The following is a 72,089-nucleotide window of genomic DNA, read 5'->3' on the forward strand; positions in this document are numbered from 1 at the left end:
AATTAGACAATTGAAGACTAGAGGAATAAAGCTTGAAGAGTATGATGTAGAGGTGTGGGCCGATCTTAATGAGTTATGCAAATCTACTATTGTTTTATCTTTGTTAAAGTAGGTTCATTTTAATTTCATTGAGATTGAGGGTGGTGCTTGGGTATTATTGGAGAAAATATGTAATCTTTATGATAAGCAAAGCCACCGACCGATTTGCAATTATATTAGCTTAAGAAACTCATGGAACTTTGTATGAAGGAAGGCATTGCTATGTCTTCTCATTTGAATGAGTTTCATTCTATTTCCAACTGACTTACTTCGTAAATGATTTTCTTTGAGGAAAATGTTAGGGCTATGTTCTTGCTTGTCACTCTTCTTGAGCCATGGGATACTTCATGCAGTGCTATGTTTTCTCATTTGAATTAGTTTCCTTCTATTTCCAAACAACCAACTTACTTCCCAAGGGGTTACCTTTGAGGAGAATGTTAAGGTTTTGTTCTTGCTTGTCACTCTCACTAAGTCATGGGATACTTTTTGCATTGCCATAAGCACTAATGGTCCTGCAGATGGTTTTTAATTGAAAGATGTAGAAGGTGCCTTGCTTAACTAATGAAGTAAATAGAAAGAATATCGATGTAGTCCGCGTGTCTCTTGTGCACTCATTATTAGAGGCCATAATGATGGTAGATGTGGTAATAATTGTTATGGTAGAGATGCACAACGAGGCATGTCAAAGTCTAGATCTCGTGGGTAGGGTTGTAGTAAATCTCGTGGCCCCAAGTCACTTCTTATAAGTCATTATTGCAGGAAGCAAGGTTATATTCAACCACAGTGCCATAAAATACACCAAGATAGGTGAGATCAATGTAAGGGAAAAGTTTAAGATAATGCTAGACTTTGGATGATTGTAGGAGCACAAAGTGTACTAGGCATTGAGTGAAGAAGCAATGAGAATATACTGGGCATCAAGTGAAGAAGCAATGAGAATATATTCATCATAATTGTAATCCAATGGATTTATCTCCTCGATCTTGACAATACACTTTGTGATCCTACAATCATTTGAAGTCTAGCATTATCTTACACTTTTTCTTTACATTTATCTCACCTATCTTGGCATATTTTATGGCACGATGGCCAATTATAACCATACTACCTACAATAATGATATATAAGAGTTGACTCTTGGCCACAAGATTTACTGCAACCCTACCCATGAGATCTAGACTTTGACCTGCCTCATCATGCATCTCTACCACAGCAGTTATTACCACATCTACCATCATTATAGCCTTTAAATGCACAAGAGACACATGGACTACATCAATATTCTCTCTATTTACTTCCTTAGTAAAGCAAGGCACCCTCTATATCTTTCAATTAAAAACCATATGCAGGACCATTAGTGTTTATGGTAGTCCAAAAAGTATCCCATGATTGAGTGAGAGTGACAAGCAAGAGCATAGCGTTACCATTCTCCTCAAAGCTGACCCCTTGTGAAGTAAGCTGGTTGTTTGGAAATAAAATGAAACTAACTCAAGTGAGAAGACATAACACTGCAGTAAGTATCCCATGGCTTGGAAAGAATAACAAGCAAGAACATAGCCCTAACATTTTCCTCAAAGGTAATCCTTTGCAAAGCAAGCTAGTTGGAAATAGAATGAAACTCATTCAAATGAGAAGACATAGCATTGCCTTTCTTCGTACAAAGTCCCATGAGTTTCTTAAGCTAATATAATTGCAAATCACTGCTTTGCTTATCATAAAGATTGCATATTTTATCCAATAACACCCAAGCACCACCCCCAGTCTCAATTGAATTAAAATGAACCTACTTTAACAAATGCAAAATGATAGTAGACTTGCATAACTCATTAAGATCAGCCCAAGCCTCTACATCACACTCTTCAAGCTTTATTCCTTTAGTCTTCAATTGTCTAATTTGCTTGTTGCCATCTAACCAGTCTAGGTTGAAAATGACATTATCCCCAAAACCACTTAAAGCAAATGCCATTATGACTGCAAAGTAAAGAGTGAACATGCTATTGTAATAATAGGAAATCAGTCCCAAAATTAGCCCAAAATTGAATGCAAGAGGTGGGATGCAATATAATGTATGGATATCCATAAAATGAATGCACTAAAGTGGTCAAACCAAGTGTATGCTCTCACAAAAGGACTCAAAACTAAATTGAGTATTGCTATCCATAAAACTAGAATAAAAGAGTATGCAATTGTAGGCCAAAGTTCAAAATGACAAGCTCCCACTACTACCAAGAAAATCCAGGTAGCAATCAAGATGTACAAAGCAACTAGTAGTGTCAAGAAAGAGCATAAGCCAATAAGTACCAAACACTGTCAAACATCCGAATGTGTCAAGTACATAGATACACAACAAAGTGCTTAACAAGCATGTATCCCCACCACTGACAATCCACTAGCAAGAATAAGTACCAAGTATCCAAAATAAAAAGTAGATCGGCCCACAATAGGCAATGCCTACAAAGACAGTGTATACATAAACCAACTAAGCGTGTACATAAAACAAGAGACTCCCATATCTAATGAATCAATCTCTACAAGGAAATGCCAAGGTACTCCTACTAAATCAAATATGGAATGTCAAAGTAAGCTCAATATATAATCCTCATAGCATTTGGGAAGCCTAAGTACATCAATAGAGCTCAAAACCAAAGCTCAAAGCTCACCAAGAGCATAATGATGCATGCACATCATTGGCAAGCATCCATGTAACCAATAAACATCCCTAGAGAGCCTATAGACATCAAATACATAAGCATTCACTGTGTACGCTTACTGTCCATAGGTATAACAATAGAAAATTTTCAAAATGTCGATTTAAATAACCTATAATCAATCCAAGAAGCTTTCCTAAGCATCAATACATCATATAAGTATCAAAATCTCTTCACATAAGCATCATTAAGTATTAAACACCCAAACAATGAATAGTAGGTCTACCCTAAACTATGAATCAATGGTTGACTCGATCACTTCAAATGATACTCAAAACCAATCCAAGATACCTAGGAAGATGTAGCAAAGTCTTGCCCAAGTGTTAGGGGCTAAGAAATGGTTAAATGATAAAGTGTGATGTCAGGGACAGGTGTTGCCCAAACAAGCATCAACAACTTGAGTTGTCCTAAAGGATATGTTGCCTAGTATGGAGCTCAATGGCACTTGACAATGCTCGGGAGGTCCTTTTTTGTAAGCCGTTGAACAAGAAAAGCTGAAGGGGAATCTTTCTTTACCTCAAATGGATGAAGGTGGGGCTACTATTGAAGCTATGAGTGAAGCTCTCTTCCTAGGTTGAAGTGAATGCGGACGAAGCTCTTCAAAAACCCACTTTGATACCAGTTGAAAGGTGGAAAGAGTTAGTAAGAATGAGAGCATAAGGGGAAGCAAGAAGTAAGAGCTATGGAGGTTGGAGCAAGAAGAGAGAGTAAGGCCACATGTGGAAACGTTGCTTCTTCACCTGATGCCCATCGGACTGATACACGCAACCCTCTTTCTCCCAATATTGGTTGCTTGATTCGGGGGCTTCCTTTCATGTGACCCAACATCGTGCTTGGTTCTATAGTTATAATCCTATGACAAGCTCTATGAGACTGGGAGATGATCGTATTGGGACCATATTTGTGATACTGTTGGTATCGATGATATTAATTTGTAGTTTGCAATTGGTACTTCAATTGTGTTGTATGATATATGCCATGTTCGGCTTTGACCAAAAACCTTATCTTAGCAAGACAATTGGATGATGTTGGGTATCATGTTTCTTTTGGTGATTCTACATGGAAAATCACTTGTATCAATCTCATTTTGGCTAGAGATTCCAAGACTAACACTCATTATCCCTTGTATTTGGCATTACTAATCATGTTTTGCATGTGACTGACCTTCCACATGTATCTCTTTTGTATCGATGTCTTATTTCTTAGACATATGTCCCTCAAGGAAATGAAAGGGTTGACTCATTTGTAGTATCTCTTGCCCTTGGACTTTTCATATATTGATCCATGTAATCATTATTTATATGGTAGGTAAACTCATAATATGCATAAAAAGCCTGGCTCTATGCACATGAGTGAGCCTTTACTTCTTGCTCGTTCAAATGTTTGTGATCCTATGTCCTGTCAATCCTTGGGTGGTGCTAAGTACTTCGTTACATTCATTGATGATTATTTGCATAAGGTCTAGGTCTATCCCATAAATAGAAGCTAGGAGTTTTACTTACTTTCAAGCACTTTCTTGCTATGGTTGAAAACTACTCGAAGTGCTTGAGATCTAACAATGGGGGTGAATATGTCTCATGTGGCTTTGAGTAGTTTTGTGATGAGAGGGGTAGTAAGTGTCAGTTGACCACCCATTATATGCCACTCCATAATGGTATTGCAAAGTGTATGAATAGGACTGTTCAAGAAAGAGTTCACAGTATGCTTAGTCAGGTAGGCTTGCGACAAACATTTTGGGTTGGGGTAATTATTACTACCAATCACTTGATTAATAGATCCATGTGCACGGCTCTTGGTGTGGTAGAGAAAAAATCTCCCTCATATGCTCATTCGAGAGTCTTTAGATATGAGGCGTTCTACCATACTCCTAAGGGCAAACACAACAAGCTGGATCTGATGTCCATCAAATGCATCTTTCTTGGATATAGTGATGTAGGTGAGATGAGCTATTACCTTTGGGATTCGTAGGCTTGGAAGGTTGTCTATATAGCCATGATGTTGTCTTTCATGAGAGCAAGATGCATAAGCAACCAAAGCTAGTGATTGAGGTGCACACGGTAATCTTTCAAGAGGAGTCTCCTATTACTATGCAATTTGCCCTAGTTGGATAACTTGTAGTTGCTGATGATGTAGTGGCCTAGGATCTACTAGTTGTGCAAGATCATGATATTGAATAGAGAGGATATGATGTGTAGGCCCCCTAGCCAATCTTGCGATGCACCAGAAGAGCCTTGCATCCTACTAATCGTTATAAGCTCTCTATGCAATATGTCATGGTGCGACATATTTCAATGAGCCGCTTACTTATATTGAGGGTATGCGCAAAGATGATAGTCAATGGGAAAATATACATTGCCATGTAAGCAAGTATACAAGCTCCAGAGCACCCCTGCTTGCCCTAAGCCAGCATATAAGGTGCATTGGGTTGCTAAGGATTTTAAATAAGAAAAGGGAGTTGATTTTGATGAGATATTCTTCCCTATGGTCAAGATGACTACCCTTTGCTTGGTTTGGGCCTTGGTTGTGTTGAGGGATCTAGACTTGTATGAGATGGATGTGAAAATGGCTTTTTACATGAGGACATCTAGAGGCAATTGCTTGGGGCGTTGTGGACAAGGGTAGGGAATACGTAGTATGCAAGAAGAGTCTTTATGGACTTAAGCAAACACCAAGGGAATGGTATTACAAGTTTGATGCTTTCATGCATTCAAAGTCATGTTTTTGCAATGATATGGATCCATGTCTTTGTATGAAGAAGACCCATGCTGGTAGCCTTATCATTTTGGTGTTATATGTTGGTGACATGTTTGATTACCAGGAGTGCTTGTGATGAACTGGATGCTTTGAAGACTTGGCTCAAGAAGAGCTTTGAGATGTAGGATATGGGGCATGCTTCTTATATACTTGGTACGTGCATTACACGCAAGCACTCTAAGGGACTCCTCTACTTGTCATAGAAAGAGTATGCTCACAAAGTACTTAAGCAATCCCATATGCAGGGTGGTAAGTCTATTAGCACCCCTTTACCTTCTCATGTGAAGGTGAGTTAGGTAGATTATCCGCATTCTGATGATGAGAGGGTCAAGATGGCCAAGATCCCGTATGCATTGGAAATGGGTAAGCTTAATGTATGCCATTGTAGCCACTAGATCCCGTATGCATCGGCATTTATAGTGGGAATTGTGGCTTATTATATGGCGATACTTGGTGGGTGACATTGGGACGTCATGAAGTTTATCATAAGATACCTTAAGGGGATTGCAGACTTGTGCCTTTGTTATGGTAGCCAAGACACTAGAGTCATGGGTTAGAGGGACCTGGATTATGTAGGACAAATACATAGTAGAAAGTCCACCTCTGGCTATGTCCTTACCTTTGCTGGAGGTGCTAATTCTTGGATGTCTAGGGTATAGAAATGCACTATTTTGTTTGTTTTTTGGGCTCACTACATTGTAGCCAGTAAGGCTTGCAAGAAGGACCTATGGTAGGCTGCTTGGATGTCCAGGTGTAGAAATACACTATTTTGTTTATTTTTGAGGCTCAGTACATTGCAACCACTAAGGCTTACAAGGATGTCCTATGGTTAGGCTACTTGGTTGTATACCTTCGTATCACAGATATGACTCCTTACATTGCATTGTACTTTGTCACTTTTTTCTTGTTTTCTCCTCACTCAAGCACATTCACCTTTAAGCGGAAGGTTGTTGGGAGTCAAAGGCCATTTATGCCTAGCCATGTGTATTTATATTGTACTTATTGCCTGTACACTTGTATAATGCATGCGGGAGCACCCATGTCTATCACTTTATTCTTTATTCTTTACTATGGCAATAGAATAAGGAAAGGTAGGTTGCACATTGTAATTATGGGAGTTTCCGCATATCGCCTTGCTCTCTCTTCTTGCTTTAACCTCTATAACTTTTGCTATTTGCTTCCACTTATACTCTCATTCTTGCTTACCCTTTTCACCTTTCAAATGTCCTAAGCTTAGAGGGAATTATTGAATGAAAAATAAAGGGGGATTTGGAGATTTTGCCCCTTTAAGAAGAAGATAAAGGTCATTGGTGTGATGAAGGGATTCTCCCACTCTCACACTGTAAGGTTGAATGCACATAGGATGAGCCAAGAAGAATAATTAAGACGTGAGATAGAGAGCATACCTCTTCATGAGAGACACATTAGCATGCGTATGCAGAATCTCAAGGCCTTCAAAATGCTAGGCCCGCATTTTAATGTCATTCTACCTTTATAAAGATAGCAACAACAATAGCTAAGTGCTATTCATTTCAGGAGGAGGACATCTTGTTTCTTGCTTATCTTTACAAATGAAGTGAATGATCACATTATGAACACTAGTTTTAAGGTATGATTAAGTATTGTACTTAGAAAATTTTGCATGTTTCTCACTATAAGAATATGGTTTGACACTTGGTATTTATTTGCTTTTGCAACTTGAGTTTTGTAAGTCTTCCATTTGATGAGCAAGAGAAGGTGCTCGTAGTGAACTCTCTCTTGTCCATTGTCCTAATACAAGAAAATGTATCACCTCTACATGTGTGCCCTTGGTGTACAGGCTGTAACTTGGATATTGTGCAATATCTTGCAGTGACAGTAAGGGACTTTTTCATATATCTTTAAAGTTATCTCAAGTTTATTTTCTAATTATGTAAATTTCTTAAATTTCTTGCCATATAGATCCATTGGAGTTTTGATATTATATGTTAAGGCAATGGTACTATCTTGTAAATTCAATAAAAGGGTACCACAACAACACGAAGCAATAAGTTACTTGAGAGAGAGAGAGAGAGAGAGAGAGAGAGAGAGAGAGAGAGAGAGAGAGAGAGAGAGAGAGAGAGAGAGAGAGAGAGAGAGAGAGAGAGAGAGAGAGAGAGAGAGAGAGAGAGAGAGAGAGAGAGAGAGAGAGATTGTTTTTCTTTTTAAAATAGTTTGGTTTAAAATTTTATCGATATAACTACGAGGTCGTTACCCAAGAGCACGCATACTAAAGTTACTAATTGCGATATACCAAAGCAAGGTAAGGTAGCATCTACAAGTGTAGCTGGAGAGTTTGTTATAATATGAGGTTGCTTCTAAGTAATCTATTAGGGCTACAAACAAGTGATGTAAGTTTGTTTTTCTTAAATTAACCTAGCATTAGTGCAAAACACTTGATGATTAGCCTCATTTTGTATGATTTTAAATAGGGCGACCATTGGTGAACTATATGAATGATGGCTTCTTAATGGTTAACGGTGAGACTATGGAGAGTCTCATCAATGGTGTGTCACACAAAAATAGCTCAAATACCATTTGCTTACATGCCTCCACCACCATGCCCATTGCCTAGAGATGCTAGAAGGCAACCTGCACCATTTGCATCCAAATCTCATCCAAATACGATAGATTTAAATGGTGTGAAGTCGATTGATTTAACAAAGGATGCAGAGAGTTCTAATGAAGACATAATAGAAAGACTCTAGACAAGCTCAGCCACATGCGTGGTAGACAAAATCACAAATTGCCCCTTGTTTATGAAAGACAACTTTCGTAATTAAACTATAATCATCATATTTGTATTATTTTTTGTCATGTTAACAACCTGTGCGTTTGTGCCATTGAATATATAGAATATAGTACAGATTTTAGCATTTGCATATGTTGAGCAAATGAGGCATATATGTATGTGCTGCGTGTTCCATCTATGCGAGCTGTTTGTTGCCGTGATCGAACGCGCGAAACACCGAATCGAAAACCTAACGTAATAACAGCACGCAGGAGCGCGCGGGGTTTTTTGAACGTGGCTCCATGGCCACAGAATACAAGCTCCTCTGAGCGGGAGGCAAGGCCTAAAGCCCCCCGCTGCATTTTGCTGCTGTTGATTTGCACGGAGCCATCATGAATAACACCCTGGACATGGCCCTCGATGAGATCATCAAGATGAACAAGCAGCAGCAGCGGCGCCGAGGCCGAGGAGCAGGACCGCGCGGTGGCAGAGGAGACAGGGCAGCAGCGGCTGCGATTGCAGCAGGGGCATCGTCGTCGCTTGCATTAGCAGGAGGGGGAGGAGGAGGAGGAAGAGGAAGGGTGAGGTGGAGACCTGGCCCCGGCCGAGGTCGAGGAGGATACTCAGGGGTAAGCAGCGGCAGACTATCAGCAGGAGGATCAGGGGCCCCCCTGCGTGTGCGCAGGCCTTTCAATCGTGCTAATCGTCCTCCATTTGCCAAGGTGAGTTGCATCTTACCTCCGGAACATCCACATACTTCTTTGTGCACGAGGCATAATCAGACTCACAGGCCTGTTGGAATTCGGTCCGAATCAGGCCTTTTTCAGTCGGAATTCAGAGGCAACTTGGCGCCACGAGGCATTCGAGGATGTTATGGGTGATGCTGTACGATCTTTAGGAATTGAAACTGGCACCAAACTCTATCTCTCCAATCTGGACTACGGAGTCTCTAACGAAGACATTAAGGTAATTCTTCTGCTTGTATGCAAGTCAGCTACTATTCTCGTTATGATCTCGTTGCAAATTCTTTTATCCTTTGCCATTCTGTATCTTGTATTGTGTGCCTGTTAACAGAAGCTCAGACCAAAGGTGACATGGCATTGACTGCACTTTTCTTCCCATACCTCTATACAGTAGACTTGATAGGTTGTGGTGGCTGAAATTAAAATCCATTACAAGAAATTTTGTCATTGTTGCTGTTTACTTTGTCCAAGGTATTTTGTGAAACGTCTTAGAAAATTGAGATTTGTGCTAGTTCTCTTTCACTCAACAAATATCAAAGAATCTTAAATATAGACACTTTTATCATAGTCTCTTTCTCATTTCCTCTTGTTTAGAGGACATTTATAGGGAAGTCGGAAAGTCAATGAAATGTCTTTCCTTTGTCTTTTGTATTGACCTATATTTTCTTCTCTCAATGTTGTTGATGAAGAAGGTGGATAAGTACAAAATAATTGAATACACTAGATATACAATGTAGGCCATCTTTTGCAAGAAATGGGAAATGTATGAAACATTTCAAGCATCATGCAACTAGTATTGTATTTAATTGCTTTACTTTTTGTTTTTAAAGGAATTTAAAATATTTAATCATTGCTTCTTAAGAGCTTTTGTTCCACTCGGATATAGAGTAGTTTTAATCTCAAAGTGTAGATCACCATGCATACCAATGTGAAGAACAAAGCATCTACTTGTATATAAAGCTAGTTTTGTGTCCATTTGAAGCTAGATGGAATTCAAGGGAGATAGGGGTTGTATAGTTGGTATGGTAGGGATGGACAACCATGTTCTTAGAAAGGTGATGCACTTTTAAATAAAAATAAATAAATAAATAAATAAATGAGATATTGACTTGTATTTTTTTTCACATTTTTTCTTTGTCGGGACGCTCCTCCCCTTAAGGGGAATTGTGTTTCTTGATAACTAGATTGCTTATGACTAAGGATTTTGACATTGGTCATTCTCTTCAGAGAGCTTTAGAGAGGGTGGTAATAACTTGATTTAAATTACGATAAGTAAATATATCGTATAAACTTAAATATAGACTTTACCAACTTTAAATGGATAGAGTATAATTGAGATTCTATAATCTTTTCCACAAATCTAAGTCTCTCTTACTGTTATAAATGACTAGCAAGCATTTAAACCAATTTATCCCTTGGTTTGCTTAGGGATTAGCTTTCAATTTGCTTATTGTGAGACAAATTAATCTATAAACTTGAGATTGGTTGGTTGGCTTTTTCAAATTAAGCATGTATCTTGAGGCAGCTATCAAATTCTAAATTTTCTTATAAATTAGGGTTAATAGCAAAGATAAACCAAAACCTCTATCTTTGACGTGTCAAATGGTTGGATTTTATTGAGAAAACTTGAAAGATGTTTGGAGAATGAGAGAGAACGCTAAATAGAAAAAATTTAGGCTTTCATCTGAGAAAATGAAAAAAATAAGTGTTGTCTTGTCTAGATAGTCTTAGAAAGTTGTGCCTACTAATAAAATACTTGAATATGATGTTGCTTGGTTGAAAAAACTCTCAAATTGTTATCACCTATTGTTGTAGTTTCTTTTGGATATATGACTAGCTCTTAGAAAGTCTTATATTGAATGGAAATGGCTTATCAATTGTTACAACAATATTGATAATCCTCTCTCTCTCTCTCTCTCTCACAGCTTGCATAAGATTAGAACGATTCTCTCTCTCTCTCTCTCTCTCTCAGAGTCTCAAAAGCGTGTTTTTCACTTGCATGGGCTTTTGAGAAACCCTTCACTCTTTACCCTTTACTTGTAGTTTGCATTTTTGCGTTTTGTGTTTAGGGTTTAAAGCAAGCTACACATGCTTGGTATGCTTGCATATATTCTCATCTATTGTATCTTGGATTTCAAAATTAGGCCTTATGAAGGCTACTCTTTTCATTTGACTTCAAGGATCTGATTTTATTATTCTTGTGTTTTATGTTGATAATATGCTTGTCTCTAGGACCAATGTTGATAAAATTGCAGTATTTAAGGTTGATTCACAGTAAATTTGAAACTTAATCAACTTGATTAATTATCACCATGAAAAATGAGAGAGAGAGATGTTAGATATGATCAATGCTCCACCCTCATTAGGTGCTACCAATGATCCATGATGCTCAAAGTTGTAAGGCCCCCATTATGAGGAGAAGCCAAATGTGAGCCCAGACATTGGTTGAGTCCTGACTTGTATATCAGACGAGGTCTATGTGACCAGATGGCAAAAAGGTGACTGTTGTGGGTCTAATCTTTGGGTTAGACGGAGTGGTTAAGCTGGTAGCAACTCGAGGCGCATTGCATCGAGTTGCGGTGTAAGGGAGTTAAAAGGGGCCCCTATTGTGGGGTCCGGGGGCCGCGGAAGCGGCCCCTGGCTAGGGGGTCCCAGGGGGGCCAGCGGCCCCCCTGGCGGGGGTCCGGGGGCAGCGCCCCTGGCCCGATGGTAAAGGGAATATTCCCTGGCCGACTAGTGGAGGCTCATATGGTAGGTCGGTCAACAGGCTGATCTAACGACCTTCGCGGGCTATAAAAGCTAAACCCCTTCGCAGCCATCTCACACTCATCTTTCACCCAGTCAGAGTTGTTCCAGCTAGCCTTAAACTCTTCACCTATTTTCTGTCTAGATCGCCATCTAAGCTTCACACAGTGGAAGCGCATGGGTGGACAGAGCCATCTTTGTATCAGTTGTTTGGAGTTAAAGAATTTATTGATTCTCCTCTTGTCTGTTGTGTACTCTCTATCTCTTTCTCAGATTCTGTTCGTTGCGCCGCGTAATATTTTACGAGAGAGAGAGAGAGAGAGAGAGAGAGAGAGAGAGAGAGATTTCTACGTTGAGAGGAGAACCGTCTTTTTTTTCATTTCAACATATTTCTATACTAGTGAAATTTGTACGATTAATCATGAACACTATGAATTTGAGATCTTTTTAATAGGGTATCAGCTATCTTATTTTGCTTTCTTGGAATATGTAATATTTAAAACTTAAATTGAGCTAAATAATTGGCATGCTAAATATAGTTTTTAAAAATCTTTGGTTGGCTTAGAAAATGTCTTAAATTGTCACGGTCTGTCTTGATAAGAAAAATTTCACCTAAACGATAGTGTCTTCAATCTTTTAAAGCTTGAATGATGCCATTAATTCCTTTTCATAGATAGTAGTATTTCTTTTTGCATTTTGCAACATTTTGCTTGCATAAGCAACTGTATATTTTTCTTGGTTTAAGATTGCACCAATGTAGTCTCTCAAAGCATCACATTTCACAAAGAAAAGTCCTGACAAATTAGGGATAATCAAAACAGGTCCTTTGTTGATATAGAACTTTAGAGCTTCAAAAGCTTTCTTCTCTAGTTTGGTCAAGTGGAATGTCATTGCTTTCTTGGTTAAATCATGCAATGGTTCAATAACCATTGCAAAACCTTTTAATGAATCTCTTGTAATAAGAGCATAATCCCAAGAAACGTCGAACTTCATGAACACTAGTCAATTCTGGCCATTCTACAATAGCTTTGATTTTTTTTGGATTCTTCCTAATTTCATATTTGGATACAATATGGTGCAAGTAGTAAATCTCTTCTAGGAAAAACTCACTCTTTTTGCCATTGATATAAAGTTTGTGTTTGTGGAGTTCTTGAAACACTGTTTTGAAGTGGTGCTTATGCTCTTTTTTATCTCTTGAATGAACCGATATATCATTAAAGAAAGTATCTACAAACTTTCGATGTGCAGTAAAGATTCTTTTTATCATTCTATTAAAGGTTGCAAGAGTATTGGTGAGACCAAATGGTAGCACAAGAAACTCATATAAACCAAAAGTTGTCTTGAATGCTGTTTTATGAATATCTTGAGGAGCAATCCTTATTTGATGGTAGCTACTCTTCAAGTCAATCTGGGTGAATACTTTGGATCCATCTAGTCTATCAAAGGTATCAAATTCTTGGAATGAGAAATCTATTTCGAATTGTAATTTTGTTGAGGGCGTTGTCGTCCACATACATGCATCAAGATTCATCTTTCTTTTGTCCTAAGAGGATTGGAGAGCAAAAAGGTGAGGAATTAAATCTTATTAGATCCTTCTCTAAGAGCTCATTTACTTACTTCGTGATCTCCTCTTGTTGTGTTGGACTTACATGATAGGATGGTCTAGTTGGAGATGAGCTTCTAGGAATGAGATCAATGTGATGATCTTCTAGTCTCTCTAGTGGTAACTTGTCAAGTAAAGTGTTTGTAAAACAATCTTCATACTTCTTTAAGAAACTCATTTGGTTCTCATTCATATTTGAGATGGATTTTTTAATTCTAGACTCTTTAATAGAATCTTTAATAATAATCAAGTACGAGAAAATAGACTTTTTCATTGCTTTACAAATTTATACATGAAATAAGATGAAAATAGAGTTTCCTTTCACTTTCATATCAAAAGATACAATTTTACCCTTGAAAGAAAATCTAAACTTATTTTGATTTCAATTGATGGCTAGATTTATTTTTCTTGCTAAGGTATTTCTAATAATACATCACAATGATCAAGATCTTTCATGACAAAACTCTCATGATCTATATAATCTCCTATCTCAATTCGTAGTTTTCGAAAACTGGGAGTAACTTCTGATTTCATTCCTTGAAAAGCAGTACTTGACATTTCTAGTGTTTCAAACCTCTCCTTTGGTAGATGTGGAGCTTTAGCAATCTGAGGATAGATATCATGGTATGGAGCCCCTGTATTAAAACGAATGAGAACATGTTGATTAGCAATCTTATCCCAAGCCATAAAAAGCTTCATTTTCTTTGACGAGTTTCATCCTGTTGCAAGGATTCCTTAGGTACAACATTTGCTTAAGATGTCTTTTAGGGTTGGTTTTTTTCTTTGCCTTATTAGGGCATTGACCAACCATGTGTTCTTTTTCTCCACAGGAGAAACATCGTCCTTTTCTTGTATATTTTGCTAACTGCTGATATGTTAGCTTCTTTTTGGATGGCAAAGACGGTCTATCTCCATCCTTATGCTTTGGTTATTGTTTATCTGCCTTTCTTTAGTCAAACATCTTGATATTCTTTCTTTGTGATTCTTCTTTTGAGGCCTTACCAAGCATCCATGGCATATGCAGCCCTTTAGTTTCTAAGGTTGCATCTTGGGTTGCTTTCAAAGTATTAGGCTTTGTCATTTTGATGGCTCACCGTACCATCGGATGTAATCCATGGATAAACTTTCTCATTTTCATATTGGAAGCAACTTCATTAAGAGATGTGAACTTAAGAGAAACGGTTGTAAACTTGTTGATATATGTTTTAACATTGTCTCTATGGCTTTGCTTTAGTTCATCTTATTCTTGTTGCACATCAACTTCAAAGGATGAAGGCAAAAACTTCTTGTTGAATATCTCCTTAAACTCTTTCTAAGACTTAGATTTCTTTATCTTTTGAACAACTTTGAGCCACAAATTCAAAGTAACATTTTTTAGATGTATTTTAAGAATTCTAATTTTTGATTTTTTTGTATAATCTTCACCACCAAAATTAGCAACAAATTGTCTTGTAAAAGACATATCTTTTTGAGAATCTCTCTTACAATAGAAAATGTCAAACTTGGCGCTATTCTCTCCAAGCTTGAAGTTTCTTTTAGCATCATTTTTCTTTGCTAAAAGCATCTTTGGAGATTCAGCTACCATAGAAATAGGTGGTTCTTTGACTTTTTTCATGCTCTTCTCCATGGAGGGATTCTTAGGACAGGAGGAGACAACTTGTGTATGATGAGACTTTGAAGTCACGACTTTGGTGGATTCTCAAATGGTAGGTGATATGGAATCTTTCGTAGACTTAGTTGCATCAATAACATTGATACCTTTCATGTTAAGGTAGACTTTCATAGCCGTAATACTATCTGTCCCATGCTTTTCTCCATGGAGGGATTTTTGGGATAAGAGGAGTCAACTCGTGTACGATGAGACTTTGAAGTCACCGCTTCACTAGATTTTCAAATGATAGGTGAAATGTTACCTTTCGTAGACTTAGTTGCATCAATAACATTGATATCTTTCATGCTGAGGTAGGCCTTCTCAATTGCAATACCATCTGTCTTAAGAATCTTCTAGGTAAGGAAATGATCAAAGACCTTTGCTTCAGTCCATGCTTTAGTCCTTTTCTCCATCAAAGCTTGAGTTTTTGTATTAGTTTTCAGTTCCTTGTATCTTTGTATCTTCTCATAATCAGAGAAGCATACAGATACAAAGTGTTAAGAGCCTTCTGGTTGTGAGGGAAAAACGCGAGAATGATATTATTTTAAACTTAATCAACTTGATTAATTATCACTATGAGAGAGAGAGAGAGAGAGAGAGAGAGAGAGAGAGAATCGACACCATGTTGAGAGAGGAACCATGCTCCTCTTTTTTTAAAGAATTTATTGAAACAAAACCACTGGTACCAAGTGCGTAAACCATATACAAAAGGATTGTTTTGTTGCAATTTTGAAACTAGGGTTTTGAATCTCTAATTTTTGCAAACTCCGAGCAATAAGTTAATTTTATTTTTTAGTGCTTGAATTAGATCAAGTTAAGTAAATGTGTTTCTTGGATGAGAGCTCTGATCTATGGTATTCTATCATTTACTTATAGAAATAGAATAAAAAAAAGAAAAAAAAGATTATAAGAGAAAAAAACTTAAATCCCTGTCATATCGATCTACTCTTTTAGAAAAGTTGAAAATATCTTTGAAAGTAGGTTTTAAAAAAGAGTAAAAAAATTAAAATATAAGAATAATAAAAACTATTATGGGAGAAAATGAAGAAATTTTCTATTATAATAGGCCTTGTTCCAAGAAAAGATGGCAAATTTCCTTGGACGAAAAGATGGCTGTGGAAAAGGTAATAATACTCCACAATTCAAAACAATTGACTTTTCACTAGAAATCCCTAGAATACAGTTTCGAAGCTACATTTCTTGGTGCACTTTGTTCTAAGCTTAGGAGAGTACAAAGCATGTAGTTGAAATTTCAGCACAAGAGCTTGTTTCAAATGAAAAGAGAGGTCTTCAATATATAGGTGTGGAGCTTGGGTGCGCAAGGTGAAAAGTAGATGCTACAAATGACAAGTGTTTGTTGAAAATGACAAGTGTAGGGATGCTTGTCTCTTAAAAATGATACATGTCCTTTTTTAGATGTCACATGTCACTTTCTTAAAGAAAGAAGCTTCCAAACCTTCTACTTTAAAAATTTCTCAAGTGGTTAAGAATTTAAGATATTTGCTAAAGGCAAAATTGTTTCTTGCGAAATTTTGAAGCCTTTGGCATGAATAGAAATTCCATTTGAGCAACTTTCAAAAATAGTAACCTTCTAAATTTTAGGAGTTGTCAAATTTAGCTTTTGGAAAACTTCATTATATAGGTTCATCGGTTCATGGTTTGTTTTTTTGATCATGAGTATCTGGTTTTACTTTCTAAAACCACTTATTATATAGGCTTTTAGTCAATGTGACTATCTAAGCGTAAAAGTCTTAGTCATTTGAGCTTTTTGATCAATTTGATTGCTTGACTAAAACTTTTGTTTTCTCTTGGGCATCTCGTCAATGACGACCCAAGTATAATTATAGGGTGTTTTGACCATTGGCTACCCTTAACTAGAAAGATGAACATTTAATCATATCTTAAAATACTTAAATAATACAAATCGCCTTTCAAAGTACATGGGCATAAAATTGATTTGGAATCATTGAGCCAATATGTCTTGGTAATAATTGATATACAAAAGATTTGTTACAGATATTACTTCGTATCATCAAACTGTTGGATGCTTGATTTATCTATGTCATACAAGGCTCGATTTTCAATTTGATGTCTCCTAATTTAGCAAATTTATGTACAACTCTTTAGTACTTCATTGGCAAGTAATGAATAGTATTTTTCAATATCTTAAAGGTATCTAGGTTCTTGGCCTTCTCTACAAGGTCGATTCTTTACTCTCTTTGCATCAATATTTTGATAGTGATTAGGTTAGATGTTTAGATTTTCATGTCTCATAGTGGCAACTGCTTCTTCTTGGATACATATTTGGTTTCTTGGTTCAACAAAAGACAAACTACTTTTAATTATGAAGTTGAGTATAGAGCAATGTTCACAGCCATAGTAGAGCGTGTTTGGCTTCGCAAGGTACTTGCAAATCTTCATGTGTACTAGACGACTCCGATACTTATCTACACTAATAGCTAAAGTGCTTTTGCCATTGTGTGAAAGCTAGTTCTCCATGCCCGCATAAAGTATATAGAAATTCATTATCATTATGATTGTGAGTGGATGTGAGTTGGAGAAATAGAGTTATCTTAAGTATCCATTGAAGACTACTTGAAAGATATTTTTACAAAGGCTTTTCTTGGACCAAAGTTCCAAGCTTTTCGGCAAGCCTTGAACTTGATCCCATTTGTTTAATGATCTGTTATACTTTATACTATCATTAGTTGCTATATCCACTTGGATGAACTTGTGCAACCATGATCTTATATTTTTATTTATTTTCTAGGATTCTATCATTTTGCCTAGATCAATTCACCCATTTCATGGGGTAGGGAGTTTGTAGGCCATCTTGTGGGCAACACATAGATGCCCTTTGATCCATAATCCGAGCTTCCTAGTACTTTAAATTGTCATTAAGTGCAATTGTTGTCCCTAGTGTCTTAGGCACTAAGTGACACTTGGGTTAGGATTTTATTATTATTATAAATTAAAAAACTTTGCGTCTCATTAGCACATAAGCGTAGCATTATTTAGTGTGATCTCCATGAGTATTGTACTTTCTCTCACTCATTAATACACTCATTCGTGATTGAGTATCGTTGTGCATTGATTAATTCTTTCATTCTCATTTATTTTCCATTAAATTAGTCGCACAATCGCTCCACACTTGTGCCAACAACTCTTGGCCTCAAAGATATGTTTGGTTCGCTTATGCTATTATTCACATCGTTGCTAGAGATTATTGAGCATGGACCCGCTCAATCTAATGCATAATGCAGCAAATTTAGCAACTTGCCCATACTGAGTTTCAATTTGATTTTCCCTCCGTTGAGGCAACAAATCATGATGATGGAGAGACCACATAGATGGCTTCTCTTTAGAAAGCAAAGATAGCTCCTAGATGGCTGTTGAATACCTTACGTGACAACAAATAGGTTGCCTCTCTTCTTGGACATACTAGAGCAACTTATTGTCAAGCATCAAGGAACTTTATAGATTATGCTTTATTGGTCATTGCTTGTGGTGAAGAGCCTCTTTGTATTGAGGATGCTTTGGAGGATACACATTGGTTGGATGCTATGTGATTAGAGTTGTAGAGCATTGACGATAATGGTACTTGGGAGTTATGTAACTTGGCCTAAAGGCAAGCTTGCCATTGGCACTAAGTGGGTCTTTAAGCTTAAATGTCATGCAAAGGGTAGAGCATTGATTGCTATAAAGCTAGACTTGTGGCAAAGGGTTATGCTCAAAGACAGGTTATTGATTTACGAAGGGACCTTTGCACCCATGTCATGTATGACCACCATTTATACAATCATTGCTTTGGTTGCTCATCATGGTTGGAATGTTCATTAGCTTGACACTAAGATTGCTTTCTTACATGGTGACTTGAATGAGGAAGTATATATCAGCCAACCGTCAAGGCTTGTAAAGGATTTGTATCCTCATCATGTATGACCACCATCCGTACAATCATTGCTTTGGTTGCACATCATGGCTGGAATGCGCATCAACTTGACATTAAGATCGCTTTTTCACATGGTGACTTAAAGAAGGAAGTCTATCAGTCAACCACTAGGGTTTATAAAGGAGGGTATGGAAAAGAAAGTCAGCCATTTGTGGAAAGCCTTGTATGGATTGAAGCAAGTATCACAGGCATGGCACAATGATATCCATTCTTACTTGATTGGCCTAGGTTTTCAGAATTGTCCGATTGAGAACACTCTTTATATTTGATAGGAGGTCCATGCTTTTGTTTTGATCTTGTATGTTGATGATATGCTCTTGATTGGAGAAGATGAATGGAAAATTTCAATATTTAAGGTTGATTTACAGCAAGCATTTGCTATGATAAATTTTGACTACTCGCACTACTATCTTGGTATTTAGTTTGATACTATTGACGGGGGTATTGTTTCAAGGCATTCCAAGTACATTGAATAGTTATTGCAACAACATTTTCAATTTGAGGATTGTAAATGTGTCTCTACTCTTTATGCTTTAATCTTTTCGATAACATTTGATTTACTAATCAATTATACAAGGTTTTAGCACATGTGATACACATGGTAGTTATTTCATGATAATAGGCCAAGGGTCTCAAGGATGTAGTGGGTGTCAAAGGCAAAAGTTGTGATAAGTTATGTCAACTGGGTTTTGGTGGTCAGTTGGTGTCAAATTTGACCATTGTTTAGTAAGAAGTGTTAGTGGTGGTGACATTAGGGACTAGGATTAATTAATTAATTAATGCTAGTCTAAGGGTCAACAAGGGTTGGGAACCACGCTAGGTTGCAAATGGTCTAGCTAATTTAATTAAAGATGGACACATTTAATTTTGGGCAGGGTTAGACGGGTTGATATTAGTTCTCAAAATTATAGATGGGCACATTTAATTTTGGCCAGGGTCAAAAGGGTTGATATTAGTTTAATTTTTTTAAATTCTAAAAATTAATTTAATGATTGGATATTGCTGAAAAATGGGTTTAGAAGGTTACCACTTAGCAAAAATTCCCATGCAAATTGAGAAAACGTTTTTGGGGGTTGGGTCTCAACCATGCAGGGAGTTTACTAGTGGCTACACAGAGAGAGAGAGAGAGAGAGAGAGAGAGAGAGAGAGAGAGAGAGAGAGAGAAGGTTGGTGGTCATATTTTGAGTAGAAAAGTAGTAATTGGTTTTAGGCAATAATAGCCGACAAAGGGTTCCAAGAGGTAGGCAAGAGCAGGGAAACATCCTACAAAGGTTGGTGATAGCCACTAAATGTTGGTGATAGAATTTTGGGGGTGCTTGGCAGCATATGACTGCATTAAATGGAGGTTGTAACAGGCAACAAATAGATTCTAGGGTTTTTGCGTGAAGAAAATCAGATCTCTCTTTCATCTTGGCTCTTTCTCACCTTCCCTAGTTCATTCTCTTCGGAGATCTAAGCTTATTGCAAACCCTAAAATTTGGCAGAAATTAGGGTTTACCAGTCATCTCGAGACTTGTGTCAATAGGAGAAGGCATCATACACTGAAATCAACATTTGAAATTCGTGAATTGTTAGGGATTTTAGATGCCTTGCCATCCATTGTAAATTTGAGGCAGCATTTGGCCAAATGGGGTTCAATTTAGAGCAAGTCATGGGTGAAATTCAAGGGGCATTTGGTACAATTTGTTTGCTTATTGTTGGACCAACAAGGGGCTTTTGGATCAGCCGTGAGATTGTGGAATCTTGGCTGTAATACATCCATTGTCAATTGAAGATAAAGAACTATTGAAAGAAGTGCCGGTTTTGGGGCCAATAGGGTGTCCATTGTCCAAGAATTTTGAAAGTAAAGTGTGCATTTCAATTATGTTTATTTGTTGATTGCTGTAATTAAGTACTTGATCAAGGAATTACCACCCTATTTGAGAAGAAAGGTTGGTTTCAGTTTCACTTAGACGTCTTTTATTAGACTTGTACATTGCACTTCCCTTAACTACATGTATTTACACTTACAGTCAGAGTGCATTGACAATTGCATGAAATTCAGTATTTCATGTACGAACAAAGCACATTGAGGTGAATTATCACATCAAAGAGAGGCTTCATTCAAGGGAGGTTGATTTGGTGTATGTGCCTACACATGATAACATAGTAGACATATTCACGAAGGCTCTATCCAAAGAAAAATTTGAAGCTTTTCACAATTTTAGGTTGGCTTTCGTTTGGGGTTGATGTATAACATTCTTGTTTTGTTCACATCATTCACTTCAGAGGGGTTTGTTAAATACACCTTGTATTTTCTTTTAAGTTCTAGTGTGAATGCACCCTATCCACATACACTTTTTACCCTCTTGCATAGGAGGGGCTTTTTCCTGGTGAACACACTTTAGTGTGTAGGTCTATATAACCTTAGGGTTGTACCTTGTATTCTTATTTTTGTGATTTATTTTAGTGAAGGTACTCTTGTATGCTTCTTTGTGTGTGTCTACTCTCACTCTCACTCTCTACTGTACTTCTTGTTTATCGAGCTATCCATTTGGTCGTAGGATTTTCTTTTGTTGCTTTAAACAATAGTACTTTTTGGAGAAATGGTAAGGGTTTAGAGAAAGGAAGATAGTGCATGTACTAGAGACATAGATACGAAGAACTTAGAAACTTAGAGAATGAAAATGATGAATCAATGTTTGGCAGCTATCTCTAGGCCTTCAACCAATAGGGCAGTAGGTCATGTAGATTGAAACTACCATCAGGATGCTGTAAACTTTGTTGCTAGGTTGTCATAATTCGGGAAGGCGGACCTATTGGACAACAAGGAATCAATCTCTCTTCTTTTTTCTCTCTCTTGAGCTTTGCAAACTCTATTTTATAGTAGATAAGAATTAGGCTTTGCTAGACAAACTTTGTATCATAGTAGATAAGAAATTAGAAATCTTGTTAACAATAGATCAGTGGTGGTTAAGGTTTGTAGAAATGAATCATTTTTGGTGTGGGATTGCTTGAAGTTTCAACCAAGACTCCCAATTTGCCCCTTGTTTTGAGGTGTTAAATTGTTGGAGATTAAGGATGGGTATTAGGCCAAATGTTCATAGACATTTAGGTATGATTTCCAGCCATTGAAAGCTTTAAATTGAGCATCCTATCTCAAGACAAATGCATGCATGGATTCAGATTTATGGATAATAGGTTTACAGGTCTGAATTACTTTGATTTGGCAGTGAATTGAAAGTGCATTGGTTATGGAAGAGCTCTAGGATTGCTGCACAAATCTAGATTGAGGCCTAATTTGAAATATTAGATGAGTTTGGGATTGAGATTTGTGCGAATTTGTCATTGATCGCAATATGGTAGTTATAAGAGAGGGTGGATATATTCTTGATGTCATGTTCAATATTGGAGTGATTGCAACTTTGCATGCTTGAAGACATACTAGTTTGAGTGTGATTGAGATAGTTTCAAAACTCATTGGTCAAGGTTGGTGCGAGCAAGTAGGGACATAGCAATTATAGTGAATTTGGTTCACTGTAAGGGTCAAGTACACAAGAAATCTCCAGCAAAGAGAGTGTTGGTCTGAGATGGCCTTGTTGATTGCATAGGCATGTCAAAAACGGTTTGTGTAAAGGCTCATCTTCAATTTTAAAGAAATACCATATGGGATCGTCACCTTGAGGCATAATCACCAAGGATGGGTGATGGGGAGATGGAGGAAAATAGGGTATGGGGACCTAAAAGCCACATGTTTTCTAGACATAATTAAAATACCCTATAAAGAAACTAAAAAAATATAATAGCTTAACTTAAACCTTCTAAAAATATCCCATAAAAATTTAAAATAATACATGAGCCATGAAAGTTGAAGCATAAATGAACAATGAATACTCAAATTGAAGAATAGAAGTAACAATTGTTGATGGCAAATGATGTAGACAGCGAGTCGAGTTGAGAGTGTAGATGAGAAGAGTTGAGAGCAGTAGAGAGTGAGAGAGTGAGCACGACACTTGATGTTCGGTATAATGACTTGTGTACCACATTTTTAGGTTTTGAATATATATAAAGTACAAAGTGTAAGGGTGTAGAGGAAAGAATCATCTAAGTCTATGTATGTACAAAGTGGAAAGACACATATACTATCCAACCCCTATCGTCTGGCGACAATGAGCAAACCGCTCGGTTGGGAGACCTTTCATGAGAAGCTTTCCAGGATTATCATCTGTATGTACCTTGACAAGCTTAATGCCTTTACTGTCAAGTACATCCTTGATGAAGTGATACTTCACTTGTATGTGTTTTGTCTTTGCATGAAAGACAAGATTCAGTGCTAGCATGATAGCACTCTGACTGTCACAGTGGAGGATAGGAATCTTTGTAATCCCAAGCTCTCTCACCAATCATGAGAGCCATAAAGCCTCTTTGCAAGTCTCTGTGGCAGCCACATATTCTGCGTGTGTAGTAGATAGTGCAACACACTTTTGCAGCCTAGATATCCAAGAGATTGCTCCTCTTGTGACATAAGCACATATCTTGAAGTAGATTTCTTGTAGTCAAGATAGCTAGCATAGTCTGCATCCGTGAAACCAACAACAGATGACTTCTGCTTACCAAAGTAGATACATAAATCCTTTGTGTCCTTAAGGTATCTCATGATACCCTTCACTGCTCCCCAATGCTTTTTGCTAGGATATGCCATGTATCTGCTAACCACTTCCACTGCAAATGCAATGTCAGGATGCGTAGCAACCCAAGCTACCAACAACTGAAGCATAAGGTATCTTTGCTATTTTAGCCTTCCCATCATTTGATGTAGGGTTGTCATTTGCACTTAGTTTCACATATGGAGTCAATGGTACAGTGATACTACCAATAGTTGAAGCATAGGGTATCTTGGTCATTTTCAGCCTTTCCATCATCTAATGTAGGGCTTTCATTTGCACTAAGTTTCACATATGGAGGCAATTGTACACTGATAGCTTTCCCCCCTCCATATAGAAACATTGCAGAACTTTGGTAATGTACTCTTGCTGTGATTGATAAAGAAGATCCTTTGATCTGTCTTTGAGTATATGCATGCCAAGAGTGTGATTTGCCTCATCGAGATCTTTCATATCAAAGCTATTGTGTAGACTATGCTTCAAGGAGTCCAAGACATGAACATCCTTGCTTGCAATTAGTATGTCATCCACATATGATACCAAGGAAATAAGGTTGCCATTTGTTGCCTTCTTGGTATATAAGCACTGATCAACTTGAGAACGATGAAATCCTCGAGATTGCATGAATGTATCAAATTTGTGATACCATTCGCGTGCTGTCTGCTTCAGCCCATAGAAACTTTTGTTGAGTTTACATACCATATGCTCTTTTTCCTTTGCAACAAAACCGTCAGGTTGTTGCATATAGATTTCCTCATGAAGATCACCATGTAAGAAGGCGGTTTTTGCATCCATCTGTATGAGTTCCATGACCTCAGATGCAACCAAGCCAAGATGGTTCGCAAAGTAGTCATTTTGACTACAGGAGAAAAGATTTCATCAAAATCAATTCCATGTTCTTGCTTGTACCCTTTAGCAACCAAGCGTGCCTTGTACTTGGGCAAAGAACGAGAAGCGACTTTCATTTTGTAAACCAATTTGCAAGGTAGCACTTTTTGTCCTTTTGGCAAAAGTACCAAATCCCAAGTGCCATTCTTCATGAGAGATTCCATCTCTGATAGCATTGCTTTTTGCCATTTTTTACTATCTTGTTTGTCCATTGCTTCTTGGAAGCATGACAATTTACCACAATTTGTTAACATAACATAATCAGCCATATAGTTTGCTCCAAGAACAAATCTACTTGGCTGTTTTTGCACTTTGGTTGACCTACGGACCCAGTGGTCAATATTTGTTGGTTGTTCAGCTTGTAAATCGGCATTAACAGCTTGTTGTTTTGCAGGTACAGCTTGCTGTATAACTGGTTCAGGTCGTTCCAGGTGCACATGTTCTTGCTGAATTTGTGGAACATCATGGGAAAGATCTTGCTGATTATTTACAGCATCATTCCCTACATTTTCAGGGACATTTTCAGCAGGTATTTGCTGCTGTCTAATGGGCATTCTTTGTTGTCCTATTGGTACATCCTCTTGGAATACAACCCTTTTGACTTCCTCTGTTCTTTCGGGCTGTTTGTGCATGCGATCTACTCGGAAGATAACATCTTTGTTGCGTACTACTTTTCTCGGGATCCTATAATCTATACCCCATTTCACCTTCATCACCATATCTTAGGAAAATACATTTATAGGACTTTGGCTCAAGTTTGCTATGTTCTTCCTTACGAATGTACACAAATGCCTTGCAGCCAAACTCTTTCAAGTGTGCATACAAAGGTGGCTTGCTTGACCACACTTTTGAGGGAACTCTCCTCCCCAAAGACCTGTTTGGTGACCGATTAATCAAGTGTACGGCTACCATAGCAGCCTTTGTCCAAAAACCATGGGGTAAAGCAGCATGTGACATCATTGTACGGACCTTGTTATAAATGGTCCGATTCATGCGCTGTGCAACACCATTTTGGGGCGGATTATGAGAAGCAGTAAGCTCTCTCTTAATCCCTTTGCTGGCACAAAAGTCTTGAAAGGCTTTGGATACATATTTTTCACTATTGTTAGAGTGAAGGTATTTTAATATCTTGCTGGTTTGATTTTCAACAAGTGCATGCAAGGTCTCGTCTTTGTGCCGGATTGGATAAACCCAAACTTTGCGTGTGGCATCATCAACAAAGATAATCAAATATTTTTTCCTCCTTAGAGATAACACTGGCATTTGACATACATCTGAATGTACTAACTCTAAGGGTGAAGACTTTAGCAAAATAGATTTTTTGTGTGACGTTTGACATGGTCACGTACACTAGATACATGTAAAGTATACAGAGTATCACTTTTGGACCCCTTGGCAACAATGCGGGAGTCCTTACATATTTTCCATTTGCTATTCCCAAAGGTGGTGTGATAATCTTCATCATCTAGTTGCCTTGTGCTGATCAAGCTCTTTTTAAGCTGAGGTACATGTCTCACATTATGCAAAACAAACATGGAGCCATGTTGAAATTCCAGTTTCACAGTGTCAACACTTGCAATTTTATATGCATAGTTATTTCCCAAGTGGACAACACCATGTATTGCTCCATTGTAGTTAGAGAACCGCTCATAATGTGGTGTGACATGAAAGGACTCACCTAAATCAAGTATCCAAGTGTGAATGCCATTCTTAGAATTTGCAATCAATGTATGTGCATCCAAGGAAGAAGCTAGAAGTACATCACCATCACTATCATTATCATGAGTGACTACATTAACCTCTTCAATTTTCACATTTCTCTTTTTGGTATGCTGACTGTCCTTGTTTTCAGCCTTGTTGGCTTCATTGTTTTTGTTTTTACCCTTCTCTTTCTTCAATTGAAAGCAATCCCTTTTGTAGTGTCCTTGTTTGCCACAATGATGGCACTCTACATTCTTTCCACGAGACTCACTGCATGCTCAGCTTTTAGAATTGCTCTTATGCTGAAATTTGCCTCTAGTGTGTAATGCATTTGAAGACTTGTTTGCTGAGTTGTTTTGCCTATTGAGTTCTTTCATCAACAATGAACTCTCCACATCAGAGTATAACAGCTGAGCATTCGAATTACTCAAAGCTGTCGTGAAAGTATCTCAACTTTCAAGTAGGGTGCATAGCAAGAAGGTAGCTTTGAACTCTTCATCAATATAAAAATCCAATCAATTGATTGAAAATTGTGTTAAACTCATTCAAGTGTGCAGATATGGCTGTACCCTCTTTCATGCGAAAGTCCATCAGTTTTTTCAGCCAATAAACCTTGCTGGTTGCGGTTTTTTGAGCATACAATTCTTCAAGCCTTTGCCACATTGCATATGCTGAATACAGCTTCTCAATGTTGAAGAGCAAGTTGTCTGACATTGAGAGCTCAATGGTAGAGCGAGTAAGTTCGTCCAAGTCATCCCACTCGTCTTGTTCCATGTTTGCTGGTTTGATTCCCTTTGTTTTGATGGGCTTTACATGTTTTTTTTGGACTAAGACATTGTAGCATTGTTTTTGCCAGATGGCAAAATTATGGGCACCCTCAAGCTTCTTAATGTGCAAAAAATTACTGCTGTCACTATTTCCAGCCATAATTTGCAGCCCCAATTTGATTAACCAGTCACCAAAGGCAAGTCCATATATGATACAAGTGACCACAATGCACAAGAGTACCAACCAGCAATGAAAATCCCAAGATTGCAGAAAATTTCAGATCTGCAAATGAATTTTCAGAATTAAAAAAAAAGTCGTTTGTTGCACTCTTCAAGCAATTTCTAACACAATTAGAGACCAAGCCATCAGTTACATGTGAAATCCTCAAAATTTCATTGCAATTTTTGCTCCAAAGGCATTCCGGAGCACAAATTTGACAATTTGGGTTAAAAGCCCCAAATTTTAAGAAGATAATTTGTTCAAATTGCATCAATTCAAGTACCCAAATGCATAGAGCAAGCAATTGCTTGCACAAATTGATGAAATTTTGCAAAAGCCCCAAAATTTTCAGGTCCGATGTACACAAATTTCACTAAAATTGAAGAAATTTCACCAACATGTGAAAAAACCCCAAAATTTCACGGGCAGTTGCAATTTTTGAGTTAGATTGTTCACTTTTGCATTAAAATCCCCAAATCCGGGGAAAGCCCCAATTTTTCAGGAGCAAATGTGCTCAGATTTGTATTCTGTGATTGTACCCGCGAACATTCGGCAGGGAAAGGAAAGGAAACCTCTTTTTTTTAAATAAAAAAAATTCAGATTTAAAAAAATATTGACCGTCAGGTATGGTTCATGACAACCCGCTTGGTCATGGCCCTCACGTGTGACTTGTTGGACAGGTCACTGCCTTTCTTGTTGGAGTGCCTGTTGAAGCCTGTCCCGTTCGGTCGTGCACTGTGGCTTGCAGCCCGTCTCACCTGTTGTGTTCCGTTTCTCCTGTGCTGTTTCGTGTTGCCTGCGCTTGGTTGCCTTGCCTGCGGCCTAGTCGCTTGCAACTACAGCTTGGTTGCTTGCGACGTGTTTCCTACAGCCTATGACTTGCCAACTATCCGTGGAACCTGCTGCTTGGTCTGCAGCCTGTTGTCTCGACTATCTGTCATCTCTTCTGCAAGTATCAAACACTGACAGTTGATGCTTGAAGTTCTTGCTTGCCTGTCACGAGCTTTGTGAAATGTGCACCTGTGTACTCTGATACTAGTTTGTATACAAGTCTGTCGTGAGCTGAGTTGAGAGTGCAGATGAGAAGAGTTGAGAGCAGTAGAGAGTGAGAGAGTGAGCACGACACTTGATGTTCGGTACAATGACTTGTGTACCACATTTTTAGGTTTTGAATATATATAAAATACAAATTGTGAGGGTGCACTGACACCCGAACACAATAAAAGGCACGGTGACCCTTTATTCCCAACAAATGGTGACTTGAGAAATGTTGTATGACTTAAAGACTAAAGTCCAATGGTAAACATTGAATAATGAGTATTTAGATTAAAGACTACAAGAAACAATACGAACTGAGAAATGTAGTAACATTTAAAATTGAGGAATCATAAATGCCATATGACACTTCAATAGTAACCACTAAATAATGAGTACTCGGATTGAAGACCACAGGAAACAATATAAGTCGAGAAACAATAAAACTAACAGATTGAATGTAACCGGCCTATTCACTGGAAAGGGCGGTAATGTACAACCAAAATACATAAATGCTTTCACCCAATTTACAGTCGTCCACTTTACCTGAACTTAAAGACACAGAATCAAGAAGAAATACAGGAAGCTAGAATGCTCCTGTTGCCACACAGACACCTTGTTGGCCCCTACGTTAGGCACCCCTTCAGTGTTTCTTTATTTTTAAAAAGAGAAAGTACAATGGGCTGTCTTTCACCTATTCTGGGTGAAATTTGACAGCATAACAGTACAATTACTGACCCAAATCAAGTTGATCAGGAGGGGAAACTCTGCCCAAGTCTGAATCTTCTGGTTGGAGTGCAGAATTGACCATTTCAACCGCTGTTCTGAAACCTGCTTACAACTCATACTGTTCCCTGTACTGTTCAGCCCACTGTAATTACTGGTTCAGACCTGTTCTGACACCTATTCTCAGCTCATATTGTTCCCTGCATTGTCCTGCATCATCTGGGCCAAGTGCACCTTGATTTTGACATCAATTGGGCTTTGAAATAACCTTTGAACAGTCCAGAATCAGAACTGATTTAATGCTGTTTCAAACACTTGCTTGGTGAGGTTACCACCCTCACCTGTTCCTGCTTGTGGGCAGCAAACAACTGCTCCTGTTCCTGGAGAAAAGAGGCTCTTGCCTCATGCAAAAACAACATATTCCACACAGTTGTACCTGAATTAGAAGAAAGGCCCTTGATTCTGTAGCATAACCATATTGTCAGGGAGAGAAAGAGAGAGAGTAGGAAGCAAGCTTAGCCCTCTGTGCATCATAGACAAGGTAGACCAGCTCTCAAGAGCTCTCCATTTGCAGCAATCCATCTCCCTTTCACAAAATGAGCCCCCCATGCATTGAAACTCGTTTTTGTGCTGCCCTCTCTCTCTCTTTTGGGAATTTATGCCCAAATTGTGACACATGGCATACATGTAACAATTTCCCTGTTTAAACCTTTCGGTCTAAAATTCTCCATCCTCGGTTCAAAATTTGACCTAGGCACAGACCAAAGGATTAATCCTCGTACAAAAACGAAGATAATGACGTGAATAGATTCTGGGGTCCAAAAATAGTAACTCCCTAAATTTTAGGAGTTGCTTCCATTGCATCCCCACTAGTCTTTTGACCATCTTTGCAGACTAAGGCTACATCCAAATTTGTAATGTAGCTCAATTGTAAGTGAATTTCCACTGATGACCCCACATGGACTAATCTCTTGAAGATTTGTCCATCTTCACTTTGAACTAGTCTCTTCCAGGATAGTTCTTCAACACGCTTGTCCATATACACTTTCACAAGTCTCTTCCAGACTTGTCAATCTACAGTGCCATTAGTCTCTTCCAGACTTATACTAGACCTTAACTGTCCAGTCTTGACTCACTAGACATTCCTGTCCGTTTCACATATTGGCCTTGCAACTCAGGCATTTAGATTTCAAGAGGGATCCTTCTAAAAAGAAAAACCAAATAAAATATGTAATAAAGAAATCAACAAAAAGGTAATAGTTGTCATAGTCTTGTGACATTGAAGACTACAAGAAAGAGTACAAGCAGTGCAAACCCTATGACACGTGGCATCCCTTGTGTCTTGTTCCACATGTATCCTCCCATCCTCCTACTTTGGATGCGTTCCCTTGAGACAGATCATTGCATGGAAATACATCGTTTTTGGGACGCATTGGAGATGGGTCTTGCGTTCTGGGATAGAGTCCTTGTGTTTTGGACTCATGTCCCTTGCGTCCCTTGTGACTATGCCTTGAGGGCCAATTTGGTGTTGCCTATTGTGGAAGAGTGCTCTTGAATTCAATAGTGTGTGTGTTGTAAGTTTAGTTTATATTAATTGCCTTGTAGATTAGAGATTTGTAGGCTAGTTTCATTTTTTCGGACATCACTGTTTCTCCTAAGAGGGTAAGCTTTGTCTCATTGAGCAAAGATGAATTTCTCCCAAGGGGACATCGATGCATTTCTGGAAATTTAGCAAAAATGTGTCATTGAGAACGAAATGTAAGTGATGACAACTCATTGTCCTTTGTTGAGTAGTCGTCATTGTATGTAGCAAGTCTAGTTGAAGGTTATGCCAATGTGTGATAGCAATACAATAATGCAACTAATATTGCATAGTTGTACTTATCTTCTAGTGTAACTTTCTTTTGTGCGACAAAAGGAAGATGACGCAAATGCAATGCTTCAAGTGCAATTGATGAATATAGTGAGTGTATTGGCTAGGTTTCTCAATGCCCAAATTTTTATGATGTAATGGTTGGACCTTAAAAGTCAAAGCACAAGATGAGGCATTTGCATTTTGGACATGCAAGAAGAGCACATGGGCACATGGTAACCATGAAACGCATTTCACTAGGGATGAAATACAAAATGTGTTTTACTAATGAAATGTTTTGTCTACTTGTTTCAGTCCAAGGAAAAACATATAATTTCTACTAAAATATTTTGAATATATGCATTTAAATGTGTTTTCTTGTTGTTTTATGTGGCATTTAACATACGATCCACCCAGTAGTGAAACATTTTGTGCTGAAATGCGATGATTCGATTCTGAAATGTTTCAAGGGCATTCTAATAATCCTTAAATAATAAAAATTGTGACTAGTGTTTTTGTCCTTATCTAGTATCTACTACCATTTATTGATGCTATCATTTATTGATACTAAGTTTATGCTAATTAACACAACCTTCTCATGCAGCAATCGGATTCAATCCCATCACGGGATATCGTAGGAGGGAATCTTTCTTTTGGAAATCCCCTCTTAGGGTATCATCGTTTGGAATCCTCCTACCAAAGTTATGAGACACCATAGGATGCTCGAAATCTTGATGGTTGCATTACCTAGGTAACTAATTTATTGAGGAATAACAATGAATTATTAATTAAGATATTAAAAATGCGTTGAGTATAACGACGAACACTTGGGTTTGGCTCAATGCAATGCTGTTTGCGCATGCTATCTCCTGTCCCACTGTTGTGTTCCATCATTTTGAGGCCATTGTAAATGAACTCTATAGCTTTGTTATATGTCCACCTCCTTACGCTCTTCATTGATATTGAGGTTCAAGCGTTCATTGAATTTGATGCTTGCAAGGAGATGAGGATAAAGCTTATAGATGGTGTGGGGATGTTGCCGCACTTAAATATCTCCTTCGTCCCTTTAATTTGATGCTTGCAAGGAGATGAGGATAAAGCTTATAGATGGTGTGGATAAGCTCAAGGGGAAAAGTAGCTTAGCTATTCTGTTTGATAGTTGAAACTCTAATTTATGATTAAACCAACAAATTAGTTCCCTTCCTTCTATCACTTTTCCCTAGTTATTGTATCTCATCCTCAGCTCGTCTCAATCTGTCCTTGTCCTATCTTATACTATAGGTTGTTGGCACACACCAACCACCCCTCTCCCCTAACAGAAGTGGAGCAGCAATGGAAGCATAAACATATGTTGTAATAAACTGTTGAAACACAAGACAAAAGAGAAAGGGAAAGAAAGATCATTGAAGAACACAACACAGATGAGAACTCAAATGTATGCTCGGGAAATGGAATCCATATATCAGACACGAGATTGTCGCATACAAGAGTGAGTCATTGGCTGCATGGGCATTGGTATCGGCTCTTCTCCACGGGACCTCTAGTCGGTGAATTGATTGATTGAGAAGGAGCCTAGAATATATAGGCATGAACAATGTCGTAAAATGTGTCAGGTTAGCCATCATTTAATGCTGGTCAGTCAACATGAATGTTCAATATGACCACAAAATGGCAAAAAAAAAAGCCTAAATATCCTAAATAATGTGCCCAATCTTTGCATGCACAAACTCACACATGAGTTGACATATTTGCTAACACCCTCTCTTAGATCATGGGTGATCTGATACAATACAATGATACAATGATAAATGGCTCATCATAGTCCATACAACAGAGAACCACCAAGTAGAACCATGGATACCTAGGCAATGGGTGTGATCAAGCCACTACCAAGGTGCCTCGAAGAGAATGTGAGGTCGATGTCGATTATACCAGCTCCTGAAAATAGAGAAGATCATAGCAGCTCTCAATGTCTGTCAACAATGCCTCTGATGTAGCACACATGAACATCCTGTCACCAATGTTGCAGTGCATAAATGACCATGGATTCCCCTCCTTTTGCCAAATCGCCAAAGTGTCCCCTTATGTGAGCTTCAGACGAAAGCCACCCTCTCTATCAAGTGACCAGCCCATCATGAACTTGGATGTCAATCCCAGCTTCAAGATTTGAACTTGCCAGACTTTGGTCAATGCGTCAGGGAAGTCCCTTTGGATCCTATGCATCTGTATAGATGCATAGATGAGCGCAGCTTCCCCATCTTACCACTCTCTCACACTCCCTCTTTGGCATTGGAGAGTTGTGAGGGATGACTTCATCACCACCACTAGAAAGCAGTTGAGGAAGGGGCCATCAATCCCTTCCCGTGATCCATAGAAGGCGATCCTTTCTTCACGTTGGACTTCTCCTTGGCCGAAGAATCAAAGTCCGAGTCAAAGGCAGATGATGACTGCTTGGAGAAGTTTGCATCTCGCTTTGTTGTTTGCCCCTCCTCCTTCTTGGAAGCCGCTAACTCTTTGCAGTCCTTCCGTAAATGACCTTTCTTTCCACAATGGTAACATTGGGTCTTCGACTTTTTCTTTGAACCCCTCTGTGAAGTTGCAAGAGCCTGACTAGAACCTAATGAAAGCCTTCCTTGTAATTGCTTCTGTATAAACCAAGGCTTCATCATAGCTCTCCATGTAAGATAATTAGATCCATGTAACTTATCATGAGTGGATGTGCATGGAGCAGCCATCTATAGAGGATTTAGAAGAGAAGTAGAGAAAAGAAGGTATTTGGAGAGGAAACACAGTCAATACACGAGTGCAGATGGCAAAAAATAAGAGTTCACATATAACATAACCCAAATCTTGACCAAAAGAAGACAAAAGCTGTTGCAAAAAGTCAAAAAATCAGTTTGAAACTGCCAAAAACAGCAAAAACGGCCTGATAATGCAAGTGCCCAGCTAGGAGGAGATGCAGAGACACCAAAACGCAGGTTGAAACAAACACGCAGGCTGTACGGATGCTGATGTCAGCAAAAAAGGCAGGTAAAACAGGTTGTCTGGTTGGAGCACCGATCAGCAAGGGTGAAAACAGCCCTGAAATCAGCAATAAAACACAGTAGGAGCACCGATCTTGAAATCTGATACCATGTTAGAAGTGGAGTAGCAATGGAAGTGTAAACATATGCTGTAATAAACTGTTGAAACACAAGACAAAAAAAGAAAGGGAAAGAAAGAACACTGAAGAACACAATATAGATGAGAACTCAGATGTATGCTCGGGAAATGGAATCCATATATCAGACATTAGACTGTCGCATACAACAGTGAGACACTAGCTGCATGGGCACGGGCACCGGCTCATCTCTCCACGGGACCTCCAGGTGGTGAACTGATTGATTGAGGAGCCCATAATATATAGGCATGAATAATGCCATAAATTGTGTCAGGTCGACCAACATTTAATACTGGTCGGCCAGCAATAAATGCCCAATATGACCATAAAATGGCACAAATAAAAATGCCTAAATACCTAAATAATGTGCCCAGCCTTTGCATGCACAGACTCACACATGAGTTGACATATTTGCTAACATCCCCCTCCTTTAAAAGTTTACATGCAGTTGTATGCATTGTTTTTGGCCTATTCATTATCTTTATCCCTATTTTGTATATTTGCATTTACCACTATGCAAGGAGGGAGGAAGTTTTGCTAATGTCTACAAAAGGTCATAAGATTTACAAACAGCACCATTCCACGAAGTTGGATTCACCTAAAGGGTATTTCTGGATTTTGCAATGGCTAGTATTGCATTCCTGACTTGTTGAATTTGTTTCTAAACAAGCATCTTAATTGTACAATATGCTTCCATGTTTTGAAAAACTAACTTAGCATCAAGAATAGAAATTCAATATTAGAGCAGTTCTGTCAATTATTACCAGGAATGGATTTTAATGGTATAATGGAAGTACCTTAATTACTGGTTTTGACTTACTTAGGCCTTGCTTTCAGCAAAAAGCAGACCTGCAGGAGAGAGCTTATTCTTAGTTTTGGGTTCAAAGGCACAGAACTGGAGAGCAGAAGCTTGAAAGCATCCAAAACTCGATCCCACCTGTGTTTAAGGACCCACCAAAGTTGAATGCGTAACTTGTCTCTGCCATCCTGGGGAACATCTGCCATGGCTCCTCCTGCATATAATCTTGCCTTCATTTGCAGGTGTTTTTGACAGTTCTACCTTACTCTTCCAAAATCATTGCAAGTAGGACTTACAGTTCAGAATCACATCACAATCAGCTCTCTTGCTGTTCTTGACAGTTCTCTCTCTCTCAGGTGTTTCTCCCAAAGTCATTGCAATCAGCATGCATTCGAATTGTATCCAGGTTGCCCAGATAGGTTTTCAAGTTGTATGATCCTTTTAAATTCTTTCCAGAAGAGCCTATTAGGAATTGCTTTTATCCCCTCCTGTGAAGAACAGGCCCAAAAAGCTTTTGGCATTAGAAGGTGAGTTGACTGGGAGTCCCTCTCCCATAACATTGTCCTCTTCTGTTCATGTATGTGATAGATCCGGAAGGAAGAGGTGGGGCCCTTTGCCCTCGTCTTATGTTCTTGTGTGTGGAGTACATCTTTTTTTCTGTTGCACTTGGTAAGTAGGCTGTACAAGAGTGGGTAATTCGGCATGTTAATCATTGCTATCTGAAATTTGGGTCAATATGAGTAAGTCTTACCAGCAAGAGCAGATTACTTTTATGTTAGCAGAAGTGATTTGAAATGTGATTATGGTCATACTTATAAAGGTTATAGCCTTCATGAGCATTCATTGTGCCCTCTGGGTAGAAATAGTGGTCCAACTTCTTCAACGAGTGTCTTATAGATCTGGTATGCCCTTTGAAAACAAAAGTGCAAGTGTTCAAAGCAGTCAGTCTGTTGCATAGTGAGGTGCTATTTTTTCCTTCATAGCTGCTTACAAGGTTGGTGATGCATTTACATGTTACACATGGACAGAACTACACCTTTAGAGAGAGCGTATCTGCAATACATAATCTCATGGTATTTTTGATATGGCAGGAACTTTTTTCAGAAGTTGGTGATCTCAAACGATGCGGTATCCATTACGATAAGAGTGGACGATCAAAGGCATGCTTAAATGTTCATATTTTACTTTGGTGTTTGTAGTTTAAACTTTTGATTGAGAGTTGATCACAAATTTTTAAAGGCCCTAGCAATCTGACTGTGGGAGCCTACCTTAAAGCTGAGTTTTGTTGAATATGGATAATAAAGGGTACGGCTGAAGTGGTATATTCAAGGCGCCAAGATGCTGTTGCTGCATTGAAAAGGTACAATCATGTGCAGCTTGATGGGAAACCCATGAAGATAGAGCTTATTGGTACAAACCTTCTACCTCCAATAACTCCAGCACTAACTGGAACTCCATATCGAAGAGGCCAGCGTACTGTTGTGGTGAGGTATGATTTGGATTCCTCTTTTGTCATACTTTTAAGCTATTTTCTTCTTGTCTGATGATTGGACACCTATTTGGTTTAGTGCATCCAGGGATGATGCATACATCTGAACACGTTTTCTGTATCCATTCATACATGCATCTCTCTCTCTCTCTCTCTCTCTACACACACATTCTATTTATACCACGTGTGTGTACATATAATGCATACTTATGCAAATCTCTCCACATATAAATTCATATATTATGATTGTAATGTGTCTGAAAGAAAGAAAAAGGTATACTAACATCAGAGAGAGAGAGAGAGAGAGAGAGAGAGAGAGAGAGCTAAGTTGGAGGTGTCTTCAATTATCAGTGGAGTTCGTGGGCAAGGGTCTGGTTATAGGCGTCGTGGCAGAGGACGAGGACGAGGAAGAGGACGAAGAGCACCTCCCTCAGGAAGGGAAAAGAAGCCTCCCACAGTTGAAGAATTAGATGCAGATCTTGAGAAGTATCATCATGATGCCATGCAAACATCATAGCCAGTATTTAGCTGTGTCCTGTCATGCCACCTGGAGATTTGACAACTCTGTTCACTGCAGTCTGTGAATTGCTGTTGCTACAGCAGTGAAGACCAGTACAGATTCCAGGTCTGCTTCTAACTTCCTTGGACAGTGTGTCACAGGTAGAGGCCAGATTCCAGGTTCCTTTGAGTAGTGTCCTATACCACAGGTTTATTACAATTCAAAGATTATTTACTTCACCTTACAATGGGCTCAATTGCTGTCACTTTGAGTCGCATTTTCTCTACTTTTTGGAGGTTCTTGGCTGGTCGATTGGTGAAGCAAAGAGCTGCTGCAGAACTCAATGAAATCAATCCCTCTGATCTGTACTTGGATGCTCGTGTTAGACGCCTAGTTTTTGATGTTTCAAGAATTTTGATACAGCTCAGTTCAGATGAAAAGACTTGGAAGAGTTGAACAAACTGCGGTGTTTGTAGGCAGCAACTGCTGGTGAAGCCGTTCTGAATCTTTATCACGTGGAGAGTAGAAGTTGCAAGTACTCGTGATTGTGTATATTATTTTTGTTATGCACTCAGTTGATGTTTCCAGCGACTAAATTTGTTTGTATCATGTAATTAGGGATCTAATTTGATGGCTTTTCCATGCACATACCATACTGTCTCATCATTGGGCTATGTTCCATATTTTCTAAGCAAGTAGATCTTGAAGTGTCATTGTGTCTAATGAATGGAACTGGTTAGGGAACATTTATAAGCTTTTAACTGCCCTCCAAAACTTTTCAAGGCTTTATTCTATCACTATATCACAGCACAGGGGCAAAGGGAGTTCCAGACTAGCTCTATAATTATTGTCATGTTTGGAAAGCCATTTAATATTTTGTAAGTTCCTGGAAAGTATGTGACCTTTATGTGCGGGAATTGTAAGCAATTGTTTTCTAGTCGTTAAATGCATCTTTCTAAACCATATAATCCACTGCACTGAATACACACTTTAATGGGCTTGAAGCATGCCCATTGTGTTTGGTTCGTATCAGGCTACAGCGCATTCAAAGCTTTTACTAAATCTATATTATCTACATTACTACATAATGTACCAATCTCCCAAAGCTAAGACCAAAACCTATGTGGCATCCATACTATAACCGTAAGTTTGATATTATAGTTTTTGTGCAAAAGTTAAAATTCTAAGCTTATGTGATGTAATTTTTTTCACCAAAATATATCCAGATATTTGGTTCTATAAGCTACCATAGATAAGTAATACAATTTTGCTTTGTGTTGATTGTAAAGTCTTTATCAAGATGATAGTGATTCTCATGATTGGAGGGTAATTGTGAATCTTAGGAGATTGGTTGTGTGTGTGTGTGTGTGTGTGTGTGTGTGTGACAAACTTACAAAGGTAATATGAAAAGATGTTTAGCTTTTAGTGTTTTACTCAAAAGCTAGTGTATTGTAAGATGATATTGAATTAATGTTTTCCCATTAGTCTAGAGCATGCTCTTTACATGTTAAAAGGCATTTTTGAGACCTCGAAACTTTCCTAATGGTGTAAAAATCTTGCCTATCCAATATCTCAATTGTTAAAGACGGGAGTTTTTACTTGTGAGAGTTTGGGCACTTCTAATATTATTGTAGTTTCTTATGAGTTTGCTATCTTAAGATTTTTCTATTGATGAATTTACACAAGAGTGTGATTATTGGTGTTTACATTATGAACCACACTTCATGGTCTCAAAATTTGAATCCCAAAATTTCCATTTAAATCTTACCCAAGATTATGTGGCTTTAGTTGATATACTTGCATCACTAATTGATCTTCAAGCTTTATAGACACTAAGTAAATCAAGATAATGTCTTTTACAATAAAAAAGAGAATATATCCTTTGTACACCCTATTGATCAGTTTTCACAACTATTTTTTTTTAAAATTAACATGAAAACCATAAATGTTGGTATACTATATTTTTATGTTTTTTGACTCTTTAGCATCCATGATGTGTTTCATGGTGTAGAGAGAGAGAGAGAGAGAGAGAGAGAGAGAGAGAGAGAGAGAACAAATGATTCCACATTCACTTTGAGATGCATGCAATATATATTTAAATACTTTGTAACTATTGATTTTCAATCAATATACAATCTTGTTCTACTAAGATTTTGTCATTACTCATGATCACTTTAAAGAATCTTCTCTCTCTCTCTCTCTCTCTCTCTCTCCATAACTTGGGGAATTTGAAAAATATTCTCTTTTAGCCAAATTTTTGCACAATCTTTTTTATGTTTGATTTTTGCTCATAGTTTCAATAATAAAGATTTCATTTTGTTGATCAAGAATACTTATATGCTATTGCTATGTTATAAGATATGTAAAAATTGTTTGACCTGGTGGCAAGCTTATTGGGTAGACTATTACTAGAAGATCATCAACCACCCAAAGTCTAATTGTAACACATTGAGTTTGGTAAATTTTTGAAACAAAATTGGAGAATACATAAACATGAATAATATACGAAGTATATTCAATAGTAATAATGATAGAATTGATAATTTTGGTTCATTTTACAATGTTTTGTACAAACCATTTCATTTTGTTGATCAATAATACTCATATGCCATTACAACATTATAATATATGTGTAAATTGTTTGACATGATGGCAAGCTTATACTATAGAATATTACCAAAAGTTCATTAAGCACCTAATATCTAATTAAAACAATTATGTTTGGCAATTGTTTAAAAACAATTGGAGGGCACATGAAGATGAACAAGATACTAAGTATATGCAATAATGATAGAATTGATGATTCACTTCATTTTTTAACTTTTTGTACCAATTAAACTCATGGAAAATATTATATCATAGTATACACTACTTGTATGTTGAATTAAGTATGAACTATCATAATGCTAAATTGACCTTAAACTTTGAATTTCTTGTTCAGAATGTAGACTTTAATGATTTTGCCCACATGGCCATCTTTCCTTGTGCTATGTAATATGCTTTTTCGAATTGTGTAAGTCCATTTGCTTAGTAAAAACTATGGTAGCATATTGTTTAATATGATAATATTGTTAAATACAACATGGGCATAACTAGAAACATTAAATCCTTAGACTATAGAAGATTATTATTTTTTTCATCTACAAGAAAATGACAAGACAAATAAATTTCATGAGATGACACACACACACACACACACACACACACACACACACACACACACACACACACACACACACACACACACACACACACACACACACACACACACACACACACACACACACACACACACACACACACACACACACACACACACACACACACACACACACACACACACACACACTATATATATATATATATATATATATATATATGCATTGTCCACATTTTTTGTGCACCCAAAGTATTAGAAATGGGAGACCATGGATATGAATGTGTAACATGTACATGGTGCTCACCACCACGAACATGTGCAGTATCCTTTGTGATGGTCTTGCTATGATCCTTTTATAACATTTTCATTGTGTCCATTGTTATGCCAGCTCTCCCCTCCTTCTCCCTTGCCAAACAAAAAAGGAGAACCAAAACCTTACTAAGCTCCTCCATCATCAATCAAGGACCTTAGTTAAACACTCTTAGGTGTTAACACCTTATATTTTTTAAAAGTGAAAACAATAGTTGTGTATAGCTCTACCATACTATTCACGCTAATCAATAGCTTAAAAGCCTAAGCCCATGTGTGAGTATTCCCACTCCTTAGTGAATGATTATGAGGTTTTTTCAAGCCTTCCATGCATGTTAAAGGAGATAGAATTGAAAAGTAGTAGGGTCGCAAATGGTGCCCTTCCATGTTAAGGAGCATTTACCCAAATAAGCATTTTAAACATTTCTTAAGTACATATATACTCTTTGAGTGCATAATATACAAATTTTATGTTTATTTGAGTGTAAATGTATTTTACCTCTTCAAGATTTTTTCCTCTTGAGATTGGTGGGGTTTTAAATAACATTATGTGAAAAGTTTCACTCATAAAAACACAAAGCGAGTGAGGTGTAGCCTCATGATCTTTGCAAGCTTGCAATCACGTAGCACCTAATTAATGGGCTTGGCCAAGCAATGCCAGCTAGGCTAACTAGGATTATATGTGGGCATTATGCAAAACACACACACACACACACACACACACACACACACACACACACACACACACACACACACACACACACACACACACACACACACACACACACACACACACACACACACACACACACACACACACACACACACACACACACACACACACACACACACACACACACACACACACACACACACACACACACACACACACACACACACACACACACACACACACACACACACACACACACTCACTCTCTCTCTCTCTCTCTCTCTCTCTCTCTCTCTCTCTCTCCATGGAACTTTCTTTTTCCCCCATACACATGCTCGCACACTCCCTTTTTCCCTCCACACACACACACACACACACACACACACACACACACACACACACACACACACACACACACACACACACACACACACGCACGCACGCACGCACGCACGCACGCACGCACGCACGCACGCACGCACGCACGCGTGCGTGCGTGCGCACACACACACACACATTTGTGCATTGTACAAGGCATTTATCATGCCATTAGATGTATCGACATGGCTTGCTTCTTGTACCATGCAATAATAAGGTACGGTAAGTCATTGTTCACAACACATTTATGATGCCATTGGACGTACCCACATGACTCGGTTCTAGCCCTTCCATGATGATCTTGAATGGTGTTGGTAATAATCAATTGGTAGCATGCACTAAATTAACCCTCCCACTACATTGATGGCAACGCTCATGCTATTTTCATATGAAGTTGTATACTTGAGTTGCTTCTCACTAGTTAGTCCTCGTATGACCTATAATGGTATGGTTGATGTTAAATTGTTTGCAAGTGTAACAAGAGTTTCCTAGCATAGATGCCACATCTTTCATTGCTTTAGGAAAGATTTATACGCCATGGCAAGCATATGATATACAAGCTTCTATCATGCACTTATTTTTGTTATCATGGAGCACTAATTACTGCTACCATAAGGTGCTAATAGCCAAAGTAAATTGGTTATCCTAAACTAAGTGTACCATGATAGCTAGCCTTATTCCTGTTGGTTGCAAGCACCATATATCACTGGGTAACCCATTACTACCTATGATTCCAACCAATATAGATCCTACCATACTTATAACTTGAACTAGGGATATAGGTAGATATGATGAAAGGGATGGCAATTGATTGTAGTTCCAACACTTGCAATACAACACATTTATTGTATTAATACTTACTAATCAACTATTTAGTTGGTTTAAAAAGTTGTGGATAATGATGAAAGATAAGTGCTTCATTGTTGATATCAAATCCATGGGAGATGTGTGCTACAATGTTGGGTGGTTCTCATTTTTTGGATACTTTGTGATCTATTTCCATGCATTTTCTTATATTTGACTGTGTGATTTTGGTTCAAAGTTGTGGATAATGATGAGAAGTAAGTGCTTCATTGTTGATAACAAATCCATGGCAAATGTATGCTACAATATTGAGTGGTTCTAAATTTTTGATTCTATTTCCTTATTTTAATACAGTACTCCCTTGCTTGTTGGTGATTACAAGGTAGACTTTCTTATAGTTCTTGCCTCCTTGGTGTTGTCTCAAGAGCTCCATGTTTGTGGTGCATAGTTGGGGAAACAAATCCCGGCCACTTTTTAAATAATACAAAATGAACCAATGTCACTTATTGCATGTGCAACTATGCTACACACCAATTAATTGATAATTGCATGCAAAATTATGCAATACATACCTTTAATTTGTGAATTAAGAAACTTTAAATTTAGAGATTGGTTGGTTAAACTATCATGCACCAATCATTCATAATTAATAATTGGTTAAGGGTTTTTAAATTAGGAACTGTTGTTTTCTCGGTAAGGTTGATCAACTAAAAGAATCCTACCCATTGCTAATAATTTCTTTAAAATCAACTACCAAACTTCATTAGATTTTAATCAACCCATGCTTCACTACACTTAATGAACGTTTGGTTTGGTTGATGTGCAACATCCCACTAATGCTCTTATTGTTGAACTGAACAATACCCTGACTTAGTAGAGTTTAACTCAAGATACCCTTGCTAATGTTACTTGCCAAATGCAAGAGTCTACTAAAGTGTTGGAAGCTCAAAAGGCCGAGTTAGCTTCTTTATAGGCACATATATTGCATGTTAAATTTATATATCCTCTTTGACTACCATTGAACGTGATACTCTTGCCTAAGAGATTTAGACTTTAAAATCCATGTTAGCTACTCAAGATGTTGAGTTACATTTTTCCCCAGAGCTAGGATTGGGGATCAAGCTAGGCACGTTTAAGACTTGTGAGACAACAATTAACTTAGTCTTGTTTAGTTTCCTACCAAAGTCCAACTGCTTTTATGGTTTCTTCATTTTCTTTTATGGACCTTCTTGATCTTCAAAGACATGCTTCCTTATGTCTATCATTTCAAGCTAAGGTTGATAGGTTGGAGGATTGCATGGAGCGACTTCTTACTATTTTTGAGAAATTTATGGACTTTAATCCTCTTGGTCATTCTTTTTGGGTCCACTATCACTAGCAAAGGCTAGCATTTTTTGCAGCTTTGTATGCCCATTATTGTGGATTAGTGACGATTCTTAGACGTATTCTTCCAAAGTGTAAAGCTATTCTATAATGTCATGGCATCCTCCTATGGATTTTGTGGTGCTTAATCAACATTAATCTAAATCCTTGTTTGAGTAGATGCTCAAAACTAAGCTAGGATAGATCTTTTATCTTATGTTTCTTTTACTCCACCATTTGACTCTTATCTTATTTTAGGCATATTTTTACCATTCATCTTTAGATCTTATAGTTCCTTATCTAATGACTTATGAGTAATTCGCCCATCATTTTACTGCTTATATTTCTTTGCTACAAAACCAACCTCAACTTATCCCACCCTTCCTATTCTAATCTTCACGTGAGCCCCATATTCCTATTTTTACCAAATGTCCCTACATCGTGGATAATTTATTTTTTCTTACTCCTCTAGTTCCTCCACTTGAACCATGTGCTCTATTTACTTTTCTTGCTTATGCTCTCATTGTATTTGTTTTTGTTTCTATTTCTCTCCCTAAATCCCTTTATGCGTGTGTGTCCTTTTTTAAATCAATTTCCATGTTTTCTTTTCCACCGTTTAGCCCTAATTTCCCTTTCTCTTTCTAATTCCACCATCCCTTATCCTCCTCAGTTAGTTCTTAATTATAAAATATTTGATTCTACAATTCCTCATCATCAAGCATGGAGTTAGTAGGATGTTTGACTGGTCCTTAGATTAATCACCTAGTTATTCTAGGATGTTGGGAATCTTTAACAACTACTTTTACAATTATTTGCACTTTGCTAGAGCGTATTCTGAATCTCCAGATCCTTCTATTTGATTGGCAACCCTTTTTTCTTGGTATATTGCATTCATGCATAAGCATTCTCATGGTGGTGATTAGAAGTTAGTTCCAAAATTTTGTTTAAATGACAATGTGGATGAACAAGTGGATATTTTGTACTTGGATAATAATCCTTATGCCTCTTGATATATTGCATTATTGGAAAAAATGTGTTGTTGAAAGATTTTGTTACGAATGAGAATTATTATGTAGAGTGGCTAAGAAATCTTCAAACCTTAAAATGAAAGTATTTACACTAAGCCTTCTTGATTGTATCTTTTTGTTGGCCATAATGAAAGCATCCTTTCTTTTTTCACATTTGGGGATCCCACTTGGATTTTTTGTTTGTGCATGTGTATTTTATAAGGGTATATTTTATGTGTGTGTGTGTGTCCTTTTCAAAATTTGATTGTTCTAGAAGATCGATGTTTAAAGCTAGTTCATTGAAAGATAATGATAACTTAGTGGTGCCTAAAGCTATGGATGTTTTTTGAAGTATTGAATATGGACATATTGAAGCAATAACCTCTCATGTCCTTTACTTAATTGTTTTTTTCATATATTACATGGATTTATAATTCATAGCACACTTGTGAGTCTTTGGATGTGAGGCTTTCTTCCATATTCCTAAAGGCAAACATAACAAGTTGGATCCAAAGTCAATCAAATGCATATTTCTTGGATATGGTGTTTTTGGTAAGATGGGCTATCACCTTTCGGATCTGCATGTTTCAAAGGTTATCTACAACTATGTAGTTATGTTTCATGAGAATAAGATGCATATGAGACTAGAGCATGTGGTTGGAGTAGGAGCCTCCTATTACAGTACAACTAGCCCTAGTTAGACAACTTATAGCTGCTAATGATGTAGTGGCCTATGATCCATCTCTTGTGTAAGATCATTATTTTAGACAAAGAGGACATGCAGTACAAGCCCCAATACCAGTTTTGAGATGCTCTACTAGAGCCTCATGTTCTCTTGATCGTTTTGAGCCCTCTATGCATTATGCCTTATATTGAGAGATTCTAATGAGCCCCTTACTTATGAGGAGGCTATGTGTAGAGGTGATAGTCACTCTTGGGAGAGGGCTATGTAGTCTCAGTTTGATTCATTGTAGAAAAATCGTACATGGGACTTGGTTTCCTTGCCAGATGGTAAACCATGTAAGTGGATGCATAAGTTGAACAATACCCCTAGTCACCCAAAGCCAACATACAAGGTTCATTTGGTTGCAAAGGGTCTTAAACAAGAAGAGAGTTGACTTTGATGGGATATTCTTCCTTGTGGTCAAGATAACTACCCTACACTTGGCTTTGGCCTTGGTTGCATAGTTTGATCTAGAGCTTTATCAAATGGATGTGAAAATGACGTTCTTACGACCTACATGAGAACATTTATGTGTAGCAAGCTAAGGACTTTGTGGAATAAGGCAAGGAACATGTAGTGTGCAAGTTGAGAAATAGTCTATATGGGCTTAAGCAGGTACTTAGGAAATGGTACCACAAGTTTGATGCTTTTATGCATTCGTAGGGTTATTCTTGCAACACTATGGATTCGTCTTTACAAAAGAAGGCTCGTGATGGTAGCCTTATCATTTTGGTACTATATATTGATGATATATAGGTTGCTGAGAGTGCTCATATTGAGCTTGATGATTTGAATAATTAGCTCAAGAAGAGCTTTGACATCATGAAGGATATGGAGCATGCCTCTCACATACTTGGTATATGCATTATGCATAATCCCCGAAAGGGACGTCCCTACTTGTCTCAGAAGGAGTACATTCATAGAGTACATGAGCAATTATATGCGGGATGGTAAGCCTAGTGGCTGCCCAATACCTTCCCATATGAAGGTTAATTAGGTAGATTGTGTCTAGTCAGATGATGAGAAGGCAAAGATGACCAAGATCCCATCTGCATATGTACTGGGCAACATGTGTTAAATATGCTCTTGACTTGTAATATTAGATAAGGTCTATATGATCAAATGGCAAAAATGTGACCTTTGTGGATCTAGCCTTGGGTTAGATAGAGCAGTTATGTTGGTAACAACTCGAGGCACAATGCATTGAGTTGTGGGGTGTGGGAGTTATTAGGGGTTCCTATTTTGGGGTTTGGGGGCCATGGAAGTGGCCCTTGGCTAGGGGGTCTTAGGTGTGCTGGCGGCCCCCTTGACAAGGGTTCAGGGGCAACGCCCTTGATCTGATGGTAAAGAGAACATTCCTTGGCCGAGTTAGGGAAGATTCATAATAGGCTGGACATGCCGATCAGACTACCTTCTCAAGCTATAAAAGGAAGATCCCTCTAAAGCCATCGTCAATCTATCTTTCACCTGGTTAGAGTCCTTCCAGCTACCCTTAAGCTCTCTGCTTATCATCTGTTTGGATCGCCATCTAAGCTTCATAGTGGAAGCACACGGGTGCACATAGCCATTTTTATATCAGTTCATTTGAAATTGAAGCAGTATCTATTCTTCTCATATTTGCTATGTTTTCTCTACTCCTTGCTTAACTTATTTTGTCCACAGTGCCATGTTATTTTTACATGGTATTAGAGCCTAGAGGGCTTTGAGGAGTGAAGAGTATGCAAGCGAAAAGGGCTTTAAAAATGAAGAGGAGAAATGTTGTCTACTACATCAAGTATAGCAGTGCTGGTGCATCAGGTGGTAGTGGTGATGTACTGACAATTCAAATATTGAGTATTCGTCCACTAACCTTTAGCACAGGCAAGCTAGATGGTACAAACTACAGTCGTGGAAGTTTAAAATCACAACTATCCTTGATTCTTATGAGGTTTTGGAGACAGTACTGGGGATTGACCCAGAACCACAACCCATCCCTGACCCATCAAATTTGAGTGCATAATTCCTCCAAATGTAGATATTCTACGAGCATGAAGCAATGTAGATGCATTGTGTACCTTAGTTACAAGTTATTCTAACGGTGTCTTGACCTTGATTTAACATGTAATGAAGGCATTAGAGGCTTGGAACGTATTGAGGAGTCATTAATGAAATGCGAAATCAAACAAGGATTAGGACCTAATAAGGTAGCAGCATTAGAGATGCTCCATTCTTTGCTAATGCACATATCCGAAAGTACCCTTATGGGGAAATGTGACCTAGATTGGGTAGGCGATAGTGATCCCAAAAATCAGTTTTGTAGATATTGTTACTCTTTAGGTTTAGGAATTTTCTCTTGGATCAGTAAGAAGCCACCACAACTGTGGCATTCGAAGTAGAGTACAAGGCAGTTTACTTTATTGCATGTGAAGTAGTATGGTTAAGGAGGATCTTATGGCATGGGGGTACAAGATGAAGATCCAATAGTGCTAAGATGTGACAATCAGAGTTACATTGCCATTGCAAAAAAATCCACTTTTTCATGCACGCATCAAACACATTGAGATCCAGTATCACTATGTGCACGATTTGAACGAGGATGGGATAGTAGAGTTGGTGGTCTACTATGCAACATAGGAGAATGAAGTAGATATCTTCACCAAAGCTGTTACGAAGGATCTCCTTCGAATTTATCTTCAGAGACTCGATGTTGGGCCAAGAATGTAGTTTACATGCATGTAGGTGGACATTGAGATGATCCATGGTGTTCTAAGTTGTAAGGAACCCATTATGAGGAGAAGCTATGTGTAAGCACAGACATTGGATGGGTCTTGACTTGTATGTTAGATGAGGTCTATGTGATCGGTTGGCAAAAACGTGACCTTTTTGGATCTAGTCTTTGGGTTAGGTAGAGTAGTTATGATGGTAGTAACTTGAGGCACAATGCATTAAGTTACGGTGTGTGGGAGTTATCAGGCACCCCTATTTTAGGGTTCGATGGCTACAGAAGTAGCCCATGAGACTAGGGGGTCTCAAGGGGGCCACAGGAGGTATGCGGACAGTGCCCTCGGTCTTGATGGTAAAGGGAATATTCCCTAGCCAACTAGGGATGATTCATAATATGGTTGAACATGTTGACCGGACTACCTTTCCGGGCTATAAAAGGAAGATCCCTCTAAAGCCATCATCAATGTATCTTTCACCTAGTCAGAGTTCTTCTAGCTACCCTTAAGCTCTTCATCTATCATTTATTTAGATCACCATCTAAGCTTCACAATGAAAGTGCATAGGTGGATAGAGCCATTTTGTATTAGTTTGTTTGAAATTGAAGGAGTCTCTATTAATCTCATATTTGCTGTGTGTTCTCTACTCCTTGCTTAGATTATGTCCGCTATGTTATTTCTATAGCTTTATGTATGCCATGCTAGCCACTAGACTTGACATAGCATTTGTAATGAGAGTTGTGGCCTATTGTATGGTGATACTTGGATGGCAACGTTGGGACACCATGAAAGGTATCATGAGATACCTTAAGAGCATTGCAATTATGCACATTTATTATGGTGGCCAAGATATTAGAGTTATGGGCTATATAAACTCAAATTATGTAGGATAGGAAGACAGTAGGAAGTCCATCTCTGGCTATGTCTTCGAGATGTCTTCATCTTTGTTGGAGGTGTTGTTTCTTGGATGTCCAAGTTGTTCTAGAAATGCATAGCCTTGTCTTTGAGATGTCTTCATCTTTGATGGAGGTGTGTTTCTTAGATGTCCAAGTTGTAGAAATGCAGCCTTGTCTACTACCAAGGCTGAGTATATTGTAGCCACCAAGGCTTGCAAGGAGGTCCTATAATTAGGACATCTAGTTGTAGACCTTGGTATAACGACGACTCCTACATTGCATTCGGACTTTATGACTACCATCTAGTTGGCACATAATCTATTATTTCATGTGAAGACCAAGCATATTGAGGTCTGTTACCACTTTATCAGAGAAGTTGCTGAGGACAAGCAGATAGAGCTTGTCAAGATCTCAACATATGAGAATTTTGTAGATTTTCTCACTAAAAGTCTCTTAGTAGAATGTCATGCCTTCCTTTGGAAGATGAGAGGCATAGAATATAATGATGTTTATTTCTCATCTTGTTGTACTTATATGTATACATTGTACTTTGTCACTTTCTTCTCATTCTCTCCTCACTTAGGCACATTCACCTTTAAGTGGAAGGTTATTAGGGGTTAAAGGTTGTGAAGAGAGTGAGCTCTAAAGTGAAAGCACGGAGTAGAATCTAGCCTCGTCTAGTCTTCCCTTTATTCAAATATCATTGAAAGAATAAAGAATGAAGTAATAATGATAGGCACCTAACATCTCCAATGTAGAGGTGTGCGGGTAACTAATACACGGTGCGGGCACTGTCATTGTAACTAATACACGGGCAGCTAGATGTAGGTGCCTTTAACCCCAACAAACTCCCACTTAAAGGAAAATGTACTCCTAGTGTGGAGAGAATAAGAAAAAGTGACAAAGTACAAATGTATATAAATATAACACAATAAGGAAAGACATCATCTCATCCAACACCCATCAACTTCCTAAGGAAGACAAAGCGCTCCGCTGAGAGACTTTTAGTGAATAGATCTGTAGGATTTTGGTTAGTTGAGATCTTGATAAGCTCAATGGACTTTTCCTCAATGACCTCTTGAATAAAGTGGTAACACACCTCAATGTGCTTTGTCTTCACATGGAAGATAAGATTCTTGGCCAACTAAATAGCACTCAGAATCTAAATGCAATATAGGGACCTCATCAGTAATGCCAATGTCTGAGATGGCCTAACCAGAGAGTCTCCTTGCAAGACTTAGTGGCTACAATATACTGTATGCCTGTATTAGTAGATAGGGCCGTGCATTTCTACACCCTGGGCATCTAAGAAACAACACCGCAAACAAAGGTGAAGACATAGCTAGACATAGACTTTCTCTACTATTTGCATGGCTTGCATAATTAGAGTTAGTGTATCCCATGACTCTTGTATCCTAGTTACAATAATAGATACATATAGATGATGTACCCTTCAGGTACCTCATGATACCCTTCATGACATTCCAATACTGTCGTGGGCCACTAGGTGCAGCCATATAGCATGACACCACTCCCATTGCAAATGCTATGTCAGGACGAGTGGCTATCATGGCATACATCAAATTGCCTAGTGTGGGTGTAGAAGGGATCTTGGCCATCTAGGCCTTCTACTCATTAGAATGTAGATAATCTTCTTGACTAACCTTTACATGAGAAGATAAAGGACAACCAATAGGCTTAACATCCTACAAATGAAATTGCTCATGGACCTTCTGGATGTACCTTATGATAAGTAAAGGAGCCCTTAGAGCGATAGTGCATAATGCGCATCCCAAGAATATGTAAGGCTTGTCCTATGTCCTTCATCTCAAATCTCTTCTTGAGCCAACCTTTCAAGGTATCTAGCTCATCATGAGCACTCCTAGCAATCAACATATTATCCATGTAGAGTATCAAAATTATAAGGTTGACATCACGAGCCTTCTTCTTGTATAAACACAAATCCATATCACTACAAGAATATCCTTGTGAATGCATAAAAACATTAAACTTGTGGTACCATTCCCTAGGTGCTTGCTTAAGGCCATAAAAGCTCTTTCTCAATCTGCACACTAGATGGTTCTTGCCAGGGTTCTACAAAGCCCTTAGCTTGCTCCATGTAAATCTCATCATGCAAGTTCCCATGAAGAAAAGCCATTTGGACATCTATTTGATAAAGATTGAAGTAGAGCTGAGCAACCAAAGCTAGTGCCAAGCATAGGGTAGTCATCTTCACAATAAGAGAAAATACTTAAAGTCCACACCATGCTCCTGCTTGAAACCCTTAGCAACCAATCCGGCCTTGTATGTTGACTTGGGAAATCCAAGGGTACTTTTCAACTTGTACACCAACTTACATGGCAAAGCATGATTTTCACTAAGCAAAGGAACCAAATTCCATGCATGATACTAGCATATGTTACCATAACATAATCCATAGAGGGCTTGAACCATGCAGGCTATCATCTATCTCTAGTAGATTACCTCAAAACAGGTTGTGGGGCTTGTACATTGTGTGGAGCATCAAGGACCTGGGTGACTTGAGCATCAGTGGTGCTACTACAGGTTGTCTAGTTGGCTGTACAATAGGTAGGAGGATCCTCTTGAAATATAACCTTGTGTATCTCAATGACATACTTATGTTGCTTTCATTTTGGGGTGGGGTGTATTGGGGCGGTCAACTGATGCTTAATATCCCTTTCATCACAAAATTGCTCAAAGGCTTTGGAGACATACTCACCCCCATTATTTGACTCGAGGCATTTCAACGTATACCCAGATTGGTTCTCAACCAAAGCAAGCTAATACTGAAATGTAGCCAAAACTTTGATTTTTGCTTAATAGGATATACCCAGACCTTATGTGTATAGTCATCAATGAAGATAATGAAATTTTGTGCCACCTAACGACTTGTAGGGCACGGGACCACATACATCCAAATGAACAAGAACCAAAGGCTCACCCATGTGGGTCATATAAGAATTTTAATATGTATTACATGTTTGACAACCATATAAACAATGATCACAAGACTTAAAGCACTTAAGTCAAGGGACGAAAGATATTACAAATGGATAAGAATTTTCATTTCTTTCAAGGACATGTGCCCAAGAAGGCGATGATACCAAAGAGATACATGTGAAACTACATCCATTGCCAAAGCATGGTTAATTAACCTAGATATAAGCAAGGGGTAGAGAGTATTGGACTTAGCACCACGTGCAATGATAAGATTTCCATGGTTAATTTTCCATGAGGAATCACCAAAAGAAACTACATAATCTACATCATCCAACAATAGAGATAAAGCTCTTGAGAGATGGTACTACATGATATACATCATGAAGAGTAAACACACTACTTGAACATAACTACAGTTGGATATATCACCAATACCAATGATCTCTAATGCTAGATGATTATCCAAATAGACAAATCAAGTCAAATTGTGATAGGACTGGAACCACTCTCTATGAGGGGTCACATGAAAGGAAGCCCTTGAATCTATCAGCCAACACTGAGTATACCCTGACAAAGCATTAGTCAATTGTGAAGTATCAAGAGAAGAAGTTGCAAGTATGAAGTCATCATTAAGATCGGCCTGCATGACAGTAATCTCTTCAATCTTAACACTGGACTTGCTAGGAATTAATATCGCAATCATTATTTTTGTCATGTGTTTTACTCTTGCCCTTTTTCTTGCACTTGTCCTTGCGTATTTTATGGCACTATGGCCGAATATGTCCTTTCCCACACTAATGATAAGTCAATGAGGACTTACGGTCATGTAACTTACTATGAGACTATGTATGTCATTGAGAATGAGACCATTGAGAGTCTCTCCCACGGTGGTCATTACTGCTTCTATCATTATTGCCTCTAGCTATCAAAGCATGAGAGGTGCGAGAAGCATTGGCATTCTTTATGTTAACCTTTTCATTCAAGAGTGCACTCTCTACATCATGTAACTTTAGCTCATCTATAGTAGGCATGTTTACACACATAGCACTATGAAATGTATCCCATGATTCATGCAGTGTAACCAAGAGAACAAAGGGGGAAGATTACCCTTGAATTCAATCCCCTGCGAAGACAAATGGATGATAATAGAATGAAACTCAAGTAAGGGGCTGACATGGAAGTGCCTTGCTTCATGTGAAGGTCCATGAGTTACTTCAGTCAATGCATTTGAGAAGTGGGGCTCTGTTTGTCATAGACATTGCAGGTCTTATCCCATGAGTCTCATGTGGGTTTCCCATCAAAGACAACGTTATAGAACACCTGCTTAGAGAGGGAAAAAATGATGGTGGACTTACACGGCTCATCCAATTTATCCCAATCCTTTGTATCAATACATTCGGGCTTGACACCCTCATGTTTCAAAGGCTTTTTGGCCTTTCCAATAGCTGTAGTTAGTGCCATCCAACTTGTCAATATTAAAGATAGCACTATCATTGGAACCATCAATCATATACTAAGACCAAGAAAATGCACAAAAGGGGAGAATAGGCTACTATAATAACCCATAAATCAGCTCCAAAACCACTACTAGTTCAAGCTAGAAATAAGGGGAACTACCAAAAAATAATGAGCTATCCATAAACTCAATGCAAAATACTTTCAAATGGAGGTGATTGCTGGCATCACTGATACAAGACAAACTGCAACTACTAGGGAATAGCTACAATTGGCAGTGAATGAATATGCGAGTGGCACTAATAACTATCAAAGGATTAATGTGTCAAACTAAGATACATACCATAGGCATAACCATCATGTATAGAGTAGGTCTCACATGTAATAGAAGAGACCAACCAAAGGCACAATGGACTGAGCAATGTAATGGAAGCTCAATACATAGCGATCCAAGATGCATATATCACTAATAACATTGTGATAGAGATAGGTGCTAGCCTAGAAGCAATGTCAGATTAGCCCACTAAGCATCAACTGCATACATAAAGCACGATGAGAGCATGTACATGTCACCAAGTCCCACAATCTCACTATAAGACCCTCAAGCTCAACTGCATAACCGAATGCTCAATGTAACATCCAAGTGTCAAGTAGTAGCTTCCAATGGAGAAAAATTAGAATCTCAAACAAGCAAAGCTCAAAACATCATGTGGAAGGCATCCATACATCCAAGATCCAAGTAGCATATATCTATTGGGAGTATTCCCAAGTAACTTGCAAAGCTCTTACTAAAGCATCCAATGACCATACATAATCGTCAATAATAGCCAAGTCAAGAGGCAAAGTTCCAATCTTAGCTCAAGAGCATGTAAAGAGCTTAACCAAGCATGTAAGATCAATGGTATACCCCAATGTAGCATCCAAAGTGCTCGGGAAACATCCAATGGAAATAGACATACAAGATCCCTAATAAAAGAATATTCAGCCTTGCTTATTTTTGTAGTAAAAGAACCTCTGTAAAATTGATCAAATGAGTGCTCAAATCATTCCCATAGCATCCCTAGATGAATCACCATCAAATAGACATCTTGGGAAGCATAAGTGACCTTTAGGCAATGAGGTAAGTGCTATCTTGAACTATATGACAACAAATTGTCACAAATTGTGAATCAATGGGCTGATATTGGGAGCTTCAAATGATGCCTAGAATCATAAGACCATTGTTGGGGAAGAGTCCATAAGGTTGCCAAGTTTTGAGAGCAGTGCTAGGACCTGAAGGATATCCCTAAGAGTGTCAGGAAGTGGGCAACAACAAGAAGCACAATTCATGCTATTGCTACTCTTGCTAATGGGAATGGATTGGGGAAGCACCTCATGAGACTTAGACAAGTCTACCTATGGCATGGAAGAAGCCAATACAAGCTGGAGAAAGTGGGAGATCAAAGCTCACCTCTAATGGAAGAATCCATGGCTACCATTAAAAAACTGTGAGCCGAAGAGGTATTCTCCGTAAGTTGGTTGGTAGCTCGAGCTCTCGAGAAAGATAGCTTTGATACTAGTTGAAGGGAGTGACCCCTAAAGTGGAAGCAAGAGCTATGAAGAGAGAGAGAGAGAGAGAGAGAGAGAGAGAGAGAGAGAGAGAGAGAGAGAGAGAGAGAGAGAGAGAGAGAGAGAGAGAGAGAGAGAGAGAGAGAGAGAGAGAGAGAGAGAGAGAGAGAGAGAGAGAGAGAGAGAGAGAGAGAGAGAGAGAGAGAGAGAGATATGGGAACCCTAACAATCACAATGTATGACCGGCCTTCCCTTTATTCAAATGTCACTGAAAGAATAAAGAATGAAATTCATGGACAGCTAGGCACATGGGCGCCTTTACCCCCAAAAGGTTGCCTATGCCTAGCCTCCTACATTTACTTTATACACAATGCTCGCATACTTGTATACTACACATGATGGTTGCCTATCAGTGCCACTTTATTCTTTATTATTTCTATGATAATAGAATAAGGGAAGGTGGGTCACACATTGTGACAGTTGGAGTTCCCACATACCATCTTGTTTTCTCTTACTTGAACCTCCATAGCTCTTACTTCATCTTGCTTTCACTTTTTGTGGTCTCACTCTTGCTCCACCTTTCACTCTTTTGTAAGCAAGCTACTTGCCAGATTTGCACTCTAGCACATGTTGATTTACTAATGGAAATTGTATAAGTATCACAACCTTCAATAAGGTGAAAAATAAGAAAGCCTTTACTATCATGAAAAGTGATCTTCTATGCTATCTCCTTTGTACCAATACCTTCTACATCCGCTCTTTCGAAAATGAAAAATTCGTACCACCCAATTTTTCAATATGGAGTAATGCAATTTTAGAAGCAAAAGAAGATGCCATAGTTAGTGCAATATGTGTGATATGGTTGCCATTCCTTTTTTCATATATAACTATATACCTTGTTCAAGTTATAACTATGATGCAAACCATCTCAAACACTAGACATTGTTTACATGATAAATACATGTGTCTACCATGCTTTTTTGTCCCTAGTGTTGTATACTCGAGAGAAGTCTAGCTAAACCATTCAGTTGGATTCTTTATAGATACCCAAAAAGAGAAGTATGAGTAAATAAACATTTCAATAGAGCGATAAAGGCACCTTTAACTTGAAATATTGAGTAAGAAGAAAAATGTCTTTTGACCTTAGTAGCTGACCTTGATTATATTTTTGGTGATTAACCATGAACAACCAATGCAAGCAACTCAACACATGAGGGGGATGAGGCCCCATAAAAAAGTAGTGGTATGATAGAAGTGGCAAGTAGTGGTAGGATGTATGCTTGTTGGAAGTGTGGGTAATAATTGTCAAGAATTGAGTGGTGGGGGGACTTGCTTGAGCTGCGGTGCCAAACACACACTGTATACACAAGAGGAAGCTCACTCAAGAACATAAGAAGAGAGATAGATGCCAAAACGTTTTCTTGCTGATTTCTTCTTCTTCTTCCACACACTATATAATGTACACAAAGTATAGATAAGATACAACATAAAGGAAAGTGGCCTACTAAGTCAAATAGTGCATAACCGACTACACTAATCGACTGGCGCTATGTCTTTGCCAGCTATAGGTAGTGTAACAAACTAAATATAATAAGTGATAAGTCAGTGGCCATGTGAGTATCATAATGACCACCAATGTGTTAAGTGTAGACGTGCGGATCCATCTAGCTAGGCGGTCCATCATCAATGTCCGCACATGTTGAGCTTGCCATCTCAACACTCCCCCTCAAGCTCAACTCTATCTCTGCAAATCCAAGTAAGCTTTGGAACTTTCGAAGCTTCTCTGCACCCAATGCCCTTGTAAAAATGTGAGCTATTTGATCTTATGTGTTGACATATACCAAGTCAATCTCTCTTGCAAGTACCTTCTCTCTCACAAAGTGGTAGTGCACCTCAATGTGTTTTGTTCTAGCATGGAACACTAGATTCCTAGCTAGCTGTATGCTGCTCATATTGTCACAATGAATGAAAACTGGACCATCTCCCTGCACGTCCAAATCACCTAATAACTTTTGCAGCCATACCACCTCACATGCTGCCATAGCACACCTCTATATTCAGCCTCTGTACTTGATAAAGCAACTGTAGATTGCTTTTTGCTGCTCCATGTAACTGCTGCACTACCAAGGGAAAACATGAATCCACTCGTAGATCTTCTGTCTGACATGCTACGAGCCCAATCTGCATCTGTGTATCCAAAGACTTATACGTCCTTACCTGCCTCATAAAAAAGTCCATAATGTAAAGTGGACTTCACATACCTCAATATACATCTAACTACATCCAAATGAGGCTTTCTAGGCATCTGCATAAACTGACTGACAAGGCCAATAGCATAGCTCAAGTTTGGCCTTGTGATAGTCATGTAAATCAAAATCCCTACTATCCTCCTGGACATAGTAGTGTCTTCTATCTCATCCCCAACATCAGTACTCAACTTTACATTTTGTTCTAATGGTACTCAAAGAGGCTTACATGTTATCATACCATACTTGGATAACATATCCAAGCCATACTACCTTTGGGATAGCCATATACAATCATCACATCTAATCACCTCAATACCAAGAAAGTATCTTAGCTCACCCAAATCTTTCATCTCAAACTTCTTCTTCAAGAAGTCCTTAACTTTAACAATCCCATTATCACTGTCACCTGTAATAATCAAATCATCCACATAGATGACTATGATGACCAACCCTGCATCTCCCTTTCTCACATAAAGTGAGTGATCAACATCAGAAATACAAAATCCAATATTGATAAGATACTCTCCAATCTTGTCAGACCATGCTGCTCTAGGTGCTTGCTTTAGCCCATAGAGCGCCTTCTTTAACCTGCACACATATGTGGGATGCTCTAAATCCTCATAACCTGCTAGCTGCTCCATATACACTTCTTCTTACAATTCACCATGCAAAAAGGCATTCTTAACATCCATTTGTTTCAAACTCCAACCTTTGGCTGCTCCCAAGGCAATCACACATCTAACAGTTGCCATCCTAGCAATTGGACTGAATGTCTCTTCATAATCTATGCCATATGTTTGAGCATAGCCTTTTGCAACCAGTCTAGCTTTATACCTACTAACTAAACCATCTATATTATGCTTGACTTTGTAAACCCACTTACAACCAATAGCTTTTTTACCCTTAGGTAAGGGTACCAAATCCCAAGTCTTATTGGCTTCTAATGCAACCATCTCCTCATCCATTGCTGCATCCCAATGAGCATGACCAACAACATCCTCAAAACAAGCGGGCTCAACCTCCTCAACTAGTTTCACCATATGAGCATAATGGTGAGTTGCATAACCTTCAAAACCAAATCTTTTAATAGGGTATCTGACCCTGCTAGATTTGCGTACCACCGGATCACTCAATGGAGCCTTTACATTGCTATGAGCTCTCTGTACACCTGGCGTCTTGACTGAAGGAATACCAAGCTCATCATCCAAGCTCTCCGAACCACTAGAATCTCCATCCAATCCCAAATAATTGGTAGTTGCATCATTACCATCCAGCACTTTCTTCTTTCCTTTGTCCTTCCCTGCAACACTTATAGATCCACCTGAAGATGTGGGGCTACTCCTTAGTCTCCCAGACCAAGGGCTCACTATAGGTGTAGTACTAGATGATGTTTTTGGTCCACTAAGACTCCGCGATTCTTGTTTATCTTTCTACACATAGCTGTCCTGATCATTATCATCATCCAAAACATCACGAGCAGCATGTGTGTATCAACTTTCCATCTCATCAAAGATAACATCCCTACTCACTTTGAACTCACCTGTGTGACAGGGTTATAATAGCGATACACTTTCTACTCTAAAGAGTATCCAATAAAAACACATTTTTTTGCCTTTGGATTAAGCTTCTTCCGTAGCTCATCTGGCACATGAACGTATGCAACACAGCCAATACCTTCAAGTGCGATACATCAGGCTTCTTGCCAGTAAAGCATTCTTTAGGAGTCATCCCATGAATTGCAGCTATGGGAGTTCTGTTCATAATGTAAACAATAGTATAGATAGCCTCAGACAAAAAATGTTTGGGCATATTCTTTTCAGCCATTAATGCCCGTGCAACTTCTGCAATATGCCTGTTTTTTCTTTCTGCAATACCATTATGCTGTGGGATATACCTGCAAGTAAATTACCTCTTTATCCCATGAGTCCTCAAGAAGCCATTGAACTCATTAGAGAGGTACTCTCCCCCTCCATTTGATCTCAAGCACTTTACTTTTAAGCCTGTTTCTATTTCAATAGCTGCCTTAAAAGATTTGAAGTGCTCAAACACATCAGTTTTTTCCCTCATGAAGTATACCCATAACTTCCTTGAACAGTCATTAATAAATGTGACAAAGTATTTGCTGCCACCAAGAGATACCTTCTGTGTAGGCCCCCAAACATCTGTATGCACTACATCAAGTATTTTTCTACTCACTTCTCTATCATGCGAAAAGGGTTGTCTTGCATGCTTACCAAATTGGCATGCTTCACAGACTTTATGCAATTTTGCAACTCTAAAAGAAGGCAACCTTGTAACTAATCCTCTGGATTGCATTAATTTTAGTCTTTGCACTTTTGCATGTCCAATACGTTTATGCCATATTTCAATATTTGCAACTACTCCTTTTCCTTTAGCATACATAGCAGCATCCATTGTAGGAATTCCAGCATCTAAAGTGAACATTTAGCCAACTCTACTTCCTTTTGGGACCAACCTGCACTTATCATTAAAGTCTTCTACAAAATAACTTTTTGCATTGAATCGGACATGCAAGCCCTGCTCTACCATTTGGCCAACAAATACTAGATTCTTTGTAATTGATGGCACATGTAATACATATGTCAGACTCTTTGTCTGGCCATCATATAAGGACAAGAGAACCTTTCCAATGTGTGAAATTGGGTGGCATGAATCATCACCCATCTGCACATAACCTGGGTTTTGTAAGTCTTGCATCTCTCCAAACCATTCAACATGATTGGTCATATGATCAGATGCACCTGAATCGACATACCATACATCATCATGTGTCTCCTTTCCTGTAACTGTATTCATCATATGCTGCATAACAAACAGACGCTCATTTTTGTCTTCATTCTGTCGTGAAGACGATGCATAGTTTCCTTGCTGTAATTTACCACTACGAATATAATCCTTCTTTGCATAGCAATGGCTGCAATATGACATGTTTTGACACAATAAAGGCAAACAATAGCAGAATTTCCAGAACCTCTATTCTGCCATCCACCTCTTCCTCTAGAGCTCCGCCTACCTCTAAAGTTTTCTCTGCCTCCAGAAACTTGCATTTCACCAAACTGTTGATTGAACATGTTTTGCTCGTTATCGCCAGCACGTCCCATACCACGGCCTCTCGAAGAGGATCTACCGTGTCCCCTTCCCTGAACTTGAGTAAAATGCTTGGACCTGTTCACCATTTCTTTCAGACGAATCACCCTGCATATTGATCGCTTTAGTAATCATGAGAGAGATTAGCTCATCAAAATATGAAAATGGCTTCCGTACATATACTAAAGTAACAAATGATTTCCATGCCTTCTCATTATTAAGGCCACTCAGAGTGGATGAAACCAAATCATCATCATTTGGCATTGCATCAATCGTTGCTAAAGCATCTGCAATGCTCCTCACCTTTAACCCATACTCATTGACAGACATTTTCCCTTTCTTAAAGGCATTCAAATCTTGTTTGAGTTGAATCTTTCATGCCTTTGTATTTACTGAAAACATGCTCTCAAAAATTGTCCAAGCTACATGTGAAGTTTCTGCATTCTTATCTGCAGATAGCCAGTACATCACCTTTTTGTCTTTCACATTCCACTCTTTCCATGCTTTTAACTCATCTGCAGTCGGAGGGATACACAGCTCTCTAGCTCCTTTTCTTCACCTGAAACAAACTCATAAAGACCCTTTACAATGAGGAAGTTCATCACATAAAACTTCCATGAAGGGTAGTTGTTCTTGTTGAGCTTCTGAATAATGGGATTTCCACTATTCTCTGCTATTATCACAAACAAGGATACAACACAACAAGCTAGTCTTCTGCAATCTTTCACAACACGTGCATAGTAATACACCAAGCAACCTTTTTCACTGATTGCTCAATAGTACATGTAATCTGCAATCTGTTTTTAGATAAACCTTACGTTTTCTTACTACATACACCTAAAAAATTACAGATTCAAAATCTGCAACCTGTGCATCCACTTTCGGTTAAAACAACCGAAATCACAGTGTACCCTGAAACAACTGTCCGCAACCTTGTAGCTCTAAAATGGGGCCTGAAACGGCCTTAGACGCCCAAAATAACTGTGGGGAAACCCTAAAGGGCTCATCTATAGAATATACACTGATTTTCTTGCACACTAAATCTCACAGCAATTTGAGATTTTTGCTCGACCCTGCTTGTGGTGCCTCCATATGCACTATCCAAGGGAGAGAGTGGAAGAATGGGAGAGCTTCTTACCTGTTGCTTGCTTACTCGAACCTTGCTTTTTCTCCTTCACTTCAGCCTTCGAAATCAGCCTCTCTCAGTGGTGTAGCTCTGATACCATGTCAAGAATCGCGTGGTGGGGGGACTTGCTTGAGCTGCGGCGCCAAACACACACTGTATACACAAGAGGAAGCTCACTCAAGAACACAAGAAGAGAGATGGAGGCCAAAACGTTTTCTTGTTGATTTCTTCTTTTTCTTCCACACACTATACAATATGTACACAAAGTATAGATAAGATACAACATAAAGAAAAGTGGCCTATTAAGTCAAACAGTGCATAACCGACTACACTAATCGTCTGGTGCTATGTTTTTGCCAGCTATAGGCAGGTGTAACAAACTAAATATAATAAGTGATAAGTCAGTGGCCATGTGAGTATTATAATGACCACCAATGTGCTAAGCGTCGACGTGCGGACCCATCTAGCCAGGCAGTCCATCATCAATGTCGGCACATGTTGAGCTTGCCATCTCAACAATAATGGGTTACCTAGTGATATATGGTGCTTGCAACAAGTAGGAATAAGGCCCACTATCATGACACAATTAGTTTAGCTTAGCTAATTTAGTTTGGCTATTAGCCCCTTATGGTAGTAGTAATTAATGCTCTATGATAGTAGAAAATAGCCGATGATAGAAGCTTGTCTATTGTGGGTTTTCATCTAGCTATGGTGTATAAAGCTTTCATGAAGGAAATAAAAGATCTGCCATCTAGGTTAGGAGACTTCGAGCTATGCTTGGAAAAAAATTACCATCATTAGTCCTACATGGATGAACTATTGAGAAGCAATTGAAGTGTATAAATTTTTATGAAAATACTAGGAAGCTTGATATCAATAGTGATAGTTAATTTAGTGCATGCAACCAATTGAGATTACCACCTCAATTCAAGATCATGGAAGGGCTAGAACCAAGAAATGTGGATAGGTACACATTAATCATTATTTCTATTTGTGTTTCATAGAAGTTTGGGACTAGAAGTCTAGATGGTGGGAAAAACAACAGCATATGTGGTGTAGGATTAATTTATTTTAGGCACTTGTAATCTTTTGGAAAATTATTTTGATATAACTGTGAGAGCCGAGTTTGGTAGGTCAAGAATTTTGAGAGAGAGAGAGAGAGAGAGAGAGAGAGAGAGAGAGAGAGAGAGAGAGAGAGAGAGAGAGAGAGAGAGAGAGAGAGAGAGAGAGAGAGAGAGAGAGAGAGAGAGAGAGAGAGAGAGAGAGAGAGAGAGAGAGAGAGAGAGAGAGAGAGAGAGAGAGAGAGAGAGAGAGAGAGAGAGAGAGAGAGAGAGAGAGAGAGAGAGAGAGAGAGAGAGAGAGAGAGAGAAAGAGTGTGTGTGTGTGTGTGTGTGTATGTGAGGGAGAGTGAGAGATTGGTTGGAGAAGTTCTTATGTCTTCTTCTTCTTCTTCTTCTCCATTCTTTTCGACGAGTGGAGCTCTCACAGATTAGATTGAAGTGATGAAAAGAGGGCATGCTTACTTATTCTATCTTAAATATACAGTCCCCAATAATCCCCATTTTGGTTGTGGAGACATGCTCTAAAGGGTATGCATGTTATGAAAGGGTACAATGTTTCTTCATCATCTACTACTAACATTGCCACTTAATTCTAAAGGGTATGCATGTTATGAAAGGGTACCAAAGTTGCTACAACTTTTTCATTTTTCTTCAACACAATGATGATGAGGGAAACCTAGTCCATGTGCTTGATCTCATAGATAAATCTAACATTTAGGAGCTTGTTGATCTTCTCCTTAATTGCATTAGTGTATTTAGGATTCATTGCATAAGGATGTTGTTTAACTGGCACCACATCCAACACCATGGGAATTAAAAGCATTATCTCAATTGGAAAGTTTGATGAGAGGTATCATGTATCTTATGGTGATTTTGCATGTAATATTATATGTGGAAACCTCATTTTTGCTAGAGATTTCAAGGTTGGCAATCCATATCTCTTACTTGTATTTAGATCTATTGATCATGTTTTGGTTTCATAACCAATCTTTTATGTATATCTCTTTGGCATATGTCCCCAAAAGGAATGAAAGTATTGACTCGTTCGTAGCATTTAATGCCTCTTGACTACTCATGTTTTGATTTATTTGATCATTGATTATATGGTAGGCAAACTCGTAACTCACATAAAAAGTTTGGTTCTATATCTATAGGGTGAGCCATTTGCTCTTGTGCAATTTATATGTTTGTGGCTCCATGCCCTATCAGTCATTAGGTGGTGCAAGGCATTTTGTTACTTTCATTGATGATTATTTGTATAAGGTTTGGGCCTATCCCATAAAGCAAAAGTCAGAAGTTTTATCTATGTTTTAGTAATTTTATGATTTGAAAATGGGCGTGAATAGGTCTCTAAGGTATTTGAGCATTTTTGTGATGATGAGAGGGGTATTAAGTGTAAATTGACCACCCCTTACATCCCACTTGAGAATGGTATTATAAAGTGCATGAGTAGGGCTATTCAGAAAAGAGTTTGCACTATAGTTAGTTAGGTAGGCTTACAACAATCTTTTTGGGCTAAGACAATTACTATTGTAAATCCGAGATATGATGTACATCATGCAGAACGAATAGAGCACCAACACCAAATTTTAATCTCACATTATCTATGCCAACAATATCACATACATGATCATCACCCCATTTGATTGAATCTGTAATAGTGTGATAGGTATAAAATCAATGACGATGCAAGGTCAGATGAAAGGAAGCCCCTTAATCAAGAAGCTAACATTGAGAGTAAGTGGACACAACATAAGTCAATGGAGTAGCATCAAGTGAAGAAGTAGCAAGTATGTAATCACCTAAATTGTGCTAAAATTCCTTTATCTCTTTAATCTTAATAGTGGAATTGGAAACAATGCGATCATAAGAAGACTTGGCATTATCATGTACTTTCCCTTTTCCTTGTTTATGCCTACCATTGCACATTTTGTGGCATTGTGGCCTTATGTGATCCTGCTGCCCGCAATAATGACAAGTAATAGAGGACTTAGGACTATGGCATTTACTGTGTGATTGCCTACAAGACTTAGACTTGCCACCATTAGGTTATGAGTCTCTACCATGGCAATAATTATTCCCTTTACCATCATATGTGCCTCCTCTAATTGTAAGTGAGTGAGAAGTACGGGTTGCATCAATATTCTTCATGTTCACTTCTTCTATAAGCAAGGAATTCTCTATATCAGAGCATTTAAATCCATCTTCAAGAGTGTTAGCACTTATAGCAATACAAGATGTATGCCAATACTCATGTAGTGTAACAAGCAAGAACAAAGACTTAAAGTTATCCTCAAATTGAAACCCTTCGAGATAAGTTGGCTAAAAATGGAATAGAACTCATTCAAATGAGTGGGCGTAGGAGTGCCCTTTTTCATACAAAGTTCCACAAACTTCTTCAACCAATACAACTATGAGACATGACTTTAATTGCCAGAAAGATCACACATTTTTTTTCATAAATCATAAGCACCACCTTGAGTCACAATAACATTGAAATAAACCCGCTCAAGCAAAGGCAAGATAATGGTGGACTTACATGGCTCATCAAACTCCTTCCAATCATCTTTGTGCCAATCATTTGGTTTTCTTTCCTTGGTTTTCAATGGTCTAACTTGTTTCTTTTGCATCAATATATGCTAAATATGAGACTTCCAATACTGGAAGTTAATGGCATCCAACTTTTCTATGTTAAAGATAGCACTACCATTGGAAGCATTTGAACACTTGCCATTATGTCTACCAACCAAAGAGAGTACGAGCTTATGTAATAATAGTAAATCATGCAGAAATATAAGCTAAGAAGCATATAATAGGAAGTCCATTAAGCCAGTATATTGCTATCTACAAGCAGAAAGCACTAGAGTGCTAAATACAAGTTTCTATTCCCCAAGAAATTGCTCAAAATTGAATTTCAGTACGGTTATCCATAAAACTATAGTAAATGAGTGTATAGCTGTAGGGAAATGATTAACATGCAAAGCTTCCACTGCTAGCAATACACAAGTAGCAACTAGGATATATATTGCAACTAATAGCGCAAGAAATAGCATAAAACCACTAAGGCACCAAATGCTATTAAAGACCCAAAGATGTTAGGTACATAGATGCAATCCCAAACAAACAATAGCATTTACATAAGCCAACTATGCATAAGAGGTCTCCAAAAGCAATATAGATCCACCAAGGCATGATATGCATGTTGACACATGGCATGCTATGTACACTGACACGTGGAATGATGACATCAGCCATGACATAAGCGATGATGTAGATATCTTCTAGAATTCTCTAGAATCTTCCAAAAAACTTCATGGAACTGGTAGGGGCTAGGGGCTTTCCCAGCTTGCATAGATATGCAACTAACTCATTGTATATGAACAGTGAAGCTCAAGTACAGAACCAAGCATGCATCCAAAGCTGACAAACCCATCTAACAAAAGAAGTATTGAATGTACAAACCAAGGCTAAATTAGCCCACAATAATCAATGTGTGCAAGGATAGTATATATTGAAACAAACTAATCATATATACATAGGCAAGAGATTCTCACTATCTCAAATAAACCAAGCTCTGCAATGAGAAATATCAAAGTGCTTTCATGGAAGCAAATTTGGAATGTCCAAGAGTAAAGCAAAGCTCAATACATGTGTCTCATAACATCTGGGTGTCCAAAGACATAAAGTAATACACATCGAGACCATATACCCATAATAAGTCTTCAAGCTTGTAAATGGAAAACCATTGAAGTGAATAGCCACTATAAGTATGTGTCCATTGAAGGTCAAATCCAAAGCTTAGAGCTCAATATAAGCATATCCAGACATAATAATCTATGCCAAGCATCAATACATTCATGTAGCATCCCCAAAGCATATGTAGGCATTCAATACATAAGCATTCATTGTGTATGCTTGCTACCCACAAGGTATTATAGCAAATAACCCTTCAATGATGGATCTATTTGAGCTCTCATGGATCCAAAACCCTTTCCCAAGCATCAAGGCATCATCCAAACATAACAAACTTGCCCCATAAGCATTAGTAGAGCATTAACCAATCAAATACTTATTGTCCAAATAGTGAAAACAAATTTGTCTTAAATAATAGGTCAATGGTTGATCTCAAGAACTCAAAACAATGCTCAAAATGGACAGCTTCAATGTCAATGAAGTTCTTTGAATGCTAGATCATCTGATACCAGTTGAAAGGTGGAGCAATAGAGAGCGCACAAGCAAAAGCGAGAGCTATGAAGGTTCAAGTAAGAGAGAGTAAGAAAGTATTTGGAAACTCCAATAGTTACAATGTTTGACCTACCTTCCCTTATTCTTCATTCTTTCTATTGTCATAGAAAGAATGAAGAATAAAGTGATAGTGATGGGCAGCCACCACATGTAGTGTACATGTGTGGAGGTAGTGTGTACAAAGTAAATATAGGTAGCTAGGAATAGGTAGTCTTTAATCCCCAACAAAGAGGTGAACTAGAAGAACAATGTAGCCATTAAGAACTTGAGTACACTTATAGTTAGAGAGATGCCTAATGCAAGGGGGAAGTCTCATGATAGAGGAAACTTTAGGAGTAAGTATTGCACTAGAAAGGAGGTGGAATGCTACTACTAAAAAAAGAAGGGTCACATCAAGAAGTATTGTTTCAAGTGGAAATGTAAGAATAAGGGAAAATAGAAAGGTGATGATGGCAAGAAAGAGGAGAAATAGAAGGCTAAGATTAAAGAAGTCAACACGATCAATAGTGATGACAATGCTTTATGTCTTTTAATTTGGGGATGCATTCTTGGTTTCTATAGATGATGGTATGTGTTAAGATTGGATTCTTGACTCTTACGGTATCATTTCTTATTACTTACCATAAGGAGCAATTTACCACATATGATGCTGCTTGGATGTGCCTTTATCATTAGCCAATGGTTCTTTCTTTGTACATAGAGATGTATCTCATGCACCCAACTTAAAGAAAATTTTAATAAGCATTAGATAGCTAGATGATTATGGTTGTTGTGTGATCTTTGGTGATCATGCATGGGAGACATGCAAAGGGTCTCTCTTAGTTGCTTAATGGCCAAAATGTGGCACATTGTGCTCTTTTTGTGTGCATAGCATGAAAAACAATGTTGTAGTTGTTACGAAACAACCATTTGTATCTTTTTCACAACATTGTTTAGGCCATATGCTTGTTATTGGAATGAAATATCTTTCATGTTTACAATACTTATGGTTTTTCAACCTTTCTAAACTTGGAATATGTGAGCATTGTATGTTTGGTAAAAAAGACTAAAGATTGACATAAGAAGGGTATTTGTACTATAAGCTTGTAATGTTTAGATTTGGTACATAGTGATGTTTGTGGGCTTATGCCTATGGTTTCTTTGGATCGAGCTTCTTATTTTGTCACTTTCATTGATGATGCCACTAGAAAGGTGTGAGCACTTCCCATTTGTAAGAAGAGTGATGTCCTTGATATGTGGAGTACAAAAATGATTTAATACTTTTGACTCTAGAATAATGCTTTCCTCCCCCTCCTCTCTCCCTCCCTATGTGTGTGTGTGTGTGTGTGTGTGTGTGTGTGTGTGTGTGTGTGTGTGTGTGTGTGTGTGTGTGTGTGTGTGTGTGTGTGTGTGTGTGTGTGTGTGTGTGTGTGTGTGTGTGTGTGTGTGTGTGTGTGTGTGTGTGTGTGTGTGTGTGTGTGTGTGTGTGTGTGTGTGTGTGTGTGTGTGTGTGTGTGTGTGTGTGTGTGTGTGTGTGTGTGTGTGTGTGTGTGTGTGTGTGTGTGTGTGTGTGTGTGTGTGTGTGTGTGTGTTGAAGGGACACCCATGGTGCATTTAAGGTTATTTGTCTCTTAAGTCCAACTCCATTATTCAAGATACATCTTGTCTATGCCTAGCATGATTATGGAGATGAGTAGTATAAACTACACTTTCTTACAAGAGTACTAATAGCCATTTATAGGTGAGACTATACATCCTTACCATTACTATTTGATCAATGTAGGCATAGATATAGGTGGAACAAGCCTAGCAAGTAAGTCAATGGAGCAATTAATAGTCAGAAGGGTAGATGGGTTTGTCCTTAGTATTCCCTTTTAATACACATGAATTAAAATAATGATACATTTTTTATATTTGAACCTCCTAGCCTAGGGTTGCTCAAGTCTACCCTCACAAGGGAAGCTATTCTCCATTCCCACAAGGATAGACTTGCAAGAAAGGGCTTCAATTGCCTCTATAGTCCCTAATAAGTTTTTTAGTGTTGGTTATGGGGGTAGTTGCTTTTGTGAGAAACCTGAACTAAAGCAGCTTTGTGTCTCACACTTGGTTCATAGAGAGTGAGAAATGAGAAGTTAAAATGCATCAACCCCTCTATTCATAAGGGTAAATTCTCACTCTAGTCCCCTAAAAGAGTAGTAGGTGGGGATCTAAGACAATGCTCTAAGATAGTCAATGTTTGGCTTTTCCTAGAAGTTCCTAATCTAAAAGTGTTATTATGGAGAAAACCTGTTGCCTCTCCTAGGCCACCCTACCGAAGGACAAATCAATTGAGGATTTTCTCTCCCACTCTCCATTTTGTGACAGGGTTTGCTTAGTTTTCTAATTACCTACCACATTAGTTTAACACATAAAAATATCTTCTTTAATTGGCTCGTTAAACAATGTTCATTCACATAAAAAAGTAGAAAACAACCCTTTCTTAAAAACATGATCTTTATTTTAAAGATGAGAAATCATTGTCTTATTACATTGATTCAAATGCATATATAAAGCAAGTACCACCAATCCACTCTCTATTGGGGCCTTCCTAGAGAGCTATCCTAGGCTTGTAGGGGGTTAGCTACAGAGAGACCTCTCATGTTCAATGTCTGATCTAGAATCCAAAGCAAATAAACAAATTTCTTGATGAAGAGCTTTGTGAATAACTTGGGGGAGGTCTAGCATGCATCTTTAAAAGTTTAACCTATGTTAGTGTAACCTTGAATTAGAATACACAATCATCCAAACAGTCATTCTAATGCATCAAGCAATTGTTCAAATATAGTTTATGCATCAAAATCCATTTTTGGTGCTATTCCCTCTAGCGTGAGGCTTTGCTTGCCTTGACTAAGTTGTCATGAATTTGTTGTATGCATTAGTCTACTATTTGGAAGGAAAATTTAGCCTTGTGTTATTGTGGCATCTCCAATTGAGTATAGTCTCCTCCTTGGGACTTTAATTTCCTTCTAAGTTCACGTAGATAACTTATAGGGATCTTATGGTTTCTTCAAACTATAATCTCTTCCATGGTTATAATAATTTTGCTACATGGCTTGTTTAAAATTATGGAGTAATCTTCTTTGCAAGCACCTTAGAAAGGAGCCCTCAAAATACTTAGAACCTTGGATCCTTCTAAAGCTAAATCATCTTAAATTATCTTTATAGTAAGGAATAAAACCTTCCAATTGAGAATCCTAGTTGATCATGCGATAGTTTACTAACCAATTTCCTCTCTGAGGGTTAGGGTCTCACAAAGTTTGGATTAGGATGGTAACATTGAAGTCATTAGACTAGCTTTCCTTTTGTATTCAATTTGATAGCTAATTACTACTTGATCTATTGACTTTCTTACAAAAGAAATACCTAGTATTCAAACTAATGTTGCATTGAGTGAAACTCTTTTTTTAAAAAAGAGTTATTGCCCATGTAACTAAAGTCTTAGGACACCATGCAGATGCTCGAAACTCAAGTAGCTGTGTTAGGTTGTTTAAACTAATATCCATAATATTATTATATCAAAACTAATTTTGGACATAAAGAGGGAACTTGGACTTGAGTCAATGCAATGGCAACATTGTTTACATTCATTAGCTTGTCCATTTTCTATGTTTCTTCACTTTGGAGCCATCATAAGTAGACAAACTCTCTTAATGCTTCCCTTATTCCACTCCTCCTTGAGTCTTCATTGATCTTATAAAACTTGTATATTCTCAAAACAAGGGCAAAGCAAGGCAAAGAGGACAAGGAAAGAATGTAGAACCTGGCTAGAAAAAATATTAAGTAGAGTTTGAGGCATTGTAAGAGAGTACTTAGGCTAGGAGAGGAGAACAATTCTTAGGAAGCTCGATGGAATGATAGGGAAGGAAATTGTATGATGCTCCTAAATATAAAAAATGCGAGAGCTTGATATAGATTAGGTGGATAAGGTTAGATAATAAAATGTATATGAAAGTTTTAGTAATGAAGGGATAGACGGTGAAACTGAAGTAGAGAGATATGGTGTATCCAATGGAGGCAAGCAAGAAGGAAGGAAGTTTGACGAGGGTGGTGGAGTTATCCCTTTGAATATTTAGGTAGTAACAAGCTTGTACCTCTTTCTATCTCTTACACACACACACACACACACACACTCTCTCTCTCTCTCTCTCTCTCTCTCTCTCTTTGTGCACTATGCTTTCAAGGTGGTTGAGTGATAAACCTCTTTGGAGATACATGGGAAGGCTATTATATAGCATATCCCTCCCCTTTCTTGGTAGAGTTAATTGCCCTATCTCTCCCCTCATAATAAACAATTCACTGGAAACTACCACTTTTCTCCTTGATCTTATCATGGTGATGGGATGTTTGTCTTTCATCTTGATTAATGTGACAATGGTGGCTTTTCGTTTATTGAAGTCATTTATTAAGTCATTGACCTTGATGACGAGAAGGAGAAGTGAAACATTTTGAAAAGTTATTTTTGAGTTTTTACTCATTATTATTATTCAAGATTATTGTACATCCTTTTCCCACACATAGAGCAACTCAAATTTAAATTGTGTGAATTTTGAACTTATTTTTACATGCTCTCCCTCTTTTCCCATGAATTCAATAACTCAAATTTAATTGTGAAATTTTGATCTTATTTTGGTGTAAAATCAAGTTGTTAATTGCTAGGTTAGGGCATTACATCCTCTCTCTTAGAGGAATGGAGATGTCCTCATCTTGAGAAAAACTAGGGTTGTTGTTTATATAAGGTATCCTCGTAAATCCAAGAGACGAGTATTCTCTAAGAGTTATAATCCTAAGAGTCCTTTCTTCTACATGAAGTATTCTTTCAAGTTGAAGCTCAAGGACTCCTTGGCTTGGAATTACAACTTGTTGATCATCAAGAACATGTTTAGGGTTGAGTATATAGGCTTTCAACAAGCTAATATGGAATACATTGTGGAATTTTTAAGTGTTTGGGAAGTTGTAACCTTTATGAAATAGTGCCTAGGCACTTGAGGATCTTGTAAGGCCCATAGTATCTTGGGTCCATCTTCTTGAATTCACCAAATGAGAGTGAGCTATTCTTTGGGTAAATAGAGAAACATCACGTCTCTTTTCTTTAAAGGTTCACTCTTGCCTCCCAAGATTGGCATAGACCTTTTAGTGATCTTTGGATACATGAATATCTTATTTGATTGCTATAATTTGTTTATCCATTTCATCTAATATCTTCTTGGAGGCTTCCACCTTCTGTCTAGGATCATAAAAGTTGTGGTGTGAGACAATCTTACCCATACAAAGCCTAGGAAGGGTTTATCTTGATACTTTGATGATAAGAGGCATTGTAGGTAAACTCTACTAAGGATAGATATTACATTCACACTGCTTAGGTTTCTACAACAATATACCCTTAGAATATCTTCAATCACTTGATTGACTCACTCTATCCAGCCATCAATTTGGGGATGATAAGCAAATAAATCTTCCAAAATCAATAAGTAAATAGGGAATCTTGGTTATTAATAATCATTTTTGGCAACCCATGGAGTCTAAAAATCTCTTTTATAAAGTGCCTTGTCTACAATCACCCTGACAGAGTTGTATCTTCCTTGG

The 72,089-nt window shown here is 38.2% G+C and overlaps 1 protein-coding gene across 1 annotated transcript; it reads left to right on the top strand.

Moving 5' to 3' along the window:
- Positions 1 to 8,393: 8,393 nt before the first annotated feature.
- Positions 8,394 to 37,442, top strand: LOC148037416 (THO complex subunit 4A-like). Its single transcript, XM_087676334.1, has 5 exons — positions 8,394 to 8,972; positions 9,067 to 9,216; positions 35,827 to 35,895; positions 36,040 to 36,224; positions 36,576 to 37,442. The coding sequence occupies exons 1-5, from the start codon at positions 8,643 to 8,645 to the stop codon at positions 36,739 to 36,741; spliced, it is 900 nt and encodes a 299-aa protein (XP_087532460.1). The 5' UTR covers positions 8,394 to 8,642; the 3' UTR covers positions 36,742 to 37,442.
- The last annotated feature ends 34,647 nt before the right edge of the window (positions 37,443 to 72,089 follow it).

Source organism: Lygodium microphyllum, chromosome 4, assembly GCF_053477565.2.
Source record: "Lygodium microphyllum isolate KBCC chromosome 4, Lygodium_microphyllum_v1.1.10, whole genome shotgun sequence".
Lineage (NCBI taxonomy): Eukaryota > Viridiplantae > Streptophyta > Polypodiopsida > Schizaeales > Lygodiaceae > Lygodium > Lygodium microphyllum.

Bases quoted from the DNA above. Each gene is read 5' to 3' on its own strand.
- LOC148037416 (XM_087676334.1), top strand. From the start codon at position 8,643: ATGAATAACACCCTGGACATGGCCCTCGATGAGATCATCAAGATGAAC. The intron at 9,217-35,826 runs GTAATTCTTCTG...TTGATATGGCAG, and splicing joins TCTCTAACGAAGACATTAAG to GAACTTTTTTCAGAAGTTGG. The intron at 36,225-36,575 runs GTATGATTTGGA...TTCAATTATCAG, and splicing joins CAGCGTACTGTTGTGGTGAG to TGGAGTTCGTGGGCAAGGGT.